Here is a 72,089-nt window from a genome sequence, read left to right as displayed (position 1 = left end):
AAGACCCAGTCAGTTCAGTAAAATGGACTCTGAAACCAGTGGCAATGTTTATATTATTTAAGCAGCCAGTTGTTGGTTAGTTAGAGTTACTGCATAAATTTTGTCACAGTTAGACTAGGGCCTCTTTCAGATATCGATGAATATTTCTCAAGCAAGAAGTTCTGAAATATTTTTCAAAAGGTAGGTACTAATTTCTTGGATAGCCTAAGACTGGTGGAAATAGACTTTACCACTGAAGTATATTTTAAACACACATCTTTTACTCAGGGACTTGAGAAGGTATGACATGAAAGATATTTTTTCTAAGACCAACAGAAGCAGCCACACCATTAGGGGCTCTAGTGAGAGTCAGTATTCAGCAAACCAGAATTTTGTTACTTCATATTTCATAATATATTGAGATTATGGAAAAAGCACAAATGTAAAGGACCCTCTTCTTGTAGAGTTCAGGCTCAGTGATGATCTTTTACAGTGCCCAGATGGCATGCTTGACTGGCACTTCCCAGCAACTTTGTATAACTTCCACAGTATAAATTGTCCAATTCCATGAAACATCATCCAGCCAGCTAAGGAATCTACATCTTACACATTTTTTCCAAGACTCTCTGAAACCTGTAAGCTAATGCTCCTATTGCAGGAGTCTGTAACAGAAGTGTCTTTTCCACTTTTGATACTAACACCATGGTTTTGACAACTCTTTTTTGTCGGAATTTGAAGTCATCCATTATAATAAAATTTATACCCAAACTTAAAGCCAAAGTTCTTCTGTTGCTCCTGTGCACATGAGCTTGAAAAATAATGCTTTGCTGTTCTTTAGGACCTTCTGACCTGGGTGCAAAGACATACTGTTAGAGTTCTGAGACTTCACATGGGCAGGAATTATTGTCCTGTTTTACAAAATGACAAAGATGGCAAGTCTGATGTGGGGGTCTGTGAAGCACATTTGTTTACTGCTGCTGCAAACTCCATGTGACCTTTGGAAGTCACTTAGGCCTACATTTTCAGAAGTACGAATCCCCGAGTTCTGTGGGAAAGTTATCTTGAAGCATCTAAAATACTCTTTTCAGAAGGTAACAAGCATTAATCCCGAGGAAATCAGTCCCTAAACAGACATCTCTAATCAGAAGTACCCAGGAAGGCAGCCAGAATCCCAGTTACTTTAAAAAAGTTGTTTCCTTCTGCTTCTGCTTCCCAACAACATCTGTAAAATTAAGAAATATCTAAATCATAGCATGTTTTATTGAAAACATATAAATCAGATACAGGCAACTGGGGTCATGTAAGTACTTGAATAGACAACTAAGCCACAAGGACATTCAGTTCTACACCCAAGTTACAGAAAGCTGAGCAGAAATCCAAACTGGCTATCTACAGTTTGTTCGAGCTCTAATTCTCTGGTTTTGTTGTTGAATTATGGTCCCTCTGCCATCTTATGGTAGAAAGAATTCTGTTTTCTCCTTTCCTTTCAGCTGTACTGAGGGTTGAGCATGGATGAGGGTGGTTTTGGCTTCCCTTTATTGAATTTGGTGATAAAAACTGGTGTTGATTAATAATCATCAGCTATCTGCTCTAAAAGCACCATGAAAAAAAAGAACATTAGTTCCTTCAAAGAAGTCTGACTTTTATGAGTACCTTGTACTAAAACCAGAATTGTCTTGCCTGCATTATGTTTTCAACTTGGAAGAGCTACTGAGATGTAAAAAGCACAGCTTTTTTAATGCACTTATTAAAATTTTAAAGTGTGAAGCAGTGAAATCCCTTCTAGTTTTGGGGCAACCTTGTAAAGCTTTTTTTCCAAAACAAATGAGGAAAATATGAAATTAATTTGCATTTCTTTGTGTCCTGTCATTTTAATTTGGCAATTCTATTTTTATTGCTATTCCAAGAAACATAAAATAATCACAGTTACTTTGACAAGCATACTGTGGCTACTAGTAGTGTAATCTATAGAACTGACCACTGTAAAGAACACAGGCCTGAGAGTAGTAACATCCAGACCAAAAACCTAACAAGGGAAGCCCCTGGGTTAAAAATCAAGACTCCCTTAAGCACAATTCAGTGACTGTTCCCCAGTCAGTGAATATATTGTATACCCAGGCATGGGTATACAATATATGTGTTTTTATGGGAGTCACTTTGACTAAATTATTCTGTCCTGCTAGTCCTGAGACAGGGACCTCACTGTACACTGGAGCTACTTATTCTACTTAAGACTGCAATTGTGGAATACTTTAGCACTGTGGCTATGGCTGCCTATAAAAGCATTGGTCCTTCATGAACAGAGACAGGTTTTGGGGTAGCTGTAGACTGCCCCATTGGCAACTGACAAGACTGAGACTAGACTGAGGTGACAACGTGTTCCACATCATAACAAATCTTCTCTTGTGGTGGGATATTTTCCTATGGTTTCATTTTAAAAAGACCTTATCTTTCACAGCTTGATATATACTCTGAAAAGATACCATGAAAAGAGGTGTCTGTCTGAGAATTCATAAAAAACAGCTCAGAGGGATGCGTGAAATGGCCCCCTTCTTCATAGTGGAAAGTCAACTATTCCAGTAAATTCTGCAGCTGCTTCACTATTCAGAGTCAAGTCATGATACACTGAATTCATAGAATATTCCTCACTGACTTTAATGGAAACATAATTTTGCCCTTAATGGTTGGATAGAATGACAGACAGGCACATTATAAAATATATGCAAAATGAGAGAGATCAAGACAACAGCACATCTGCACTTTTAGTGGCCTTTGAAAGTTCAAAGCAACAACAGTCATGGCATCTAAAGTAGCACCTTTCTGCAAATAGTATGTACTACCTGTTCAAATCCATGTTCTTATTTCCTTTCAAGCTGTTTAGCATGTATCCTACACATTGGTACAAAAGTTCCTAACTATAACTGATTTTAGTATTAGAATCCAAATAATCCAAATCTGGTAAAGCAAGCCATTACATCTGACCATCTTACTCTGGAAAAGAGAGATGAAAAATAATAGTCCCTTCTGCTATACAACGTTTGGACACTTTATTTTGCCAGTGCAGTATCTCATTTCTCTCTCCCTTTTTCTCTTCTTGAATACTGGCAATTCTCTGTCTTGTGGTTACTTTAATTTCTGCTTTGAATGCTTCCCTCCAAGCTAAACTGGCTGGCTTTTGATTTTGCCTTGTTTTGTTCTTGTTTAAATGGTGGATTGGAAACTTCCAGATGTCAATATTCTAGTAAAATTTTATCTTGGAACAGCCCTTCCTAACATTCACTTCAAAACCTCAGCATTCTTCCAATGCTGATTTACGCTGCAGTCCCCTGGCTGGAGAGTGTAGCACCAGAACAGGACAGCCACATATCAGGCTGACAGTGTCCCCGTTGCCATTACTGTCATTTGTCTTTTATAATCAGCAGTTGGCCACAGTGAGGGAGGTCACTGGCCCATCTGGCCCTGAACTCCACATTCAGCTGTGGCCTGTGCTAAACACTTCAGAAGAAGGCAGAAAAGTCTTGGTCATAGCCAGTTGTACAAGACTGTACGTGACTGGGAATGAGGGAAGGGGAGTTAAACTCCATCTATGTCTGAGGATCAGCGTAGCCCTCTGAAAAGGAGGTATGATATTCCTTGAAACTCTTTGACTCACCCTAGCTAGTATCACTTGAAATGTTACTGTTCAAATGAATAGCCAACCCTTCTACCAAGTCTTGCTCAGGTCCAGAGGACAATTACTCTGCCAAAATGCTGTTCAGCCTGAGCTGCAATTATGTGTCCTGATGAGCAGTGATGGGCTCTGAGTTTGTGCTGCAGAGTAGGAATGACAGGAGACAGTTTCTAGTCCTGTTTCTGACGCCCTGATTTTCTCAGCTGTTTCCCATCACCTATGGTCTTTTTAGACAAGCAATGATTAATTGCACAGATGCTAGGTTTAGCATGAATGAAGATTAAAGCTCTTAACAATGAGCTAAGACTGTTTAGAATGAGCTAAAACATTTTTAATAAATTTGTCACTAAACATGAAAGAGATCATCACCACTGGTCTAAGGTTAGGGTTAGAGCTAGACTTACAATTTCGGACTAGAGGAGCAAACCCCAAACTTCTTTTGCTCAGATTGATAAGGAAAAAAGGTTAATACGCTGGCATCTGTGGAGCAAATGACTTATTTTTATTCCTGAAGTGACTATGAGCTTTTGGGTTATACTTAAAGATAGGCTTAGGGCTGAAGTTAAGTTAGAGTTGAGGACAACAAAGGCTTAAGAGCCAGTCACTGGACCTGAAAGGTTGAAAAGGTAAGATGAGTACCAGTGATGCCAGGGGTAATGGGTTTTAATATTTTATGTAGCAGATTTCAGTCATTTGATGATAATCTAGTTTGGATTAAGAGTGAGGGCTTGGACCAGAAATGACTGAAGACATCAATTAATAGATGGCTTTCCCAATGCCTAGATGGCTCAGAATAGAGCTCTAATGGTCTAGGACTCCTAGTCTGGAGTTACTTACGTTGCACTTGGGGCTATTGATTTGGGATAACAAGGAACGAAAGGGTTTTCTTATCTGTGAATCCCACACAGAAGAGATCTAGTGCCAGCACAGATGAAAGCCTCAAGATTAAGAAGCAGGAGCAAACCACGGAGATTCTGGCATCTGATCTTTTCTTCCTGACTATCAGGCCTCCAGGCAGAATTCTTTCTTTGGGAAATACATTGGTACAAGTGAAGGTGGACTGAAGAGGCAGAGTGTATATGTGTTGGGAGAAAGAGTTTGTCTTCTCACTGCCTTTGCTGTACATCTTCTATGGATAAACAATGCTGTCATGTCCATACAAAATTCCCTTAAAGACAAACAAACTTGATGGAAACATAAGTTTCTCTTTGTACACAGTCCAAATTCATAGGGCGCTCCCGCAGTATCACATGCTCTACAGATTCCACACCTGAAAACCTGGGTCTGTTTTTAAATATGCTACAAGCCTGATTATGTTCACAAAGCAGCTTCACATCAGTGGAAAATCATTGTATCGGGTCGGCTGGTGAAAATCAGCATAACACCATCTTCAGTGAAATTAAGACAATGTCCAGAAATCAGAGATATATTCCACTGACTTCATTATCAAGGTCACTAATAAAGCCAGTGCATTCTGTCTACTGCCTCTAGTTAACAACCACGCCAGGCTGGAGTCCAACCACGCTGTAAATGCTCTTAGCTGAGAATAGATACTTTACATATTCCGAAAAAGTGGTGGAGGAACTCCATAGCATGGGAGAGAACATGTCAACAAAAAAGAGTTTCCAAATTTAAGAGGATGCTGAAGAGCTTGGAATATTGCTTTCAACAAAACTTTAAGCACAGCAAAGATGATGGTAAAAAATAGAGAATTTTAAAAAATAAGACAATATTTTACAATATTAGCAGCCGCCTTTTGCCTAACAGAAAAGTAAGTGAATGCAAATTTTAAAATACAATATAAATGAATTCTGATCAAAGGACTGAAGTAATAAAAATGGAACTGACCAGCAGGAAATTGACTGCCAGCTGTTATCCTGAGCCACAACATAAATTATTTTGAAACATAATTACAAATAAAATAATAAACTGGCTTTCATGCAGAAATCACAAGTTTGTAAGGAATCAATTATAGTGATGAGAAAATAATTAATGTAATGAACTCTGTAAAGGCCATTCCCATGCACAAAATGACATGGAACTTTCAGGCAGTAAGCTGCATAAGCATTCTGTGATTTCATATGTAACACAAGTAATATATTTGTCCATTCTCCCAGGGAAAAAAAAAAAAAAGAAAAAAATAAGTAGGATCTGAATTTGAAAATGTGGGAAAGACAGACTGAATGTTTCTTAATTCATGTTATTTTTATAATTTTATCTTTGAATTTGCTCCCAGCTTCCTGCTTTGTCATTTTTAAGAGTAATCCCTGACTTTTATGCTGTAATAATGCAGGTAATAACTAGTACCTGTTGTGGTAGTGAGCCAGACATGTGGAAAGGATGCACCAAACCCACCAGAACAGTCCAAAAGAAACAGTTAGCAGTAAATAATGCTATGAGAACTTTTGCTCAAGAATCAGTTATTTCCAGCTTGTGCTTTCCTCAAATCTGCAACTGCTGACAAGGTCACTCTGAATCATTATCTAGAATCCCTGTAAAAACTGGAATTTCTTAAAGGAAAAAACCTGTTCTTTGGGTTCTCCATTATTCATACCATTTTTATAGCAGTGTAACTTTACCTATATTGAAGAGATGGGTCTATCTATATTTCTATGGCCTCAGTACCTCCATGTTCTGTGATGAGAGAGCTCTATTAGTCAGAGCACTGTACAGATATGAAGAAGAGTTTCTGCCCCCATGGTGTTACTGTCTAAACACATGGCAGACAAAAGAAGTATCATCACAGAGAAACATGCTCAAATTAAAATTGAAGGGAAGTAATTTGATTACAATTGTGCACTGACTCTACCACACACCCAGGAATATAAATCCAATTAACAGCCAGGCCCCACCTATCCCCAGAGCAAGACTGAAACAACAAAGCCAAAGTGCTCTTTCAAGAACAGTGATGCAGACCTGTGGGATTTTCTACATAAGGTCAGACTGACCATCAGAATCCTAATTTCAGCTGTTTAAAGCCTACGTTTTCACAGAAAGCCAAAGTATTTTGATAAAGTATTGTGCTGTATGCACCTGCCGCATAGAAATCCAAAGGGACTGAGCACTCAGTGGCATCAAGTTACATTACAGTACTGAAGCCAAACCTTCATTCCTAAGACATACTGGGAGTGGATCATTTTGAAGAGCACACGCATGGTGATGTGGTTCTAGAGCTTTTACTTCCACTGAACTTCTGAAATGCCAGCTATTCCACAGTATCTTACTCAGATAGGCTCTTCTTCCTCTTCCCTTGCATCGGAAATTGACTGACTGGTTTTATGCCTAAGAAGAATAGATCTGAAAATACAATTAACTTCTAGTTTCTTCACAGTCTAATAGTTAGGGCTGACTGTCTATGTAATAATATTTTCTTCTCAAATATGAGGCAGCAGGAGCTTTTACAGGACCTGACATTTCATTAGGTTCCCATCCTTGAGAGTCAGGCTATTGGGAAGTGATATTTGTCTGCAGAGTTAACGCACATGCCTTCTTTCACTGCCTGCTTACTGAAAAGTATGTATTATGTCCCTGGGTATATTTTTTATTGCAGTCTATTACTCAGTTTTTGCATAATTCAGAAGACTTGATGGAAGGACAAATCATTGCCATGCAAATGACTGTGAGAGGAAAACCTCATCATTGTGCTATGTCGACACAACTTGGCCTTCAAAAGTAGCTAGTTCCCATTGCAATCAAAGGGAGTTACGTGGTGAAAAGCCCTCTGCAATCCATTGAAATTGTGTCCGTTAATGCTTTACAAATGCCTGCAGTCGCAATGACTCTTTCTTTCTCCGTACTGTTCGTGTATTTATCCAGCAGCCAGTTCTTTCTTTTGCAACTCAAATCAGTGATTACAGAGGCAAAGGAAGTACTCTGTAGACATTCACAGCAGCTAACACTGGTTAGCACTTTACAGGCTTCTCACTGGCAAAATTTAAAATGGTTTGCAGATATCATCAATTCTACTTTACCAGCTGAGAGGTGAAGTGATGTGTCCATGGTCATCTTGTGAACTAAACACTAAGAAATCAGGCTCCTGTGGGACTGGGAGTGCTTACCCACCCGTTAGAATATACTGATGCCTTTGAATCATTGCATTAGTAGACATTCCTTTTGCCATTCCTTGCAAATCCAAGTTAATATCTGAACACTGGTAATGTAGTGCCTTCTGCCGTGGTTCCAAATATTTATGATTTTATTCCATCGCCTTTGTGAACTTACCTAAGCCTTTTGCTTCATATGCATAGCCAGCTGGACTACAATATAGCTTTAGGGAGGAGTAAAAATGAAGACAGATGTTTTGGACACCCTCACCATACTGTTAGAACACATTTACCTGATTAACACGTGTACATAATGAAACTATCTCTGTGCTGGTAAACTAATCATGGTTAGCGCATAGGCTCAAGCACACACTAGCATACAACCATTCCTACTATTGAATTATTAGCATGCTCCCTGGCATAATTTTGGCTCATGACAGTTGACACTCTTTCAGCCAATGCCTGGGCATCGTATGGAAATTCTTCAAGTCAGGGACTGTTTCCAGCTGACACTTTGAAGCAGGATGCTTTGCTTTGGGTGGAAAAGAGTAAAGCGGTGTGGGCATACGCTGTGCCATGACTTTTGATACAGAGCCTAGAGAATGGCCCTTTGCCACTTTGTTTACATGAAATATCCTGAGAGACCAGTATTAGAAAAGATGAAAGGGGAAACAGGTTTTGGCAGAGCATGATTCAAGTGCTTCCTACACCATAAATGTGAGCTTAACTATATGGCTTTCTATTGAGGCTTATTCCTGCTGCTAGCTGCCAATATCTCAGTGACTGTACTTTTGTGGTTTTAGTTCTGGAGGTGTATGCTCCAACTCTTGTTACCCATAGTATTTTTAAAGTTGTTGTTAATGAATGTAATTTTCATGGGTGATAATGACTGCTTTGAGCTTTCATTGACTTCAGAGGGACTGATGGTGTTCTGCATATCTGTATAGATCCACTTTAATATATAGTTGGCTTGATTTTCAGCGTCTGGCTGCAAAACCCAGTGCAATGCAGAGATGCTTCAGATGGATTTTAAACTAGCTTGAACTCCTGTGTAGCATAGCTTACTAAATTTCCCCTGATGCTTTCTTGTACTAAGCCATATAATTTGCAGTTATTTTTTCCTTGCTCACATTTTGACAGACACCATTTTAGCAAAAGCCACAAAACCATTATCACTTTACCGAAGTATGGAGTCTCAGGCTAGTAGGTTACAAAAGCTCCCAACACAATATTCTCCTTACCTAGAACAATTGTGCTCATAGGAAGCAGTGAAAGATTGCTAGTCATTTGATAACCATTGGGTGAAAACAAAACAGAAGATGTTAATTATTATCTCAGAGAGCAATTAGATTGAATTATTAAGAATGAATAGAATTCACCATGGGAAACTTCCTTTTCTATGGAAGATTTATGGCCAGGTCATATTTTAATGGTAATTCATTTACATGGTAATGCAGATTTATTTAAGTTACATACAGGGTGATTAGAGTTATTGGACACAGATGTGGTGCTTGTTGGCCAGATGCAGGGCAGCAGTTTATATTCTGTCCTGCGTACTTACCACATGCAGATCATTTCTGTTTTCACTGTACCCCAGTGTGGCTGAGTGTATAGAATCTTGTGAGTAATGCTGTTTTCTATCTAGTTTATTAAGGTGCATGTGTTAAGCTGCACATACATATATAACTTACCTTCCATATACTAAGACACAGCCTATATTTTCCATAGCAGCAACAATGCCTTGTTCCTATGGCCCCAAGTCTCTATACCAGCTGACAGCTTACCAACTGAAATGCATGGGCTTTTAACAGCCACCTCAGCTGTGTGTTCTGTTAAGTTTTTTGAGGTAATTGCCTTGTATCTGTCTGATGGTAATAAGTAGTTACTGGCATCAACTATACTCCTTTTGGAAATCTGTTTTGTTTAAGCAGCATCCCTGCTACGCATTTAAGATGGTTTTCATTTCCTAAGTAAAAATTTGTCCATCAAGGTCTAATTTTTCCATCAGATTGTTGACTGTTGGCCGCAGGCTTGGGAGCCAACCTCATTTGTTTACATCATGGATAATAAATCCTCTCCTATTATCATTCTGTACCCAGCTTCACATCAAGAGAAGTGTAGGTTTCCTTGTTTTGACCTCTTAACTATAACAGCTGATGAAGAGGAAATCGTAGTGTTTTCGTCAGATAGTGCTGATCTCAGAATTTGGCAGATATAGTACTCCTGCACTTCATACCTAACATGAAAGTACTGATTACTTTGTCTACACCTTCTTGTTTATTTGATTCTTTTATTTGCAAGGAAAGTCTCCTACTAGAAATAACTTTTTTTAGAAACCTAAGTTTTTTACTCAGTGTAGTGTAATCCCCAAAGCAACTCCTTTGTGCAAAAAGATACTGCACTTTTGTAGAAAAAAAATCTCCAAATAAAAATAATTGGGCCAAAATACCAGTTATTTGTTTTGGACATGTGGAACGATGCAGATACTCTGGTGTAGTTGTCTCATTTTGGTCAGGTGCCCATTTTCTTCTCTGGATCAAGTCCCTAAGTAAGTATTCCTCATCACAACCACTTTCTCACATCCTGAAGGGATATGTTGGTACACCCTGGAAGATCTAATACAACTTCTGAGAAGTGCTCCACAGGGCTATGGTAGAAGGGGAGCCATTATTCAGCTCTTTGGCAGAAAAGTGTATGCATATCTCACATGGCCTCCCAGATACGCTGATAGATGAAGACTGAGAAGGATTTGGAGTCAGAGCATTTGGTGGACTTAGCAATTCTGAGAAATTACGCAAGGCAACCTGCTGCTTACAAAGATTTTGAACTAATTGCAATTCTTTGTCATACTAGCTGAAACTGCTGTGTTTATACTGCAATACTGTGCAATCTACACAGCAAATAAAATGCTGGAAATGTGCAGAGGAGTCCTTCCACAAACATATTCCTCAGAGTCAGTGAGCTTGGGTATGCTTTGAGGGGAACTATTTGGAAGCATGTTCCATAAGAGACATCTCCATTCTCTCAGCAGTGGCTCTGCTAATTATATGCTAATGATAAAACACATTTCTTATGCAAATATAATTAAGTTGGGAAGTTTCCTAAGTTCCTTTCTCGCCCACAAAGTTTCAGTTCTCTCATCCTATAAATCACATTACTGTAACACCCAAAGAAAAGTAGTTAGTATTTGATAATCATGTAAAATAAACATTGATCCACTCCCTACTCGTTTGCTTTTTAATATCTTGATTAAACTCTACATTTTTCAGAAGCGACTACCTGTTCTGTACATCTGTACAGCACCAATCACACTAAAAATCTACAATAGGTTCTTAGAAGCACAAAGGATCACTTGTTTAACTCATCTGACCCTCTGCACAACACAGTCCGTAGATGCATACTACTGATTGCTACTTGATGACTGTCATCTCTGGATGAACTAGACTGTACCCTTCAGAATGGCATCTAGTATTCACTTACATTCCTTACCCTAGAAGATAGAAAACCTTCCAGAACCCCAATTAAGTATTTATACTTATGAACTACCTCCACATTTTAAAAATGCGTGTCTTAGCTCTGTGTGCTCTGGTTTGGCTTCCTTTACCTGCTAACTTAAGAAGTCTATTACTATCATAAATATCCTCCTGCTCAAGAGCACAGCATGAGGATCTGCTCTTTGCTAGTTAATTATTTTCTGTATTTTAGCCTCTCACTGTAAGAAATGAGTGAAAGAATCATAGAATCATAGAATGGAGAGAATGTTTCTTCCTAAAATATGACGTTAAGTAGGAAACTCAATTTCCTCCCCTAAGGGTGGAGGAAAAGATCAAAATGACACTTATTTGCCCACTTGAGCAAGTTGAAATGAAATTTATTGCTTTTAAATATATGACTGGACAAAGGCAAGTTCTCCTGTCAAAGTACTGTCCAGGGAATGTGGAGCCCCATACAGACTATTCATAGAAAGACAAGACTTAAGTAATTGAGAGAATCATAAAAAAGGCTAAGATAAGAACAACCTTTGCATTAGATGCTACAGAAATAAAACAACAGAGGTCTCAGGCACTTATTGCTCAAACAAGAAAAGTAGTTTACTCAAGATTACTTAGTGCGTCTTCAGCAGAGCCAGGTAAGAAAACCATCCCTGGAGCCTTGCTTCGGTGACCTGGGTATTGTATCACATTGCTCCTCATTTGCAGAAGGGCTCTACTAAGGAGGAAAGTGTTTTAAAGCTGAACTAGGATATCAGAACCTGACTCATACTCAGATATGTGTAGCAATGCCTTATATTGTTCAAATAAGTCACAATGTGCTTTTAGGGCTTACTATTAAAACAGGATACTCAGAAAATGAAAAGGCAATTTCTGTATCATATCCATTAAAAGATATTATAAATTTTAAATTGTCATTCGAGCTGCAGACTGATTTGTGCTAATACATTTCATAATTAGACCTAAGATCCACATAGCATGTTTCATAAAGCATGACTAATGTAGCAGGCATACTAATATAGTAAACCTCACACAGCACCTGTGACTTAGATAACCGTATCCATCATTATCCTTACAGAAGTATGGCCTTGATATATAGGATGGAGGAAACCAAAGCACAGAAGGTGACATGCAGGCAAGCTAGGAATGTGTTCCTTTACAACTAGAACAGTAAATGTAACTATTTCAAATCACTTTCCAAAACTATTTTCTGGTATGAAGCATGCCTAAAACTGCTAAATGACAATATGGGCCACAGCATGGCTGGCAATTGTCCAAATGTATGATTGGTCTCAACTCTTAATTCCTCAGTCCCCATCCCTAGTATTTCAGCACTTTAATTGTGAGCTGCTCCTCTAGGTAAGATCTATAATTGATCACACCTGCACAGAACCTATCAAGTAAAGGCTCAGGTTCTTTCAAGCGCTTTCATGTTCACAAGCTATTAATAGTAAGCAAATGAAATATTCTGAGAACCCATATGTCTCTGACCATTACACATCACCATGTATCAAGTGATTTTTAATCAGTTTGTGTCTACAACTCTATTCAGCCCAGTAATTTATCCAAGTGCATATAAAAGAAATAAAAGGAAAAAAACATCAACAAAATCTATTTCACAAGAGAAAATCTGAATCTCTAGCTAATAATCATTTGTTAGACTTTGTTCCTTTGAGTAGCGGCAGTTGGATTCCTTGGCTCACAAAAGCCTTTTATTATTTGCCCTCACAGGCATTCCTTTCAGAGAAAGAGAAAAATAATAAATTTACTTCAGTTTCAAGCTATCTGTGACAAATACACTATGACATTTGATTCTCCTTGTCTTTTTGATGCCAATTCTAAATAAATATTGTTGGTCTGTCATAGCATGGCTTTAGCCAGAAATGTTTTCATCCAAAAATTCAGTTTTTTAAACAAAATGTGATGGGCAATAGAAAAGACATATTTTCCCAGTGGCTTTTAGTTTTCAGAAATGCTTACATCTTTTGATTCTACAGTTGTTACAGATGGGACAAGCTGGAGCTGAAGACAGAAGGGGGTCATGCTTTTGTTTTCTGTTAAGGACGTAAATGGAAATGATAATGGCAAACACGTAGACAACTCGACTGTGTTCTTACGCTCTAGTAGAAACAAGATCAGATCAGATCTTCTTATAGCCCGAACACATGCTCAAACTCTGGGGAAGTTCTGATCCTTTGACCACGTCTGAACTTCACGGCTTTCTGTTTAACAGAAAAAGAAAAAAAGAAAAGCTTTCTGCTTTAAGCCTGGATTTTTATAGTAGCCTGAGGTTGAATCCCACTGATTCAGTACAAACCAACTGAACTAAATTCATTGGCCTTTGTTAGAATGCAAGTGAAATTAGATGGCCCCTTCAGGCCTCAAAATCTCTGAAGCTATGACTTTATTGATCTATATTGATCCCGGGCAATGAAATTCTGAAAAAAAATTGATTTAAATCTTGCATTTTGCATTCACCTCTGCAGCCTAGAGTCAAATGCTTGTTATGTTCCTCTCTTTTAAATGTAGAGTATACACAGGGAAGAATCTTAATTATGGGAGGTAAGCATATGTATGGGTTGAGAATATTATGTGTTTTGGAGGACCATTTCTCCTGTGGCACATCCTCAGGGCAGAACTTATGCAAGCTAGCCCAGATATGACATGCAGCACAGTGCCAGACTAATTAACCCATCTCGGAGAGAGCCTCATGTTATTCAGACCGAGCTTGGGTATATCTGCATAGCACTTCATTATGCCGCAAAGACAGATCCCCTTGTCCAGCTCCAGCATCTAACAAAATGAGGCCCCAACTGAATTTGGAAGCAGTAGGAGACACCATACAGATAGTGATTTGTCAAATCGTGCTTCTCAGGCATTACCAATATTTCTTCCTTTTTCACTGAGCATGTCTTCATCGTCCTGTTTATTTGGCAAAATCTCAAATCAGAGTGACCAAACAAGTATCCTTTAATAGCTCCAGTGACACCAGTTTTGGTTTGTGATATATCCGGGTGATATCTCTCCAAGCAGTTATGAGTGACTGCAGGAAAAGAGATCATGTAAGCTATGACAGCTGAGTAGTTACTGAGTGACAACAGTAAAGTGGTGCACATTCAGAAGTGAAATTTCAGTCCTGACAGTGTGTGTCACTGAAAATTTGTGTCGTAACAGAGAAAAGGTTATTGGGGCTGAGTTGAGTTCTGCAAGATAATGGAACTCCAGCAGGGTCATTAACAGGCTCCCAGAAGTAAAAAAAAATTCTTTCTTTCTTTATGGCAACGGAGAGAAAGTCCTGAAATTATTATTTTTGGTGGTTTGGTTTGGTGGGCGTGGGGGGAGGGTGTTGGTCAGTGTAGCTGTATGGCTTAAACAATGGACTGGGGCTAAGGCTCCTTTCTATTTTCAGTCAGCTAACTGCCTGTAGGATGACCATGGATAATTCTTGTCAACTGTTTCTGCCTCAGTTTCCCCTCCTGTAATGTAGTGATAAAATTCCTGCACTCCTTTGAACACTTTGGATTCATGGATATAAAGTTTCATATAAAAGCTATGTACAACACTTGTTTACCACAATGTGCAGTCACAGTGTGGAAAAGGCTGAGATCTATTACTCTAAGACAAGTCAAGATGATATTTTATCCAATTCATTTCAAGTTTTCTTCTCTCCTTCATTCCTCTTTTTCTTCTTTCTCATAGGTGACATGAGTTCTACAGGTTTCTTAGCAAAACAGGGAGTGGTCTTCCCTGCCTGCATTTATAGAACAGTACTTGCCCAGCCCCATGCTCTACACTTAGCTACTGAAATTTGAAGGAGATCTTCATAACTTTCCACATAGGAGATTTTACTGAACTTGACATATTACTATTTCTTTTTAATATGTGACTCTTTTTAATTCTTGTCCAACTATTTCACAGAAACAATGTAATCCATTTATGGGATCCATGATGAATGTCCAGACCATTTTGCTCTCATAGAACCAAATGTGTGCCTGCATTCCTGATATCACTAGCCTCCATTTTTCCCCATAGTTTGCAATCTGTTGTCCTCTTTCCTAGAAGCAACCCTCTACCAGTCTTTACTACAACCTATTCATAAAAAAACCAGCCCAGTCCTCAAAAACTAGAAAATTAATCTAGCAGTATTAGGAAAAGTTTTCTTCTGTATAACAATTTCAGCTGTATCATTTTTCTGTATTAATTTGCACCCTGAGTGTATGTTACCATAACTGGTCTATTAGACTGTTAAGACATTAACTGTCTAACAATACATTATTAATTCCATGTATATGGTGGATTCCCTTTTGCCCAAAACAAGATTTTGATTGTAACACACCAAGTAACAGCATGGCACCTTCTGGCTGATACATCTAAAGAATATTGTGGAAAAAGAATTCAACTTCACATTAGTAGGATTTGCTGTGTGACAGCTGCCTGGGAAGAATGGTTTGTAATGCATGTCAACACCAAAGCAATAGGTACATTGCATTCATATCTGCATAGTAGATCTATCTAATGCAGCCTAATCAAGCTTTGTACAAGTGAACTGGGTTTGATGAAGCAACCATTCTTATAGCTAATATTCTTCTCCAGCACTAGTGCAAAAAATGTTGATACCATGTTAGCAACATGGGCCGTTGCAGTTTTTTACTGCAATGCAAACAATTTATAATTCAACCATCACGAATATGAGTGAACTCTTATAGAACACTTTTCATTCACAAGTCAAAGCACTATTTAGTTAGGACGTATCTAGAGTTGAAGTTTTCTCTAACACCGCCTAAGTGGTAATAGACCCTTGTTCAACTCTGAATAGAAACTGCATGTCCTGCTGTTTAAGCATTTAAATGCAAACTAAACTAGACATTCTGAGTTCAGTATTTTGTCTGAATCTACATCCTTGCTGGAGTTTAGTCTTATTAATGACTCAAATACAGAAATTTCAGCCTAAGTGAAGGTGTTCCTGATAGGTCTCTGCAGAGATATGTTCAAATTACCTTTGATAAAAAAGCAGTTTTCTTCCCTTACGTACTGGATTGGCAGTGATGCTTAATTAAGTTCATCAAGATGTGATAACACAGCCATCAGCTGTTCATAGTTTACTTACCCAGGTTCTGAATTCATCTCAATAATTTACACTTGAAAAACTGTTTAAAACATGTGATCACCTGCCCAGTGCATAAAGTCCAATACAAGTACCTAGGCTTGATCTCCAGAGCAGGAGGCTGAGCAAAGGCAAGAAAGTGTCCACTGGCACATGTGAACGAACACAAACTTAACACAGAACAAGAAATAACATCTTCCAGAAATACAGATCTACAGAAAAACTAACTTGAAAAATGCTATTTCTAATGTTCACCAACCACTTAAGCTGAGGTGAAATGAACAAATTAAGTTGATCTAAGTGTGGGCTGCCACTGAGAGGGATGCTTGTGTGGTTGCACGGTAATTTGGGTCAGGGAACTAATCCAGCTGAAAAACCAACCCCCTCCTTCTGCAAAAGGAGGTTTTCATCCAGTTCCCTGATTCAGCTCCCTGTGCAGCCACATAAGCACAAGTGTCAGCACAAAGGCAAGTACAGCAATTTGGGTGCCAACTGCTTGGTGGTTTAAAATTCTTTCCCTCTAATGAATTGTTCCTATTATTAAATGAGCTGTTTTACGCAGGCTACTTTGCCAGTTTCTTCACTGATACAGTTCCTGAGGAAAGAATGACAGGTATTGAACTACATAGATCAAACTCTATACAATGTGCTGGCTGGTATTCAGGGTGAAACAGTTTATGTGCAAGAAGGGAAAAAAACTCTAAAAGATTGAACTGAGAAAAGTATAAACTCATGAACTAACTCTTGAGAGATGCATTCAGAAAGACACGAATGGGGACAAAGGAGCAGCCAGCTGCGTTACCTTTAGAAAGGCGTATTAGCATTAACCATGTAGGAAGTCAGTATTGTTGATATTAAACCATTAGGAAGCTGATGCTTCTATATTCAGAATGTGGCAGGAGATTAATGACACATTTCATAAAATATCATCTTTTTCAATTAAAATATTTGCAGCTGTATGGTTTGATGGAAAAATAAATTAACTTTTCCTAAAAATACTTGTGAAAAAATGTTTCTTTTCAGCAGACCATATTACCATTTTCTCAGTAGTTATAACAATGAATACCAGCCAGGGACAAGCTGGCTGGAAGAGCAGTCTAGCAATGAGAGGGTTTGTAACATATTCTTGATACCCTAAGACCACTCTCCTAAAAGGAAGATTTATTCATTGTCACTCACAGGAATTAACCAGTGTTAGGAATTTGTCAGAAAAACATATGACTGTGTGAGTATGGCACTGAACAGGGAGGCAGAGGACAGAGATAATTCTTACCACTTTATTATCAGATGGCAAAACTGTATTGATTTCAGTGAGGTCCACACACTGCCCTGGATTATGATTTTCAGCTCTGCAACCACCTCCCTTATGACAGTGGGTAAATTCCCCTTTTTTTTATGACTCTCAGACTCCTATTTTGCTTGTCTAGCCTGTTGGTACTGTGAACTAAAGAGGGCTAAGGCTGTTTATTGCAACAAATTTAGCAGTTATTGTCATATGGGGTACTGATTTAGACCAGTTCTCAAAACACTGCTGCAATATAAATAGAAGTGACCATATATCACTCCTTGATAACAAGTTTTTCTAGGTTTTTCCAGTTTCTTGTGTAACTGGAGCTTGCTTATGTGCCCTTCATGCTTTCACCCCACACCATGCTCCTTACACGTGTTTCAGCATCTTGGTTTTTTTGGAAAAAGAAAATTTATTTCTGGCATGGACACTAGGTGATTGTTTACATTGGCAGCAATGGACATCACTTCCTAAGAGGGTTTTCATTAGAGGAAAATAATTTTTCAAAAGCTTAATCTTCCTACTATGCCGTCAATTTGCTGCTGCACAGACAGTCTCTAGCATGGCAATAGAACGAGAATTTCCAAGATCTGAGCAAAAAGGAAACTTCCCAAAAGATTAATGATTCAAAATCAAATTCTTAATCACAGGCCTTGAAATCTGACATTTCAAAGCAGCTTTCACATTCCATGTTACACACTCTCTTTATGCTCCTAGAAAACACGTTTTTCTAATTGAGGGCTATTGTGAAATCTGATGAAGATCAGTGAATTTTTCATTTGAAATACAAAAGGAAAAGTATGGCCTAGTGTGTACAGGAGAGGACAGGAGATTAGAACTAAGGATGCAGTAATATTTTGTTGGTGGTGGTATTTCTAAAATATCGAGAACAAATTAGTCTCAGGTCAATCACAAATTAACACTTGCAGTCATTGTAAAGTTGAAAGGAAGCACCACTTCAAGCCAAACAGTGTCATCTTTGATCCAAAACAAAATGTTGTAGTTAGATTTGACAAATAATAATTGTTTTTTCCATTTAAAAATAAAATTAAGGGATATTCCAAAGTTTAAAGGAATCATATTCTGAAAAATGGAAACTTCATTTTAGGGAAATGAAAAAGAACATTTAATTTTTTTTAAAGCAGGAATGCAGCTTCACAAATGAGTAGATAGATGAATCTGAAGCAAGTTTTTTTCAGAACACAAATCTGGCTGATATTCAGCTCAAAAATTTTGTCAAACTCTGAGGCAACCTAAGCATGGGTTGTCACTGAAAGAGCTGACAATACTGAGCAGTGAAGTTCAATCCTAGTTCTACAACTGACATGCAAGATTTCATTAGGGAGAGTCGGTCTTTGGGCTTTCACTCTTTTGTGGGTGGCCTTCACACATTTTGTGCCTGTAGGAACTCCCACTTGATGGACAGTCTCTGCTGTGGCAGAGGTAAGGGGGAGCAGGGAAAGTTGTAGTGATTTTCTGTGCGATTAGCTTAAATCCTTTAAAGACTCTGAGTGGCTAGACATAAACTTACCAATATGGCAAAAGAGGGCACTTCCTACTGTATCTTTCATAAGCTACATTTTGTCACAGTTCAGAGATGAGTTATACCACCTGTGCCCTCATTTACTCATTTAGTGACACTTTATTTACTTCAGTTATTTATTTACTTTAGTTATTTACTTTACTTATTTGTGCCAACCATCTCATTACATACCTGATATTACAACCTGGAGTAGGATAAGCTTAATATTTGTGAGAAGCTTTGAGATCCTTAGGTAACAATACATTCATAAATTTTGGTAATATTTACCTAAAAACATTACAGTTTATGTTACATACCAACACCAAAAAGCATCTAATCCATGTCTGCTCTGTATAGGGATGTTACTCTTTGTCTGAGTCTGAAAATGTCAACCACTCTTATGTAGACATGGAAATTAGGACATCACAAACTTATTTGTTTCTCAAGTTACTCTTAAATTCAGAATGGTGTCTTCCCATGAAATAGCCTTAACTTGGATGGATTCAGTTCTAGACCAATGAATCAGAGTAAATGCTTTGACACAGGAACAATCAAAAGTTCCTATGGTGTTCCTATGACTACTTCGTGTGAATGCCAAAAAATTTAGGCATTCCAGTTTTAAGCAATTAGAAGTTGTCTAGGAAGTATCAAATCTATACTATGGATACAATTGACACTATCAGAAACCCCAGCTGTAATTGCAGTATGTTCACTAGAAATGGTGGAAAAATTATCTGGAGTCTAGTCTACCAAGTTTCACCCACAAACTGGACTACTGGCAAACACACATTTACTTCTCTAAGGGAAGCCTTGCAATGCAACCCCTTTCACAGTCCATAAAGTCTATTGAACTGGAAACAGCAAACTGTACAAGAAATGTCCAAGCAAAATGGAAACAGGACCCTCAGGTTAAGTCAAAGGTAAGTTAAAAGCCACGCAGCTAAACATACTGTCACTGAGTGCCCAACTCGATATTCCTTTGCCAGTAACATCCAATCGTGATCTAATAGCAAGGGGCTACACAACACAATCCCATCTGTTACCTCCACCCTTCGTAAAGCAAACATACTTCTTGCATGATGTTATCTACTGAGACATGTTCTACATTTTTTGGTCACAGAAAATTTATTTTTTTGTACATACCTTAGAACACTGAATAAGAAAACACACTGTTGGCCAGTCTTTTTGGTGCCTACTTGGTTTGCCATCATGTGGTCTCTCTATACTCTCTTTAAAATTGTTCACAAAAAATCTATTGGTAATAAACTTTAATCATGTGAATGAAACACCCATACATAGTAGTCAGCTATGCTAATGAGAAAACACTGGATATGGAATCATCTTTAAAATCACTTGTTGACCCACTTTAATTTTCCTTTGTTTCTGGCTTCACGAACAATAATAGCCCAGTTTCCAACTAGTTTTGTTCTAAGCATGTTCCATGTCCGTACACAATGTGGCTAAAATGGATCTATCTGTCAACATGGACAAAAACAGATCTATCTTCATGCAACCTGTGTTTTCCTGGGCTTGCACAAATTTGTCTCATGATAGGTGAGTCATTACTGCTTTCCTGTCAAGATAGGTTTCTTTAGCGATTCCTGTGTTATCTAGCATCACAGAATTATGTTTGACAGACACCCTAAAATGTTAGAGATGCTGTCTTTATTCACACTTTCTTGTTACGCTATCCTCTGCTGAGGTCCAACACCTGGAGGATAAATGACATAGTTGTACCATACATTAGTTGCAGAACTGAGACTAGCATCCATGCCAACCCCCTGAATCCCTGTACCAATGCACAAAGCATGGACAATACCACTTCCAAACCTGTTAATGAGAACATAGCTGTGTTGCAGACACATAGTGAATATGTGCAAAGGGCTTTTGTTCTATTATCATCTGGGGTCCAGCTGCGGGGGGCAGAGATTTAAAATGGTACAATAGCTGTAGGGTTTGCAGCCTGTTTCCAAGATCTTTATAACATCCCACATTCTGAGTATTGGCATGTGACAAACAGGACAGTAAAATAAAGGCTACGTCATGTTTCTAGTGGGGAGTGCTGTATAGTTTCCTCTGCCCTACTTCGATCTTCTTCAAAAGAAAAGGCACAATATGGAGAAGTCTCCTTTTCCTTTATGAAGCTGTCTGCCTTGATGCCTTTGTTGGATGCTTCTAGGACTGAGACCATTTAAAAAAAAAAAAACAAAACATGAATTTGATCAGTAACAAGAACCAAAGTTATATGAGTTACATCATAGAGATATTTTTCTTAGCTGAGACAAACTGGAGGGATAATGTAGCCTACTGCCTGGATACCTAATATTCTTTAGGCTTTTGGTAGAGATGTGTGGTTTTGACAGCTGCAGAAGTTAAAAAAGCTATTACCACTAATTATCAGGTATTAAACAAGATTATGCTTGTAAAATAATACCAGCAAAGTTGAGGGTGAACAAAGAACTTAGATGTTTTGTCTGTTTGTTTTGAAGGACCCAGCGTAAGTGGGTGGTCCAGTGTTGGAAAGACTATATAGCAAGATTCAATTCAATCATTCACCTTGAAAATCCAAGCAGAGGCAGGTGGTCACTGATCAAGTAAAATGAGCATACGAGCAAAAACGAGCATAGGTGGAGAGGCAAGTCTTTGCAACACTGAGTAGAATACATTGAGTACAACTGGCTTTTCAGAATTCATAAGAACTACTGGAGGTATGAACAAAGCCAAACTTCAGACTAGATTAGTCAACTCATATTCTCAGGCTCTCTATAGCCAAATGAAGAATAAAGCTCCTTACAGAGGGAAAGTGATCACATAAGTTAGAGCACCAAATGAAACAATATCCTCCATCTACAAGCTGTTCAGAACAGATTACAATTTTATTACTCTGGCACCCAGAAACTCATGGTGTATTTGGTGCTAAACAGAAACCACTGCTACTCTCCAGAGTTTCTAATCTCAGTGAGCAAAGAAAAGATTCAATGCCTGGAGAAGAGAAGGATGAAGAGATAAAATGACTCCCCTGAGGTTACACACTGAGTATATGGCAGAACTTGAAACAATACAGTCTTGTCTAAAACATCCTCATCAGCATACCATGAACAAGGAAGGGACTGACCAGCCTCCCCCCTGAAACTGCACTCATTCATATCTTGTTTGCATGATGTATTTTCCCTAGGTGTGAGGAAGAGGCATCTGCTCTGAATTAAATCACATCCTTTTGATTTTTCCAATTTGTTCAAGGAATAATCACTTCAGCTTTAGTTTGTCCTCCAGCATGCATAGATCCAGTGCCTCAGACTATTTAAACAAATGCTGAACTTCACAGATGGAGGCAATCACAATGCTTCACTTAATTGTTCTGTATCTCCCATTCACTTGCAGGAAAGGACACAGGAAGATGGAATTGTACACTTCAAATATTCACCTGCTTCTCAGAGATTAGACTTGTTGGTAAAATGGACTGAAATATGGACCTCAGGAAAAGCTTTCTTCCTGGGCTGGGCTGTTTTATGCATTGTCTCATCAGACTTTTTCATCCAAGCTTCAATTGCTCAAACCTTAGAGACACTATCCACAGCAATGTGAAGCAGTTGTCTGCATTTTAACAACAGCATGGAATAAACACGCTCAGCTGAAATATAGCTTTTGCAGGGACCAATGATACCTCTCCCACCAAAAAAGGAACAATAGTAAGAAATACACTTATCTCAATGTTTTTTCAACACAAATACTCTTGGAGTTAGGATTCATTTCAGAGCATATGAAACAGCTTTCGATACCAGGGAATGGCTCTTTATTTCATCCTAAACTGGCTCTCCACCAAAACCATCGCCAAGTAGTTATTCAAGTCTGTGCTATGAACAGGAGAAGCCATAATTCTGGAAAATCCTAGAATTTATGATTCAAGCTGATTCCTTTCTAAACCTCTCAGAAGCTCTGAGCAGAATGCTCAGCCCTTTCTGCCTTTCAAATTCACCACCATCATAGTTACAACAGCCTGGAAGTGATATCTGGAATTGAATGGACTGAAACTGATCTGACTTTTGCTAGAGAACAAAGTCTTTCAGCCTTCTGTCACCATGTGGTACCAGATAAGTATTCTGTCTTTTGCACAATCCTCACAAGGAATGGGAAGGAGGTTCAAGATGAATTGTTGATAACTTAGTTAAAATTCTCCCATACATACTACTGAACCAACTATGCTGGTACTACGACAGCTATTACTTGTACTGTGGCAGTGTGTAAGAGCCCCAGTAAGTTGCCTGTGCTAGGTACTGTATTTCTGTTTCCCCCTCCTGTCTTGCCAACAAACTCCCTATGCCCACTCTGGAAAGAAGATGGGAGGCACTGAACTAGCCTTTTAAAATGTCATCTTGTACTCTCAGGCCAAGATGACTGATGGGGGATGTCTCCAGCTGGGAAGCAACCATGTCTGAAAGTCAGAAGCAGAACTGAGCCCAAGATGTTTACTTCCAAAGTGAAACTGGCAAGTCACCTGCTGTCTGCCAGTTCCACTCAGATACAAGGATTTCTGGCATTTTCTGCAGGAAGCAACTTTGATGACTGATTGGAACTGCCTTTACCACCTGGCAGGGCAGCTTCAGGGACCTGGAGCCTTTGGGAAATATGCTGCAGGACTTGATCTTTAGCTCCTCAGCAGCACAGTTTTGTATGGTAATGTATTACAGCATCCACTAGTCACAAGTGATACAGCCTCAGCCCTATATACTGCGTTTCTAGGACCATTTGCCTTTCACTTGCACAAATATTAAGTTCTTTAACTTCAGAAATAGAAGATTATGTTCAAAGGGAGTCTGAAATCTCCTCCTGCAAAAAGTTCTTCGTGGCAGGCCCCTTTATCCAGGAGAAAATGCTTTGACTTCAGAGTGACAAACCATGACCCAGGGCTCAGTACAAGGAAGTAAAAATCTTTGTGTTAAACAGGGTGATAAAGATCCCAGATCATCCTACCTGGCTTGCTTGAAAAACTGATGAATGTATGGAGAAGTTTCTAACCTAAGGACAAAAGCAAATCATTGATAAAGCATGACAAGATCTAAGCCTTAACCAGTATACTTTCTTCCAGGCTCAAATGCCTTAAAAGTCATGCAGATGCTCTTGGACTTAAAGCAATTTACAATGTTTAACTTCAGTCCAGCTTTACACATTCTCCCTAAATTGACCCAAATATTATAACCTGATTAAGAGACAAAAACTAAGTTCATAGTAATCTGCAACTTCCCCAAGCATTTTCTGTCTACTACAGTTATTTGAGTGATCAGGTTTTGACCAGCAACAATTTAGAGGATTTTTTTTCTCCTTTGGGCATTTTGTTTACTTTGCTGACAATCCAAGTAGAAAAATACGTATATTTTTATATATATAAATATATATAAAACTAAATTGGACATCCAAGGTTTTCCAGAAAAGAGAAATTTCTCCTGAACAACTATTTTGGCGGGTGTTACAGTTTTTGGTTTATGACTCTTCACTTAAATTCTTTTCTAATCAAACCAGCATTATTTCATGAATATTCTCAACTGGATGTAAAGCCAGCTTTTATTCTGAGAATTTAATGAAAGAATCTTGAGCAGCTGTACAGTTTTTATTTATTTGCACAGTGTTTTATGTACATTAATGACAGGCATGAGATGAACACTGTAGCGATGAAGATACTGTGTAAACGCAGGATGTAACCTGCTAATACACAAGTCAGAAGTGAAACTGAAAAATGATGAAGCAAGTTTACTAAGCAGTGAATTACAACTTGTTTCTCTAACCAGATGTTGGGTATGTCCAGATGAATAGGTGCAGACAGTTGGGATTTTACTCTACCATACTTCACACAAGCCAGATGGCAGCCAGCTCTATCCAACAGCCATGTAACCATATGAACATGGCATCAAGCCTGAGCTAATATATCTTGCTTTTCAGCACGCGGCTTCTGAATTGGACTTCTCCTATCTGGCAGGCTCAAAACATGGGCAAAGCAGATACACAACTGCCTTCACTCACCCAGTAAAGCACCTCCTCAGAAGAATCATTCCCATGCAGTTTCCAAATGGGCTATGACACACTACAGTGAAATATCATTTGAAGACAAAAAATTCAAGACAAAATACATTTCAACACAAAATCCAGTTATGCCAAAAAAACATTCCACCCCACTGAAGTGCCTCATCCTCTTTATTTTCTTAAACACATATTGTCAAAATCAACAACCTGCATATATTTAGTTTTCTGGAATGACAGTCATTGATGAGAAAATGTCTCATGGAGAAATTCTGAGTAGTTCTACATTAAGTCCATGAGGTGAATTCCCATGGTAAAAAATTGGTATATTGCTGGTCTGGAACTTTTTGATGAAATGTTTTTTTGCTAAAAATACATTAATGTCTTGGAAACAAAACTTACTGTGCTTATCATTTCAACAGAAATTTATCTGTGTTCTTAGATCTCGGATTGAATTACTGGCCAAAACCACACTCATCTGGGTGGGTGTCTGGATGGATGACTTGACCAACTTAAAGCTAGGTCTCATGACAGAGGAGAAGCCAAGGCATGCAGCCTGGCATGGCTAAAAGGATTCCCACTATGGTGGTTTCTAACAGTTCCTTATGAGCTGAGAGTGAAGGCAACACAGCATTAAACCAACTTAATGCAAAACTTCATACTACCTTAAATAAGAATAGATGATTAGATGAGCTCCCCATTTATAGCTTATCCCCTAGGGATAATACACAAGCAATTAACTTATTGGATGATTTTTCTTCAGGATTTAGGCTTGTAAAGAAAAGCATTTAGAACCCAATATGTAAGAACAACAGAGCAAAAATGGCTATTAGTTATTCAGAGCAAGTACGAAAATACTGAAATTAAGAAGGTCAAATTTGCTTTTTTCAATTACTTGGGGTTTTTTGGAGTAAAGTTTAGGTGTGGAGATGCCATACAGTAATAGTATGATACTGGGAAAAAAAATATTGTATCATACCGAAAACTATCCTAAAAAAATACAGCAGATACAGATATGGAACCAGCGTGAAAATGGAATTTGACTGCCATGAAATGTTTGTGTCACTCAAATCTACCCTGCTCTGACTCATGAGACAGATTTCACAATTTTATTCGCAATTCAGCTTTCCTCTACTTGATATATTTCATGAATCTTAAGGAGTTTTACACCCATTCTTTTGATCTTCCTGCACCCCTAAGAAGTAAAGAAGCATTATCCTTATTTTATGCATAGCAGACTTAGACACAAAGAGCATGAATGAGTCAGCAAAGATCACATAGCACGTCACAGACAAAGCCTAGAACACCAGCCAGGAGACCTGACAGAGCATCCTATTCTCACCACTTGACCAAATTTCTTCTTGTTGTAGGAACTGAAAGGATAGAAGCCAATTAGCCACCTGTTTCATTGTTTGGCACGTTCAAGACATCTGACGTGTGCTAAGTGGAGCAATGTGCTTCACACATACAGGACTTCCTGCTACTCAAGAAGGCTGAAGTTTCACACATGACCAGGACCTTTCACTGTGTAAAACATAAATTGTACACATTCCAGACTTGTGTTTCTATTAAACAAATGTTTTGATTGGGACCACTGATTCCATTTCACCTCTGTTGTTTCTGATTTCCTATTGCTGTTTCCTTTCTTTCCACTCCTCTTCCTCTTCCAACACTGGTGCCAACACACTGGCCACACACACACACGTCATGGTTGCTAGTAGCCAGTTGGCAGGTGGTGGATATTTTTCTTGCAGCATATGTATGTGTGGATGACTGCTCTTGCTGTGTGACTGACTTAGTTGCTGGCAGTGCTTTTGGCCGGGTTATACTCTTTGGCATTATTTTAGTTCCAGACGGTTGATGGGTTGACTCTCCTGTTTTGTTCTCCCAGACAGTATTTTTCAGTATTCCCTTTTTTCCAGCCTGAGACAGTCATGGCTGTGTGGGTGTCTTTTAATGATGTTTGTACAGCTCCAGGCCTTTCTGCCACTTTATACAGCTGTGAAGGGAACTGTGGTGTGTAGGTATCTATGTGTGTATTCATGCAAAGCTGTTCATGGTTATGTGCCTCCCGCTTCTCGTATGTGAATTTGCTTCTGTACGTGCATATGTGCATGCATGATTTGGTGAATGTGTCTGTGCCTATGTGCATACACTTCCATTGATGTGTCCATTTGTATAGTCTGTGTATATCTGAATATGCATATTTCTCAATGTGAATGGATATGCGTCCTTAGTATATACAGAAAAAGTTGTTTCAAAAGTATTATTAAAGTTGCAAAGTCAAAGAGCAGGTATGTGAAAATACTGTAATTCAGTTTGCTTCCTCATCCTGAATTCTGACTCTGTATATCTGTATCTGCTGAGATAATCTAAAATCACATGTATAGATTTCTAATTAATTTGATGCTCAAGGCAGACCTGCTTTAGGAAGGCTGCATGGCAAGGGAGTCTCCTTCCTTATTTATTGCAAAAGCTGCATTTTAGAGAATGAGGCAGATGATTACAAAATGAAGGTCCTCTGGATCCTTGATCCAGCATGTCTCATCCCTCCAGACTTCCCTTTGCAGCCTCTCTATATCCTACACTCAGGATTGTCTTGCCTAGTTCTTTATTCTGATCTCAAACTCATTCTCCACTCATTTCCAGCCTTCACTAGCTTTCCATCTCTTCTCTTTCCAAACTAGCCACAGTGTCAGCACCAGAACTGTTAATGCAAGTTCCTTCTGCCTTTGGCATCCTTCAGTTACATGCTCACACTATCTATTCCCTTCTTTTTCCCAAAATATCTAAACAATTTTCAATTTATGTCACTTCTGCCTTCGTTGTTAATGTGCAAAACATGCTTACAATGTGCAATGTTTGACAACCATAACAACATGCAATTGTCAAGAACATAAGAATAAAAGTAGATTTCTACTATTCTTATTATAAGCAGTTCAAGATTCCTGTAACACCTGAAGGACAGACAGAGCTTCTCTATTCTAGAAGCTCTGAAGAAGTAAAAATAACTCAAGAGAGTATGTGAAAAGCAATGGCGTAACTATATGATGGTATATTCAAACAGTAATGAATGTTTATGAAGTGGTATAGCACACATAACTGCAAGGTATGTTCCTGAAACATTTTGTTACAAAATGAAGTATTATTTTCCAAGCCTTAAATTCTGTAATTCTTGCTATCAACATATTTTCATCGAATTATGAAAATGATACATATATGTGGTGCTGGTAAAATGGTGACATCAGTCAACAAGCAATGCTTATGGATGCACACTGTGTACTACCTGTAGAGAAGAAGAAAAAGAGAAAAGGAATCTTCAGTTCTGTAACCACAGCCAGAATAGTCAGGAAAACATCCTGAAAAGACCACTAGAGCTTCACCTCGCAAACATAGTGAAAAGACAGGAAACCACAACGGGTAAGAGCAGAGTGGCCCATGAATCTTATCTACAGAAGCCAAATCAAATGCCAAAGTAAGAACACATAAATACAGTCCATAGCTTATCATATACATGTAGCTGGGTGATGACCTCCAAGTGCTGTCAGGGACTGTAAGCACATAGCCCAGCCCAGTATTTGTTGAAAATAAATTAAAATACTCTTTGAGAGTCTTAAAGGTATTGGATAAGTGCCGTAACATTTCTTTAATGCATACACTTCCATGGGCTAGTCTGAGACTTCACTACTATTTGAATAACTAGGAACTTTTCAAAATCAATGTCAGTTTTGAGTATGCCAGCCCTAGAGTTTAGTGCTCTGAGTACACACTTGTAGTCACCTGATAGCAAGTCTTTTCCAGAAATCTTCCATTCATCAGTCTAACTGAAGGAATGGGGACGTATGCAATGCATTATAGCTCACAAGACAATTATAGCGAGCCAGAACAGTTACACTGGCAAGAAACTTCCAGTGCTAAGTATGTGGTTCAATGGAGAAAGTGTTACTGGCTAAGCTGCACCAATGACATTTAAAGAAACATTCAGGCTATTCTACTAGGCTTTTTCAAAAGGGAAATTACTTATGTTTACTCTGGAACATTTTTTAGAAACTTTTCCTGCCCATATACTACTATTAAACCATAGAACTTTTCCTACTACTGCATAGCCATTTTTCTTTACCCTTGAAAGTATACTGGAAATAGAATTGTTCAGAATGTAATATAATTTTGTTTTCATTACTAGTAACAATAGATTTCACTTTCTACTGATGATCTGTTATTGCAATTCATGCTGCACTCACTAATTACATTCCAGTTGCTTAAAAACACAGATTTCAAGAATGGGAAATGTGACTGACCACCCCAATCAGAAATGCTATCCATTCAAAATTAGAAGCTGGATGCATATAAAATAGATTTTTTCAACTAACTTCTTTATTTATGAATATTCTTTCCAATAGCTCAATTGCTAGAAATCCTAACAAAAGGCAAACACAAAAATACATAGACTATGCCTTAATTAAGTCTCGATTCTAATACCTAAAAACTATTTCTGGAATTTCCACCATTATCTGTTGGCTGTAATAGTGATGCATATGTGCATTAGAAAGGTTAGTTAACTCATATTTCTGAAGTAATTTATGATCTTAGTATTGAAATATTTTAATATACTTTCCTTTTTAAAGAGAAAGCCCTTCTCCTCAGTTTGGAACAGCAATAAAAATTTGGATTATCTCCAAATTAAAATGCATTGTGCAAGAAAATTTTAACATATAACTCCCTCCAATTATTTTACTTCAACCAGTTGGCCACAAATGAATTCTAAAGTAGCAACAAACATCATTGTTCTATTTTTTCCATGCCTGTTTAAAATTTCAATGGAATTTCTTAGGAAACCTAATTTTTTTAAATTTCTAGCCAATCTAGATTAGATTTTCTAGCTAGAATTTTCAATCCACAGAACACACAAAACCACATAAGCTGCTCTCACTCAGATCTTCCCAGCATAACACCTGCTGTTTCACAGGCATACCCCCTAATGCCAAGTGCTGAGCATTCAGTCTCCTTTGAGCACCTGCTGGCCTCTCTAACGCCACAGGGTTAATTATTTATTATTATCATTATTACTATTACTATCATTATTATTATTTACTTATTTGTACTGAAATAGTACCTTGGAGGACCCACTATATCACAGTCCCTGCCCCAGAGTTCACAGTTGAAGTGTAAGATAACTACACTTCTGATCCATTACAGTTTGGTCTGAAATATATCATCACTCTTCCGGCATTCTGACTTATTTACCTTCAGTGAGTCAATACTTCTTTTAGCAGCTTACCAAAAGATATACACCTCTATCCTTCCTGAGCTATTTCTTAGCTTACTTGGGGGTTATAGACTCATCTTAGTTACAAAGTCTGACACAGCCTTCTCGTGAATTTTTCATTCTGAATTACTTTCAAAACAAAAATAATTTTAATGCATAAAACATTTACAAGATTTTAAAAGTCCAATAGAAAAACACTGCAATTATTTCAAAGTAACACTTTATAAACAAAATTAATTATATCTTGAAATTGAAACCCCAGCTCTGCATTGCTCTCTATTTGATTAGCTCTATAAAAACAACAAGAGATTAAGCACAAAATTAAGTAATTTGCTGAACTGAAGCCTTGTGATCTAAAGCTAACTAAAATCATCCACAATCTTCATGCAAATGACGTTGAAATACATCTTTCTGCAAAACAAAATGCAGGTAGAGAACAGAAGGATGTACGTAGTACATATTACAGACTACATACATATGCTGAAGATAGAATAATTAATTAGTAAAAGAACCATAAAATTTATTGCACAGGCTACAATATTTCATATAGAATATTTTTAAAAGAATGGTGAAAAGTTGAAACAACACACTGGATAAAAAGATACTTTGTCCCAAGGGCAAGTACTGTAGTGATCAATTACATCTTGAATTGCAGGAACAAAATTAACTAACTCGATGGAAAGCACCACATTGCAATAAAAGATATTATATACAGATGAACAGGAATTGAGAATGCTATTTATTTGAAACAGCAGGTATAATATACTGTACCTCTATACCTCCTGATGGAATATTTCTAAATGGGCTACCCATATTTTGCAACATGACTGCACTTTGATTTATGGAGCCAAAGTAAATTATATGCTTTGCCAATAAAAATTCCTTGCAAAGGCAGCTTTTTCCATTTCATTTTAAAGCGAATATGAAAAGAAACACATACAGAGACTTTTTTTTTAACAAACATTGCTATGTAAAATGTATGATACAGGTATGAAAGTATGTTTGTATATGTGTACAAGGGTACTTTCTGTACTGAAACAGTTTTTGATACAGGAAAGATGGGAAATCACTTTTCATATATGCAGATAGCACAAACAGTACTTCCTGTCTGAGGGGTGGAAATGGTCAATGAAAATAATTCATTGGTTTGTTTTACAAGTGAATGAAACCTCCTCAGTAATTTTGTGTTATACAGTAATTCTGTGTTAGTGTGTTAATAGAGGGCACAACCAGTAAGAGGTATCGATGGGCTAGCTGCCCGGCAAGTGATAGTAGACTGTAGGCAGCTGATGGATGTAATGCACACCAAATCATGCATTACATGTCATGGGAAGATTACAATACCTGATACATTGATGGTACTTGCATTGTTAGCATATGAGTTTCATCACGTTTAGCTTCGATCTCACTTTCAGTGCTGCCATTTAGCCAGTGAATATAGAAGTCGAATGGTCACTAACACATTAAGTTTAGGCAGCTATAGTTCCCCATCCTTAGGGATATTCACAGGATACAGTTTCAGTCACCTTACTTAGCTATCTGTGTGGTGCAATCTATCCCACATAATGCTGAACGTCCAAAAGCCAGATGCCTCATCTTTCAGGAGAACTGTAGCTTTAATCTGTGGGGGTCACCACCAGCCACATCCAGATTCTGCAGAAATCAATCTTACTAAAATATTTCCTTGGCGTGCACAATATAACAATAAGAGGAATGAACCCTTACTCACATTACTTTTTGTTGTTAGACATATGAAGTAAACTCTACCAATCTGACTGGGATAAAAGTAGATTATATTGCATGGACAATACTTGGTTGTAGGAATTAAAGGAAAAGATTAAAACCTTTCATGCTAAAAATAAGCAGAAGCATTAGATAATTCAGCTCAAGCAAAAACTTTACCCAAATCTAACAGAAACAACCAAATCTTTTCCCCACAAATTCTGGTGGAAAAGTTGGAAAGAATATTTGGGGAACTAGATCTCAATGGAACTTCAAATTTCTTTTCACTGTGACAACTCAAATATTTTCCATTGGACTTTGAAACCTTTTGGAGAAGCATCTGAGGCTGAGAGCTCGACAAAAATACCACTGTTAGCAGATGACCCTTCCAAACTATTCACTCTCTACTTATATGACCACAGTTTCAACAGGACTATAACATCAGTACCATAACACTTCTTTTGCTTCACTTGTGACATCATAGTATACATACTGTCCCACACACTTATTGATAGTTAGATGTAATTATCATATTCATTCTAAGCAGCTTCTCTCCCTGCGTCACACTAATCTCATATTGCATCATCCCTTTCAACATTCAATACCATGGCATTCTCTGCCTCACTTCTTCCTACCTCTCCTTATCTCACCTCCTGTTCCTGGAACATGCTTGCACTGACAAATCCTTTTGGTGACATCAGAAAGGGCAACTTCACATTTTTCCTATTCACACCTCATCCACTGCCACATGAAGACTCCCCATATAAAGATACATAGTAAAGTTGGAATTACTTTCTACATTTCTTGGTAAAACCACAGTTCATATTTACAGCAACTAACAGTACTCACTACCTGGAAGGGGGAAGAGAGAAGACAAAACTGTTCAGGAGCACTGAATAAACCAAGTGAACAGACAACATGATAATGTTTCTGTAAGACTTTTCTTTACCTCCTCGTGATGTCTGTTCAGTTTTGCCACTTGACCAACATGCATACTTAAGCAGATCTTAAGTCTTATTAGGGATGACAAAGTAGTATTGTTACTCTGGTGTGAAATCTCAGAATCAATATTTTTACTGTCAAACAAAAGAATAAGCTACTTTCTCCTCCTTTCCATCAAGCAGGGACACCCTCCTTTGAGAAACTCTCTGCATAATTGGTCCCCCTCTTTCCTTCCCAAGCTGGAAGCTTTTAAAATATGCCAGCTGGGATCCTTGTCACCTGTGCTTACTTGTCTTCCCATGGAAGGTCAGCTACCATTCTAGAACCTTAAAAAGATCATATGTCCTGTCACTAGGAGGATTTTCTTCCATGTTCACTCTTCACTGCAATAAAGCATGGATTATTTAAGTGATCTGCAGTATGTTTTCAGTGATATTTATTATAACTCCCTTCCACTGTAAAAGATCCTGTAACATGTGGGTCATGAAGCAGAATCCCTGAATTTACCAGTCCTCTTTGGAATAGTTTGCTAGAATCCTCATTTCTTTTCTGGGAATAAGGAGAAAAGAATGAGTGAAGTTTCTCTGGCAATGATAAGTAACCCCATGATGAACTTGTGTTCCCTGAGTCATGAGTGCAAGTGGTACTAAACAGACTGTTAGCAGGAAGATGAACATAGTAACAAACCATCTTTGGGGACTGGGCACCACTGACAAACACTGGAATGCCTGGTGGTAAATACATCCCTTCTGAATGTATCATCATCAGTGGGTTTATTCCAGGGCCGGATCACGTTGCCATAACTCTGCAATGGCTTTCAAGAGCTTATAAAACATATGAGCAAATTAAGTGAAGGCAGTAAATAATAATAATAAAATACTTTACACAAGAGACCCAATTATAATCATATTTAGGCATGAAACAATGTCAATTAGCACCTAGCAAGATTTTCCAAAATTCCTAATATAGCTATCAGCTTCCTTCTGAAAATGCTGTTAGGTACATATACATCTGCATCTTAAGACACCTAAATACCTTTTTAAAAAACAATACAAGTACATAGGTGCTCCACTACATTTAAGTTGCCTTATAGGTTTCAGTTTAATAGAAACCTTAAAACTCTATTTTGCAAAGACCGTATTGAAACAGCAAACCAAAATTAAATGTAAGCTTTAAGTATTCTGTTCATCTATTCCCTGGAGCTGCCTGTTAGAAATAAGACATTAAAAGTTCCCCCATGAGATTTTAACTGAATTATCATACTTTCTAACTTTTCTCTATAAATACAGAAAAAGATACAAAGACACATCCCCACAGAGCACTCTATCTTACATCCACAAGCACCAAAAAGTCAGTGCTGCCCCCCGCCTACCCCAAGGAACCGCTCTTTATATTCTGTACCATATTGTCCGTTGTCCTTGATGTACTTGTTCCTCTGTCTAGACCCAGTATTGGAGTCCCTGCCAGCTTTGAATACCTGTGTCCTACCATGTTCTCTGCAACACTGCCACCCTTGGGAGTAGTGTCTATCTCAATTTAACACTAGTTAGTGATTTATAGATTATACATGGGCTGTAGCTAGACTGAATTCTGAATTGCTGCTACACTAAACTTCCCTTGGACTGCAGCCTGGATCCACCTCCATGTTCTTGTAACTGAAGATGCCAGCACCACTGTTTAAAATTAATACACCATTCTCCAATCTGTCAAACCTTCCTTCAGTGCTGGCAACTATTCACCGTTGCTTTCTTTACTGTATTCTTTTCTTTACTGCTTCTTTACTGAAACTCCTCACCCCAGTCTTTAATCCAGTGCTCCTTAATTTCTATGACTGTCTTTCACAACACATTTTCTAATGATCTTTCTTCTCATCTGCAGTCTTTATACAACCTACCATCTTTTTTGCTGGAGAAGTCAACCCATAGGTATGAATTCCAGACCAGCCACTGTGCTGAGATCTTTGAAGCTGAATAAAACACACCTCAAATCAAGACTGTTTTTAAATAGAAAGGGACTGAGATGATTAAAATGGATAAGAAAGATGTGAATAGCACTGTATTAAGCTGGCCTTTGTTACTTAGTATTTCCTAGGGACCCACGCTACACATAGCAAGGACTTGCTACTGAGTGCGGAAATGAGCCGTGGTAAGTTTTTAACGTGCTTTGTTATGCTTTAATAGTCAAACCCATTAAACTATAAAAATGTAACGATGCTTATAAAAACCTGACACTCCTCACTAAAGACAGGGCCGCTGGAAGCTGCCTCTGCTCCAGCACAACCCTGCTGAGCCACTTTACTAGCTCTCTGACTCCCAGCTCTGGGACATGGCGGCACCGCGGCTGCTTTCAGCTGCTATGGAAGGAGCCTGACCCACCAAAAACACAAAGTAGAGGCTTAGAGCTTTGTTTGACTACAAACTTTTACTGCCTGCTGCAGCCCTTTCCAATTTCAGAACACATTGCTTCATTGCTTCACAGCTGTCTCACTGAGCAGAACCACGGAGGTTAGACCTTGGTGGAGCCAGAAGACTACTATGTAATCTTTGCCCATCTCACTTGGACTACTTTATTAGAGCATGCCTATTTCTCTACTGGGGCTCTGGGAGATACTAAGATGCTGGCAGGAAACGTCTAGAGTATCTGTTCTAGCCTATGCAGGTTGTGCTACATCACCTCAGCATCAGAATGCCATCCAATTGTATACTGAGCAACAGAGTTCAGATATGTCTTCTGTTTGTGTTTACAATATTTCCTCAAGAGAAGAAGCATGAATGAAGAAAAATTATTTCTCTGGGTACATAAGTTTCTTATTTGTTTGGAGTTTATATATATAAAAAAAAAAAAAAACCAAGCCAATACATGTGGTCTTTTATTTATGTAAAAGAAAGTCCACTATGCCTTGGAATGCATCTTGCATTTATAGCAAAAGCTAGTGAGGGTTTCAGTAGCCCTTAGTTACTCAGAGAGCTCTTTCTACTGTTTCAAATAGCCCTGAAGAAACCTCCATCTCCTGAAATCCCCAGAAGACGGCGTGCTGGCAAAGAACTGCAGCTGAATGCTTTATCGAACTGATTTTTAACTAACCAGGCAAGTCAGATATCCATCTGATGGGACATGTGAGGAAAGTGTCCATAAGACTATCACTACCAATCAGCAATTACTTATCTAATATTTAAAACAAGGTACATAATTTACTTAGGAACTTCTAATTAATTTAGCAGTTCTGAGATCCCTTCTTTTTATGCAAGCCATGGGCAACTTGTTCTGCACTTCAGAATCCTTCTAAAGAAGGTCATGATGACAGATCAAGCCAGATGAAGAACTGAAATCAGATTTAACATTTTATTTGTTCTGCACAGCTGCTGAGATCTTTCTTAAACTAAGATGTTGATAACTGCAACAGAAGATACAGTTCTTACTGAAGATCTAGAGTTTACAAAGCATTTAATATGGCTCTGTTGGGTACAATCGCACTACACATTTAGTGTCTACACTTACTACTGCTACCATCTTATTATATTAATAAATGCTGAAATAGAAATTTACTTTGCAGATTCACTTCTTTGCGTGCAGCTTTATCAAGTTCACTACCCAGACTGGTATGTATCACCCCATTGCTTTATAAAATACAAGGCTGGATAAGACTCATTTTTAACATTTGCAAATGATACATAGGAAATAGGCCTGGGAAGAACATCAGAAGGTCATCCATTCCATTCTCCTGTCCCACAGTAGGTTCAATTCCACCTAACCATTCATGTCCATAAAAAGCTCCAGCCACTAAGAGTACACATCTCTTCTAGTGCTTCAGGGTCTTTCAGTAAAAAGGTTCTGTTAGCCTTCTCAATGACAGGAAATCTAGCAGATTTGACACAGCTATTCCATGCTGCTTCTGCAAACGTTGTATTAATGAAATTGCACAGGCATTTTTGAACATAATAGAACTTGGAATATGGGACCAAAAAAAAATAGAAACAGTGCTGAACATTATTAATGCATACAAGTAGTTTCAACCTAGCTTTCCCTTCTAAAAAGTAGTAATTTCAGGCAAAATAACTTGCTCCCTGCATCTCTTATTTTCTGACATTAGGGGTAAAAAATAAACATTTACTGGTTTTATGCCTATGTGCATTAGGAATGTAGAGTTTATGCCTACCTGAGAGTCAGTATGATAGTTTACTGTATTCTAATCACAAGTTGATTACCCATATTTCTGAATTTTCCTGTCCTATCCATCCCTGCCAGCAATGCAGTACAGCTGGCCCAGGGAATTCATGTTAGCTTGCAGCAACTTACCAGCACTGGTGCATAAAGTGGAAATAGCTATTTGATGTGGAAATCACTAGCATGTGAAAAACCATGAATGTACAATGCCATTATGGGTGCATAAAGGGATTGCCATGCCAGTAGATCAGTGGTCCTTTTAATCCAGTACTGACTAAACCATCAATTACTGACGGCAGATTTTTTAGTATCTGTTCCTTTTGTTCCACTGAGGTGTTGATAATCAAAAAAGTTGTACTAGAAGAACAACTTTACAGAGTAGAAATTTATTGAAGTCACATGCAATTATACCTCTTAGTACTGAAAAAAAAAAATCTAGTGTTAGCTTCATGATTCTTCTGCTCCAGTATTTATCTACAAGCTTTTTTCATTAATTTGCTAAAAAGCAATTCCAAGTGAGCCTTATGGAATTTCTGATATTTCTTCTTTCTGTGGAAAAAATCCCTCTGCACGGAGTTTGGGAGAAGGAGCTGGGAAAATGTTCATATTGTGTCATTCATGCAGATGACGGGTGGTTTTGAATTCATTAAATAAACATGCCAAGAATAGGCCTTAGTTTACTTACATCTATGTACATCTATGACAAATGGGGGTGGAGGGCAATGAAATTTATGACCGAAAATATCAGAGATAAGATGCCACAAGACGCCAAGAACTAGTACGATACCTCATTTAGAATCATGTTCCTATTTTTCTCCACTCAAATACTTCAATCTGTTGTTTTAATTGGCATCTTCCTAATAGCTTGAGAGTTATACAATGTTAATGAAAAGTTAGTGTGAGATTGGAGAACAAAGCATTTTATTTCAAAGCTTAATTTTTCAATTTACAGGGAATGAGAATTTTGGTGGAGTTTCAACTGATGATTTCTGTGGTTGCTAGTATGGCATGTTCCCTTTCTTAGCAAGCTGAGATCAATCATAGCAAGAATTTAACAACTGACAAGGCCAAATTCATCTTGGGTGCAACTCCAAAGTTAATGTAGTGACGTTACATTTTGGCCCACAACTTAGTATAACAGAAAAACAGAAAACATCCCCTTAGTACTCTTTTACAACAAGAAAAATACCCACGTGGACCCAAACTCACAGCAGTGATTTGTGGAGTCAGTTTATATACAACATGTGAATTCTGTTTACTACCAGGGATTCTGTCTATGGAAATCAGAATAAAATCTCCACTTCAAGCTCTGGTGACCTTCTGTGTTGGTTGTTGGTTTTTTTAAGCATACTGAATATAATATGGGATGATAACCTGAATGACTCTTTCAAATGAGACAACTGAATGGTGAAATCCTCAGGAAAACTAGTGTTCTGCACTCACCCACTCACGCGCATTTCTGCTGAAGGCTGGAGGACAGAACAGGATTTCCTCAGAAAGTGGTGAGAGATGTTGGTATCTCCCTTCAAAAATGTTGAATCTGAGAAAATGAGAGAGAGACATATCGATTGAGGAAATATGGAAAAAGGGATATATCTGCAGAAATAAATTCTGCTGAATTATTGAAATGCCTGAAGAGGAAGGTAAGCACACAGAATAGGAAACAAGAGAAGAGGCTTCATGGATTCAGAAGCAAGGCAGATAGAGGCAATAGCTCTCATTAGACGAACAAATATGGTTGGAAAATTCAGAAGAACTTCCAGCTTCCCTATGCTAGTTATCTAATAGAAAATATTACCTTTACCCTCAAATCTTGCCTTGACTCTGACCATCACAGCCACTATATGATTACCACTGATTCATAGCAAAGCCACAAAAGGATCCTGTACTCCTAAAAGCATTCTGATCTACTACAAAAAAAAATCCAAGAATGGCAACATGGTCAAAATAACATGTACATGCATTTACTCTTTTGCCTGGAACTACATATTTCCTGTAGAAGTTTAATTCAAAAAAAAAAAAAAAACAACCAAACAAGTATGCTTGGAAATCTGTCAAAATCTCTCAATCGCTTTACTTTCATCTATCCTGAAGAAGTCACCTTCACATTCAGAACACCTGCTCAGGGAAAGAATGCATCTAAAAGTATGTATTTTGCAGTATTTGCAGGGTTGAAGGAAGGCTGTCAGCATGGATCCAGACAATTACAATAGTAAGACCACACAGTCTCATGTCTCTGACGGTGGAACAAAGAGCACGTGGTCCAGAAAGGTGACATATAGACCTAGGCAAGAAAATGCTCCTGCATCTCATATGGACTAAGAGAACCTTAAGATGCAATATAGATTTAGTGTATTTGGGTCACAGATGCTTGATAAGTTTTTACAGGGAGGAAATGCCCTACCATATTTGCCATATTTAGTATTAGATTTCTTTTTACTAGTACAAATTATCATCGTTTCCATTAATAGAACTACAAAATTTTTAGGAACTAAAGCTCTCCAGGAGATCATTTCATTCTTCACCCTACCTCAGGGCAGGATCAGCTCTGCTTAAATATCTGCAGCATCTTCTGTCCCACAGTACTTAATACACTCTGAACCTAAACCAACATCCAATTACATCTATGGAAGAGACACTAGTGATCTGAGTCAGGCTTTAGTACATTCATAGTTGCCTTTATTCATTACTGCAATGCTGCCCCTTCTGGGTAGAGCGGAAGAACCACTTATTCTTGCATAGAAACCGTAGTGCACTTCAAAGGAAAAAAGAGCTGTATCCGGACCTGCAGGGGAACCAAAACCCAACAAATCTGCAATAAAAATAACATGTGTAAATCTTAAATATTAATGAAAATATAATTCCTGTTGTGAGTTCCTATCACTTGCAATTAAGAAAGCATGGAACCTTAATACAGCTGTTATTGTTCAGTGGAGAGCTGTGAGCACCAAATGTACCTCACTGGGCCAGGTTCTCCCACAAGCACTATGCAGGAGGTCAGCCAAAGCTATCAGAAGGCTTAGAAGGCTATGAATATGCAAGCTGGAAACACTGAGGCTACCTGACAGAGCTGCTTGCTGGGAAAATGCTACAGGATCATAAGCGATCCCAGCTGTCACCCTAAGGACACGACAGTGTCCCATACACAGCAAGAGAGCAATGGGTTAGCCTTGACTTAGGGGCACGCTTGCCACCTGCCGGTCAGCAGGTGCTCATCATGCTTCTAAAATACTTCCCCAATATTTATCTTACCTAGTCCACCATGTGCAGAAACCTTTCTGTACTATTAGCCACAATACATCCTCCTCTCGTCTGCAGCATTGGTCAGACCAAAAAAATCCTGGAGAGATCCCAACCGAATTTGCAAGAAGATCTTTGCAAAACCAGCTGTGGTCATGGATGGTTCCCAGCTGCTGCTGCCTTTTTGCCACCCTCTTTCCCCAGTCTTCAAATTCCACTTGTAAACAGGAGTCTGAAGATACGTATTACAGCTGGCCATCTTAGCACTGGGTATATAATGGTACGCTGCAGTCTCACCAAGCCTATCTAACCCATCTCCCATTCCCACTTGTTCTCTTGAAAAGCACTAGTGTTTACACCGGCAACTGTTGCTCAGCAGGTATCGATCTTGCCTGTTAAGTGCATCAGGCTGAGCCCTGAACTTGTATTGAACACTGACCTCAGTAGAAGTCTTTGTTGCCTAGGAAACAAACTGAGTAAAAGGACAGGGAATTCAAAGCCCTATAGGTTGCTAACTGGAACTTAAACACTGGTGCCTAGGGCTGCTAGAAATAGTTCCTTAAAATTGCTTTTGAACAGGAAATTTGATTTAACCCCCCTGCCTTTCCTTCCTAAAGCTACTTTTCTACTGTTGCTTCAGCCACAATCTGAGTGGTTTGATTGCCTTGTGCCCTCATTCTCCTACATGGTCTGTAGCTTCCCTCTCCCATGGAAGAAAAGGGTATGTACTCCAGGAAGCGCAATGGCCAGGCACTTGTGATGCATCCTCTCACAGTAAGGAGACAGCTCTCAAACAATGACAGGAGCTACAGAAGTTCAGGCAAGTTCCAAGGCAGCATTACCAACCTGGATGAACCAGGTTTTCAACAAATATGAGTTACTACTGGAATTTCCACTGGAAAAATTTGCTTCCCTTTCTTAATGGGAAAAAATATCTAGCCTTTTTTCTTCCTAAAGAGCTCTATGTGGTGGTGCATGGGTCATTGAAAAGTTGAAAGTGTCTGCTGTAAAAAAAATAAAATAAAACATGGTCTTCATTTCAGGGCAGTGCCTAGTAACATCACAGAGTTACTACTACTTCTAATACCAGCTGACATCTTTGCACTTAGTAACCTATGCATGGAGAAAATCCTCCAGTAGAGGCTGGCAGCTTCTGGGTAGCAACAGAATGGGAGATGCTTGTCTGATAATTGTCTGTGCCATCCTCATTACAAGCATAAATGGTGGACCTCAAGGTAGAAACACAAGTGTCTGGCTCCAAATAGACCTGTCATAAACACATGTTCTGAAAGTCTTCAAACATGGAAGAATAAATCCTGAACTCTCAGTGAGATAAAACTGGAAAAGCGACAGATATTCATGACATTTTCATTACTGATGGGGATAAGGCACTAATATGCCAATACCTGTGTGGTAGGTTGACCCTGGCTGGATGTCAGGTGCCCACCAAAGCCATTCTATCACTCCCTCCCCCTCAGCTGGACAGGGGAGAGAAAATATAACAAAGGGCTAGTGGGTCGAAATAAGGACAGAAGACATCACTCACCAATTACCGTCACGGGCAAAACAGACTCAGCTTGGGGAAAATTAACTCAATTTATTACCGATCAACCAGAGCAGGGTAAGGAGAAATAAAACCAAATCTCAAAACACCTTCCCTCCACCCCTCCCTTCTTCCTGGGCACAACTTCACTCCCGGAATTCTCTACCTACCCGCTCCAGTGGTGCAGGGGGACAGGGAATGGGGTTTACGGTCAGTTCATCACACGTTATCTCTGCCGCTTCATCCTCTTCAGGGGCAGGACTCATCACACTCTTCCCCTGCTCCAGAGTGGGGTCCCTCCCACAGGAGACAGTCCTCCATGAACTTCTCCAACATGGGTCCTTCCCATGGGCTGCAGTTCTTCACGAACTGCTCCAGCATGGGTCCCTTCCATGGCATGCAGTCCTTCAGGAGCACACTGCTCCAGCGTGGGTCCCCCACAGGGTCACAAGTCCTGCCAGAAAACCTGCTCCATGGGCTCCTCTCTCCACACATCCGCAGGTCCTGCCAGGAGCCTGCTCCAGCGTGGGCTTCCCACAGGGTCACAGCCTCCTTCGGGCACCCACCTGCTCCGGCGTGGGGTCCTCCATGGGCTGCAGGTGGATATCTGCTCCACCGTGGACCTCCCTGGGTTGCAGGGGTACAACCTGCCTCATCATGGTCTTCCCCACAGGCTGCAGGGGAATCTCTGCTCTGGCACCTGGAGCACCTCGTTCCCCTCCTTCTTCACTGACCTGGGGGTCTGCAGGGTTGTTTCTCTTACACGTTCTCACTCCTCTCTCCGGCTGCCATTTCTGTGTGCCCTGCAAGTTTTTTTCCTTCTTAAACATGTTATCACAGAGGCACTACCCACTATCGCTGATTGGCTCGGCCTTTGCTGGTGGCAGGTCCGTCTTAGAGCCGGCTGGTATTGGCTCTGTGAGACATAGGGGAAGCTTCCAGCAGCTTGTCACAGAAGCTACCCCTGTAACCCCCCTGCTACCAAAACCTTGCCACACAAACCCAATACACCATGTTACATGCCAATTGTGTAAAGAGAAACTAAAGTTAAATCCAGTCTTGCAAAACAGTAATCCTGAGTCTGAATAGTGCATGTGCTATCATATGCCAGTGAAACTAATGGAAGAGGAAGGTGCTCTCTACCTCACACAACCACCCCCTTAGAGTGAAATTCATCTTGCACATCTCAGCTAGCTGATATAGACTTCTTTTATAGCCAATGAAAAGCAACAGACATCCCTACAGCACAGACCATATGAACAGTTTGGGACATCTACGGTAGGGCGGGACAAATTATGCTAAATTGAACTGAGTCTGTGCATCTTGGTTCCTAGTTCCTTACTTTCTGTAATTATGCACCATTGACAGTGCGGTAGAATGCAAACAGAGGCAATGCTTGCTTCTTAGCAAGACAGACAAACTTTTGTCGCTAAAGGTGAAGGAAGGGGAGCCCGGCAGGGGAAAGGCTATTCTTGCCACACACAGGAATATGAGAGAGTATGGATCCAGAACAGGAATTCTTGAGCTGATGGGATGGATTGAGACAGCACATGCTGCTTCTCAGGCACCAAAACTTTCCCTGCCAACAACAGGCACTGCCTGATATGCCCAAACTCTTCTCTCAATACAAAGAGCCTTCCAGGGCTCTGGATCAGCTCTGAGCATTCTGCTTGCTCTAACACCTAAACACCACTATGACTCTTCGTTCTTTTTTGGGCATTAAGATAATTTCACTATTGTTCAGGAAAACTGAGCAAAACACAAAAGCCTTTTTTACTGACCATGTATCATTCTTGTCACACCATGTGATTTTGGATGGAATGTGAAAAGGGTTTTTAGAGTTCTGCCATCAGTTTCTATGAGAACCTGCAGCCCACTGCATTTCATTCAGTTATTTTCTAATTAATAAGTTATATACTTAAGGAATAGTCTTGTATGGTCATAGCTAATTGCGTAGCATTATACATAGCAAGGTATTTCTGTGAGTAAAAAATGAATGAGCTGTCCCACAATAAGTAGTAAGCAGAAATTTGGACTGAGGCCCAAATTCAGTAATAATTTATGTTTCATTAACTTCCCTGGAGTTTTAACCTTCATTATCCCTGCTACTGACTTTATTATTAAAAATAAAGTCAGGCAAAATTATTTTAATATAGATAGATCTAATCCTAAAGGGAGTTAATAAGTTATTTTATCATAGAACAAAAAGAATGGATACTACTCCTGGTGCCCTATATCCCCTCATATATTTCCCACGTATTTCCTACATTATGTTCTACAACAAAACACAAGCACAGGTCACAATAGTTCCTTTGTATAGATGTCTCTAACTCCAGAAGAAAACATTATTTGTTTTTTTTATTCACATATAAGCTGTTATTAAGGGTGTGTAACACAATTTATATCACAACAATTTTAGAACGAAAATTAGACCTGCAGTTTAAAATCTTGAATGCATTGCTCTAACTATAGGGAGACTTTCTCCAAGTCCTGGCTTGCAAAGCTTTGACTTGAGCTATTTAAGAAGGAGGAGGAAAAAAAAGCTCTACTTGGCAAGAGCTTTAATTAGCAGAAATTTCCACGCTAGGAATATTATTCTGCATGAGCAGAAATTGCATAGCTCTTGCCTCTAGATGCCTTAGAGATGCCATTGATTGGCCATATTCAGAACAGGGGAATTATGTGACCCAGTGCTAATTTGAATTCCTTTACCAAACACATTTTTATTTCATCATCTCAGCTGCATAAAAGAGTCAAAGTACCAGAGCTTTAAAGACTTTGAATTCCTGCTGTTCTGCAATAAAATAAGGCAAGAAATATTAGCCATCCCTGGTCAATTCTTTAATTCTTTCCCAACAATGTCAAAGTATCAGTGTCCTACAGGTTTTAGTGCAGGTTAAAGACTGATACAAAGTGTATGCCTGAATAGGAGTTTGGAGTGAGTTAAGGAGAGAGAGAACATTTTAATGGGACATTCGTCCAAAATAGCCCAGCTTGTTCCTACCTCCTGCTGCCTCTTCCTCCTTTTCACAGGACCTTGATTGTATAGAAACAGTACAGACAAAAACCGCAAACAACAAAAGGTTTGCTCACACCCCCAGTGGAGGTCATGAGCATGCTACCATGGAGAAAAAAAAAAAAGCATCAAAGGATGGTTTGGCTTATTTATAAGCAAAGATTAATTAATAGGAGGTTTGATACTTTAGCAATGTACATTCGGGCAAATTTGTATTTGCAAATTGTTCGTTTCATACATTCAAGGGGCACAGGGCAATGTGGCCTGGTGCTAATTTTAAAAAAGAATCAAACCTTTCTTTGCCATGATCCAAAAACTACAAACTTGTGGTTCAGAGGCTTTCAATAGTATCTGCTCAGATTTGACACTCCAAGGTCAAAAAATCACAAAAGAGTTGTGTTATACACAGCAACAGTAGCTTTTTCCAACAATTTTTCAATTATTGCATTGTATACTCTCCAAGAAAAGTAACTGTCTTGGCTAATGGAGGACAAGCTTTTAAAAAGGAGGCAGAATGAACAAATTCCCTTAAAATATACCACTCTCCTTACAGGTTGTCTTTAAAACTGCTATTCATTACAGCAGCATTTATACCCGCTGGGTGACTATAAACTATGATTCAGAACTACCTGTGTCACATGATGAATAAGTGCAACATGCACCATTCACTTTTAAATCAACCCCCTCTGACCTAAGTCATGTAAATCCTTCAGAAATTCAGGCCAGTATTCTCCTCCTTCAGATCACACATAGAAATAGCCCAATGACGAAAGTTTACCCGTGCACAGCCCCTTTAACCCCTACTATTTAAGTATCTGCTTAGAATTATCAGTGACCCTTGTTGCACTCTCGGCTATTTCACACTGGGTCTTCCAGAGTGTGGACCCACCGGGGACTTCTCTTTTCTCCGGATCCTTGAAACAAGCACTATTTACAGCGTTGCCGTTCCAAAACAGCACTGTCAGCTCTGCCGATCGAAACAGAAAAGACCCTTCCACTTCTTTCTGCACGTACATGCGCACCCTTTCCTCCTCATGCTGTCCCTGCCATCCACCCACCCTCCCGTCCTTCCCCACCGCCTGCCTGCCCACTTGTTATCTATTTCCTTCTATCTTTTAGAAATTGTTTTCAAGCCCCCCCGCCCCTCCCTGGCGCAGACAGCCAAGGTGCCGTCCTGCCGCCGCACTCGCTGCCACAGCGGCGGCGGTGACATGTGTCTCCAATCAGCGGCTGTGCGCTAATTAATTTAGATCCTTTCCCCGCTACGCTTTAAAGAGCGGGGAAGCCCCACGTTGGAAGAATGCAGTGTCCCCTCCCGCGAGTTCCCCCCGCACCCGGACCCCTGGCGCTGCCCCCGCTCCCCGCCGCAGCCCCGCTCCGCCGCCCCTGCACCGCAGCTCCTCACCCCCGGGCCCGGGGATTGGCCCGGCGGAGGCGGCATCAGCAGCGGCGGCGGGGGGGGGGGGCCGCCCCCTCCCTCCTCCCTTCCCGGCCCCGCCGCCCCCTCGCCCCGGTGCGGCAGGGCCGACCAGGAGACCCAGACACGCAGGCAGCAACCGAGCCGCCGCCGCTCTGCGCCCGGCCGCCCCGCAGCATCCCCCCGATGGCCGGCCGCCTGACCTGCTGCCTCCTGCTGTGGGCCCTGGGCCATGGGGGCTGCCGCTCGCCTGCGGGGGAGGGCGCCGGCAGCCAGCCCGCCTGCCCCGTCCAGCCGCCGGCCGCCCGCGACTCGTCCTCCCCCGGCCGCGACCCCCGAGGGGGCTCTTCGCCGCCCCCTGCGCTGGGCAGCATCGCTCAGGACATGGTAGCTGTCCACATGCTAAAGCTCTACGAGAAGTACAACCGGGAAGGGAGCCGGCCCGGCGACGGCAACACGGTCCGCAGCTTCAAAGCCAGGCCGGGTAAGACGGGCCGGGCGCGGGGGGCACCGCCGGAGCCCCCTCGCTCCTCTTTCGCTTTAAAGCGACGGGTTTGCGCCGAGGTTGTCAGTGACTGCGGGGGTGTCACCATGGGTGAATACTGGGGGGGCCCTTGCTGACTACACGGACACAGTGTCTCCGCTCTGCGGGCGGCTTCCCACCTCCCCCGGCTCCCCTCCCTCCCCCGAGAGTATCGCGACAAGGTATCTCCCTTCAGAAAGGCTCTGTTGCTGCGGATGCAAACCATGGGCAAAAGAAGCGCTGTTCCCGGTGCATATCGCACCGGGTCGAGAGATCTTTTCGGAGATACTTGGAGCATAAAACTAGTAGCGAGTGCTCCAGCCGCAGGTCCTCTCCTCCGGCCCGTCTCGCAGGCTCGCAAGTTGCTGTTACGAAGAGTGCCGCCTACGGGACCGTCTAAAACTGCTCGGGATCTTAAATTCGTTGCACTGCCTAAACCTGAGAAGACAGATGTCTGACCTCCCTCTCCCCCGCTTTACTTGGCTTGATTATGAGGGTGGAAGCGCATATATACCGTGTCAAAACTACACCTTCAGTATCCCAGTCTTACCTCAAAATAATAAAGAGGAGGTTTGCATAGTTAATACTCTTTAAATTTGTTATCCTTTGCCAAGGAAACCCAAACTACCTTCTCTGGAAAATGTCTTCCTTCTTGGGTTAACTCTTACAGACTATAACTAAGATCTTAGCTCTTAAAATAAGAACTATATCAGTTTCTAGAATATAATTTGTTACATTGCCAGAAATACTAAATTTTACAGGCACATCTGATGGATGAATTCAAAATTTGCTTTGTGAGTTTCAATCTATTTCTCCTACACTTAAGTCTCATGTAGAGAATACAATGCAGCATAGCATGTTTTAGGGAACAGTTACTATAATATTGCACAATAATTTGTATTCTCTAGCGCACCCCAACTTAATTTCTATCCTATGTCAAATGTAGTATTTAAAAGTAATCATATTCGAGGAGGAGGAGATGCCATGGAAGGCTAAGTGGCTAATGAAAATGTCTAGAAATCTAGGAGTTAGGATGTAAAGCAACTGCAGACATTTGGGAGAGGAATAAATTGTCATGTTCTAGATCATTAGCTAGCAGCTGCTAACTATAATAGGGGTTAAGAAGGAACTTCCACTGTGGGTGGTTATTCCATGATCTCCTGCTATCGCTCTTATTTTTCTGTGGACTGAGCAGCTGATACTGGCTGCTACCCAAGTAAGGCCCTGCACCACAAGAGTGATTTGGGAAGAATGCAAAAATTGCACTATATTCTTCTTCATTTTTCAATTAATCTGCTGAACAAGTTACTTGAATCTAAGTGGTTTAAATTCTGGTTTAAAACACTAAAACAGCAGCATTTTCTACCCACAGATAGACTGTACTGACCAATTACAAATCAATATTATTTTGCTTATCTGTCAGATTGTGAAGCCAAGGCAGAGATGCCTAGAAGTAACTTGTCTTTCCATGCAATTGAAATAAAGCACACCTATGTCCAAAACTCCTGTTTCCTGTGTCCCATCTGTGTACCTTCTCTACTGGATTGCATCTTTCCCCAGTAACATGGCATGAAAGCAGAAGCTCCTCTGCAATGTTCCTTTGATATGACAATAAATTGTATTTCTTTGTAACTCATCAACCTAGCAATAAACAGTCTGAATTGGACCATAGAATGATACAAGATGAAGGAGGGGAGAAGAACCTTATCTGGCAGTATATTTTTCTTTATCTTCTCCAAGGAATTCTACTGTTTTCTTCTGAAAGAAGAAATTGGCATGTTTTTCTAACAAGACGTGGAATGTCTGTTCTTTATAAAATACAGATGATAATTCTGATCCTATTGAGATAAGTGAAACAGACTACACCTACAATAATTTCCTTTTCATTATCCCAAGCAATGGACTTAGTACTTTTTTTTTTTAAACACGTACATTTCAGAAAATCTGTAACCTTTTATTCCTATGCTGCAGCTTAAAGCTATTAGGGGACACTTGAGCATCGGTGTTAGTTACAGCTGTCAAGATGAGGACTCCAGAGGTGCAAAATGTCGGTCCAGACTTAGTTTGCTCCTTTGTCATATGCATTATTGAGGCCTCCTCAACGACACAGTTGTACTGCTATCCTACATATTCCTTACAGGGTATAGATGGTGTTGACTGGGTTAATGAATATATAGTATTTCTCCATTTTCAATGTGAGGCACTTGTTATATATATGCATGTGCTATTTGCACATGTTCCAGATGCTTCTTCGTGTTCCTCTAGCAGTACTTACCACTTCAGGAAGAGTGCTTCACAAACATCTGACCACCTCCTCTCAGCTCACCTCTACATGTGTTCACAAGAGTTCATTATTTCTCTGATAAGGACCTGAGAGACAGTCTATGAACTAATTTCTCAAGTTCTTTTTTTCTTTAGGTGTTTTCCAGTTTCCAGGGAACTTTGTAGCTTTAGAAAACAGCACCAATTGACTGAAGTTAGTTACACAGTCAAGTCATAAGTGGTTTGTGACCAAATGTCCATACTAAGTTATTGTCCAAATTCATCTAGGTTGCTGAGATTGGGGGAATTGGTCTTCATGGCAGCAACCTGCTACCTAAGCCATGAAACTTCCCCATAAATTGACTCTTGCAGCTCAGGCTCATTCCCTGAACACCAGTCATCTTCTGTGCTAAACAAAGCAAAAGCCTTAGTGAATAGTAGAAAGTAGCAGCCATTTAATTAAGGCTATATCATAATGCGTATGTGCAAGAAAACCAAATCAAGATTACCCAGGGAACTGTAATTCTGGCCTCCAGATCCTTGCTTTAACATAATTCATAGCTTAAAATATTTTAAATTAAGTTCTCTGCATATTTCTTTGTCACAAATGTGTTAGCAGAAATACCATGTAGACCTGTTTTGCTCATCTTCACTTACTGCAAGGTAACATTCTCCCATGTGGCTTACGTACTAAAGGCTAATATTTTCTTTCCTTGGCCACTTGCCTTTTTTTTTTCTTTACCAATCTCTTGCATGTATCTTCCACGCATCTTGCCGGTATTCCTAACTTGAAGCTGTCTACAGGTATCAGAGGTAGATACAATCAGCAAAATATTAACAGCTTTAATGTATACAGCTAGTACAGTTCAACTGAGAGTAGACCTGGAAAATGTAACAATGCTTAGTTGACAGGCTGGTAAAAGACTGAGCGATCTGATGCAATATGATAAATATGACTATGCTCCATCCAAAACTCAGGTCTCCTCAATTCCTAAAAAGCCTGCACTTCCAGGCTTCTGGCTTTTCAGTAGCTGCAGATTCACAGATTCTTATTCTGTTCTACAAAGAATTTTGTCTTTTGAAGGGTTTGTTTCACTCTAGAATGCAGAATTTAGATTAATTAAAACTCCATTTCTCTGAGCTATCATTACAAGTTACCTTCCCATCTGAAACCCTGGGACTCTGGTGTTTGAAACACCTTTATCCTAGCGATGCATATGCTTCATAGTCATATCTATAGAACTGATGGTGCCAGGAGCATTCTACTACTAAAGAAAAATATTAAAAATTTCAGCTGTACACAGCTCAGGTGGGGATAGGCAGTGGATAGACTTCTTTTTTTAAAAAAACATGCCTCCTTAAATGAACAAACATTAATAACAGCCTGGTATTCTAAAGGAAGTACTACAATTATTCTCTTCCTTGGTCTGAAAAACAGGCTAGCAGTCTTGTGAAATTTCTGTGATTCAAAGACTTGAATAGAATCTAAACTCTTAAGTATGAGGCACCTGTGCATAAGACTAGTGTTGATTAAAAGTTTACTGATAGGAACCACATCCTGAACTAACAGAAACAAATAGGTTCTCATCACAGAATACTGTTCCTGTTAGCCTCTCTGCCACCAGTGAAACCACTATGTGGGCATCAGTACATGCTGTTCCACTTCACTGCATCATGAAAAAAATACAGACGGTGTAGATGGAAATTGCATACTTTAACATTTGTACTTTCAGACTGTCTATGTGGGCCTGGGATTAATGAACATCCTAACCTGCTGTGGTTTAGTCCAAATTATGGTTCTATCCAGCATGAACTGGAAGACAGTAAGCACCAATTTAGTGAGATGTAGCACTATTAATTTCCATCTTTAAAATGAAACAGTGCTTAAAAGGAAGAACATTCTGACAGGTGGCAGTTAACAGTACTGTCTCTCTATTGTTGCCAAAATTTCTGTGGCTTATCATCCACGGTGCATTGAAAGACGAACCTAAGTGTTTCTGGGAAGACTGGCTGTTGGGTTTGTTGGGTTTTGTTTGGTTTTGGGTTTTTTTTCTCTCTGCTGCCAGAGAATTTCCAGGTATGTCAAAAAGGGCTACAAAAAGGTTTGTCCGCTTGGGTTAACTAAAGGTGCAAACTTAGCCACTGTAGTCCTTTGATGCATTCTAAGTACCAGTCTGAGCCTGGGAGAACAGGAATCACTTGGTTCTGTCACCACCTTCCCGTATACTCTTGAGCTAGTAAAAAAAAAAAGGTAACTTTTCACAATGATAGACTGTGAAGGCATGGTCTTTTGATTCTGGGATTACATTTTAACACACTAAAAGAAGTTTCTACTGTTTAAACAAACACGGTGTAAACAGTTATTAGTGTAAAATTGCTCATCTTCCTTGAGAAGAGGGTAGAGATGTAACCTGAGCACAGATTGTTCAACTAGCTAAAAAGAAGCCGTATCAAATGGAGTTTGAATTTCAAGAGTCAGCTCCTATTCAACAGTAGTTGTCACCAACTTCAAGCAGATCAAAACACAAGTCTTGGAAACCAAGTAGGTTTCACAGTGCTTTAAACAAATCTCCTACATGATGTATACTGGAAAAGAGGATTGCTCATAAAAGTAATGGCCCCCAAAATGTGTCATACTGCTTACTTCCAGCACGTTGTGAAAAGTCTCTTGTGCACTATTTTGCACTATTTATGGATGATGAACTTTATATGCTGTTGCCCACAGAGTTAGCACCCAGAGATCTTTCAGGAATCTTTGCAGTCAGCTTCAGATTAGACCACCTTAATACTAACTGTAAACCTGGTTTTCATCTAATATACTGAGTAAGGTACCGTTCTGAGCTCTGCCATGGGCAAATTTGATAGCTTCTCTGAACTTGACTTTGTTATAAATGAAATAGAAGCAAGGATTGCTTTTTTTGCCTGCCTGGAATGAAAGGCGGTCTGAAACTGAAAATCTCTGGGAAGAGTTTTATCCCTCATGTATACAAAAGGTGCCTGGTGTGTTGGACAGTCGCAATGTTATCGTAATATTGCTTTTAAATATTGTTAGGGGTTTTTCCTCCTCTTATTTACAATAGTTTTAAGCTGAAGTGACAAGCTTACTATACTAACTGATTTGAAGTGGGTAAGTGAAGAGCAAAATTTGCTAATCCACTTATAGAGGAATAAGGATTTCACTACCATTTTTGTCTCAGGTATTTATCCATGTTTTCCTTGCTCTCTTGCAGAATTCTTGGCCCAGAAGCCCTGGTACTGCTTCAATCTGACATCCATGCAGGATTCAGAGATGATCCTTGCTGCCACTTTTCACTTCTATGCTGACAAACGACCTCGGCACCGGGAAGTGTTTTGTAAGCGGTCCAAGAACTCATCCTGCCGCCTCCTTCACCTGCCTCCAATCCTGCGGCTTAACCTCATTTTCCAAAGCATTCACCAGAATTCTGCCTATGGACTAGTGAAAGGGAACATCACCGTGTTTCTTCAAAGGCGAGGGGCTTGGCATGCAAAGGACATTTCACACATCATAAAAGAATCAAAACAGACTGGAGAACTCATTCTCTGTGCTGAGCTTGATTCTGGGGAGAAACACCAGGGCTTCCCTGAACAGGTTGCCAGTCATTTACCTTATATACTAGTTTATGCCAATGATCTTGCAATCTCTGAACCTAACAGTGTGGCAGTCACCCTACAGCGTTATGATCCATTCCCTTCCAATGATGGTGACGCAAATCTATCCCCTAATGCTTCTACTGATACCCGAGTGAGGAGGGATACATACCTCTCTAGCTCTATTCAGAACAATGAGTTGCCAGAAGTCGTTTATAACAACAATAAATACAACAAACATGACATATGGGAGAATGCCTACAAGTCCTTGAAACCAAAAGCCTCACGCAAAGACCGAAGGAGGAAAGGGCAAGACAATACAGAAACACTTACAAAGTCTCAGGTGCTAAATTTCGATGAGAAAACAATGAAGAAAGCAAGGCGAAAACAATGGAATGAGCCAAGGATTTGTTCAAGAAGATACATGAAAGTTGACTTTGCTGATATTGGCTGGAATGAATGGATCATATCTCCCAAATCATTTGATGCCTACTACTGTGCAGGAGCATGTGAATTTCCAATGCCCAAGGTAGTATTTTTTTTGTTCTTAGCTTGCAAACAGTAGATCTACTGTTCTGCCTATGCAATTACTTCTTCAGTTAGATTTTCCTTTAGGTTTTTACCTTTTTCACTGTGTTCTTTTGCCTTGTTCAGCCTAAATAATTTAAGCAATATCGTTTCCATCAACTTATTCATCAGAGTGCAGAAAGATTCCAAGTTATCTTTAAATGTAATCTGAAGAATAAGAAAATAAGAAAAAGTCTCAGGTTTATCTTGCAATTTCTCATCTTATATCTTGAAACCATAACTTAAAGACTTATGCAGCTTATTAAAATATGGTTACACACACTAAATCATCAAAATACTCTGTTGTGGTAGTAGAAGTATAAAGTATTATATGCTAATAATAAAACAAGCTACTGTTTCAGAGTATTTCTGAATTCCACTGGGAATACCTTAGGAGAAAAATGCAAAGTAGTGATGCTGAGATTTTTTTAACTTTAAAGAACTGCTTGTCACTCTGAAAATAAGAATGCTGGTTAAACTGATATTTGTGTCTCAAAATTCTCTGGTGCTTTTTTAATTTACTAAATTCTTAAAATTAAGATAATCCTGCTGGAACAAAAAGGTTGATTTCCCTTATGTGGCTGGAAAAGCTACATAGCTGCCTGTAACACTCTAAAGCTAGCGTACTGGATTCCTCCTATAGAAGCAGTGTGAAATTTGCTAATAGAGAGGCAAGCATGAACTCCTGCTCCAATTTGATTTGGCCCATTCCCACTCACTTGCTCTATGGCAAGAAGTAGAAATTTTGGCAATCCTATATAGCACAAGAATTATCAGCATTTTATAGCACTTTAAAGTAATGGGGGAGAGGAAGATTTGAAGCACTGCATAACCTGCATGTTTAGAAACTGTAATTATTTTGCAATTCTACCTACAAATGGCCTGATTATTTATTCTACTGATATTTTTGCATGTGGTCACTTGGCACATAAATAATATATAGTGTTTTACAGCAGAGAATTTCAAAGCTCTGAGACAGGAATCTGCCATAGTTTACATACAGGGAGACTGATGTGTGTTTGTGTTGAAATAAGTAGTATGATTTCAGGAAGAGTAGATAGGCAGGCTAGTTTAAGTCCAGGAACAGTGGAAATCCAGACATTACTGTACAGTGTACAAATCTGAGCACATGTTCTTGTGTAGCTGGCCGATGCTGAACCATGTATATACTAAAATTGATACATGGTCTGGTAAAAATTAAAGCTTGCACAGGCTCACGTACAGCTTTACTTTTTTGTTGTAGTATAAAGAGATCATGCAACACAATCAACATTTAACTTTACCAAAACAAAACACAGCCTGGGAATATGGGTCCTCTGCCATAGACCCACAGTCTAATTCACCATTCGTACATACGAAAGAAAAAAAAAAAAAAAAGAAGATACATTTAACTTATCTGGCTTCTTGTGAGCAAAACAGCATGACACAAAAGCTGACAGAACCGAAAGACAGTGGATCTGTTTCTAGCTGGGATAGTTAAATAAGCTTATATTGCTGACTTATTTAATGTCATATCTAGACTTTCTATATAATATATACTCCCCTGTAAATCAAACCCACTTACTTTACTTCTCATTTTGATACCTGTTTTCTAGATAAATTAATGTGGCTGCACTAGCATCTTGGTGCCAAAAAAACCCAAACAAACAAAAACATCAGAGAAATTTAAAACTAAATCACAGATACATAGATTTGGGGATTTTTGGTTGGACACACTCTTTGATTGGGTTTGATTTGGAAGAGGTCTGCTTTTTGTTAGCTTTGTATTTTTAAGGGGGGGGGGAATAGAGGCAGATTCACAATTCTAACTTTTTAAAATGATGGTTTCCAAATGAACAGAGATAACTAGAACATCAGCATGAATGAAGCTTCAGGTCAGAGCATAAGAATTTCTAAATATTATGGAGGGAGAAACAGCTTTTGTTCTTGCATATATACCCTAAGTCAGGAAAGCATGCATATGATCTTGGCACTCCTAAATCAAAGGCCAGATTAAGGCTATTCATGAAGACTTGGTCTACACAGTCAACCTGTGATGGACAACAGATACCTTATTTCCAAGGTACTCTTTTAGAATTGTGGAGATAGAATTATACTTATATACCTGGCATGTTGAGAATCATCACATTGTAGGATTTTTTTTTTTCTTAAAGTACCGGTACATCACTCTGCACATCTACTTTAATAACTGCAATTCTTGATCTAGATACAAAACGGCTCTGGTACAAATCTTGTCATAGCAAGTTCACCTATCTTACTGCTGAAGTTCTTATTCCCTGAACTGTGAAGGGAAGACTAGCTTATATGGTTAATAAAGGCTGGCTGTACTGCTCCATTTGCCAACGAGTACGTGTGGTAGAAGCAGGTGGGAACATACCCTTTCCCTGGTCTACAGTAATTAAAATTCCCTTTATTTCATCCTTGTAAGTGTATCAGTTCATGAGTTTCATTTTGAGAGTTGAATTCAAACCTGAAAACAAAACCTTCCGGAAGTATTGCTTATTAAGATGGGGGGTGGGGGGTGTTTTTTGAGGGGCAAATTCATGATAAAACAGACTTTAAAGGGAGTGTAAGCCAGGCAGAAGGGGAGCGTCTAAAGTATTTCAAACTTGCTGTTCAATTGCTTTTTGGCTATATCACCATCCTTCTATTTTCTGAGGCCCAAAATGTTCCTAAACTAGGATTGTCCTAGAGCTTAAGTAAGAGCAGGACCTGGCCTGCTGTGTATAACTTGGTAGCCAGCATTTAAAACATTAGCACTTCCTCGGTGCCATCACTACTGGGCATTCAACTCATTATTTCAAGCTTTCCACTTTAGCACATCGGTACAAAGGCTAATGTGAAGCCTAGCCCATGATCACTGAACACTCATGCCAGGTTTCCAGAAGGGCTGGAAAATTCAGAGCCTGGCTGGATGTGCGATGGGTGTGCTGTCTGGCTCTGCTGTGGATGTAGGGCTCAGGCAGCCAGATTTTGTACAGAGTAATAGTCCATAATAAGCATTTTTCTCTATAAGCATTTTTGTGCATAGTGTATACACTTGCAGGCATTAGAAACCTAATTAGAGCTGTTGTCTTGGTAGACAGCTGCTCACACTAGACTTTGCTCACATCTATTTATTCCTTGCAGATATTAGACACTGCACAGCTGGAGAAGATCCTAGTAGGATCTTCTGCAGGTTCATACCCAGGAATTCTCTAAGTCAGTAACTGGTACTGAGGGTAATGATGGCTATCCGCTGCATGGGGTCAACAAATTCTGTTTCAGTAGCACATTAGGATCTGTGACTGTTTCAAAGAACAATATGAAATAATACAGGTGCTAGGAACACTTCAGGACATTTTTCATAAAGGTTAAAGTAAGAACTTGACTCTAGAAGCTCTAGTTCTTCGAATTTCTAAACTCTACAGTTGCTTAAACACATGAAAGCTACTTCTGTCTCTCTCTCGCTGTCCAGATTTGCTGACATGGCCAAGGCGGGTAGAAGCTTATTTCTACTCCACATAGCAGCTGTGAGACTAATTCACTGCTGCTTGTCTGTGGCCAGCTTTGAAATCTAAAGATGAAGGGTGGCATGAAAGACCAAGCTATTGTTAATTATGCCAACATATGCTAATTACAGAAAGGCAATTACCAGGATTGGTCACTTGTTGGGACTTGGCTATAGGGATGCTATCTTGAAGCCCTGAAGGATCAAGCACGGATTTCACAGTTCCTCTTTGTAATGGCTCAAATGAGGTCACTTTAGTTAAGGAACACCTGAAAGCCTTAATAGCAATTAAGGTTTGGATCTGATTTGCTGCTATGTTACACTTAAATCAAATGTCCCAAAACTGAATTATCCTAAAAAATAGCTCCTTTCTTATACCCATGGACTACATAACTTTTCATGTTGAAATGAAAGATCATGTTTTGCATATAGTCAATTATTATTTGAAAAATACAGAAGATATAGGAGACATTAATTCGTCTCACTTGAAGTATCTGCTTCCATGTGGAGGTGTGGAAAGTCCCTATTTGTTGTCCCATGTATGTCATTTTCTAGCCTATATACAGCTATGTACCAATAGTGATGAAAGATTTCATGTGCCACATATCCCAGATCTGTGCAGAAAACTCTGAAAATGTAGCAAAAGGCCTGATATGACTAACAGCATTTTCCTAGTGTTACTGTACTCATTTGCTGGGACAATATTCAAACATGGCAACTGAACAGGAGTCACTGAAGCTTCAGCCTCAGCGGTGGGTTGCATGCCACACTATTCCCTCATGTAATGAGCACATGCATTCCATGCTATGTTAAGGATGGAATGACAAAGAAAGGCTGTCACTCTGTCACCAGTAAACCTGTGCTTGACTGTATGTACCTAGAGCAACAGAAGTGGTGAAAACTGTTTAGTACTATTCAGTTGTGGTGAAAACTGTTTAGTACTATTCAGTTGCTCAGACTACAAGGGTCAAGGGTAGCTTGTGAATAAAGGCTAAAAAAAGAGAAGAGTTACATTTAACTACTAAACAGTGTACTATTTACATATCTTAACTTTTTCTTAATCTCACTGCTGTTATGCCTAATGGCTGCCTCCTCTTCTGAAATATTTTTCCCTGTGTTGTTCACTGCATCCAAAAATCAATAGTAGAAATAAAATTGTGGCTCAGTACCCTGAGTAGTATATAGATGTAAAGCTGCTGTGAAACCTTACTTTATACTTTTCCTGCCCTCCCAGCCTTTTGTTTTCTTCTCCCACTTTAAGGCTAGCTCGTGGTGGGGCGGGAGGAAGCCTGGTGAGGTAGGCAGAGGGAAGCAAAGATTACAGGTATGAAGTACTTGTTTGTCATGGGGTTATGATCAGAAAGGCTCTGTCAGGTTGTTTGACTATTCTAGACTAACTCCCCCCTGTGGACACTACTTCTGGAGCACTCTGCTCTTTTAAAAGAGAGTAATTACTCCAGGAAAAAGTAACTAATTCCAGGGTAGCACACCTGAGGAGAAATACTACCGGAACATAGGGATAGTTATTTTGGAAATACTTACAGTAGCCAGTTTTCCAAGTCAGACAAGAGGTTAAGAAAACAAAAGATAACATCTTATGACTGAGAAGTGTGCCCCACCTTAGTCCTTTTCTCCGGCATGCCTGCCTCCAGCGTCTAGTAGGTGCAGTCAGGCACATTCTTTCTTCAGGCTGCTGACTGCTGGCTGTGCCACCAGTGCCCTCCTCTGGTATTTATGAAGGCAGCATAAGGAACACAAAATACCTGTTGGATTCACCCTGCGCAGGAAAGCTGGAAGTGTGAGGGACTGACTATGCTGCATGGCCCTGTGACTCCATTGCATATATTCACTTTTTTGAGAAACAAACAAAAAAATAATTGTTGTCATTTTCCAAGTCCATCTGGGAAAGTGACTGCTTATAAATGAAGCGATAACTATTTCCTTCTCTGTTCCAGATCGTCCGGCCATCAAACCATGCTACAATCCAGAGCATTGTAAAAGCAGTAGGAATTATTCCTGGCATCCCAGAACCCTGCTGTGTTCCGGACAAAATGAGCTCACTCAGTGTCCTGTTCTTAGATGAGAACAAAAACGTTGTTTTAAAGGTATATCCCAGTATGTCGGTTGAAACTTGCGCCTGCCGATAAGTTGTTACAAACACATCTTTAACGAGACCCACGCATCCTGCCCGACTACGCTGGGAAAGTTGTAAATGGGAAATGAATCCACTTGTGTTGATGAATGAATGCAAGCCTACAATTCCTCTACAGAAAGCATGCGGAGAGACTAAAACGATACACATGCTCACCTGGAAGGATATGTCTTACTGTCATCATTTGTCTTTCATATTCATCTTCCAGGAATTCAATACTTTTACAAATATCTTCCTAACCCACCTAGCCAAGACACCTGGTGTTTAGTGAGAAATTTAAGTGTAAAGTTTTCCATAATCAAAGGACTAAAATATGTTTTTATATGGTATTTTTCTGACTATTTTATTTCTCAGTTAACCAAGAAGATGGGAAGTGAACTTGCAAAGGCAGCCTTATTTTAGAATATCACTTTTGTACACAAATCAAAACATTTTGCCTAAAACACTCATACTCTTAATCTGCATATTTATACTGGAAAATGCTGTAATAAAGGGCTTAAAATGTATATTTTTTCCAGGATGCAAGTATAGTGCACTGCATAAGCTTTCATATAAACAGTATATTAATATAGCCATTCTTGGTTACCCTTCCCTAATATATAATTCGTTCTACAAAAGGCATACATAATATCCCACGCTTTTGGTTTGCTGGATAATTTCAGGTTGTTAAACATATTCTCTGAGTAACACATACTATATAATAATATGTTGAAATACTAAAAATAAAATAACCAAGATTTATATTTTTGTAAATTATACTTTATATCATCTAGATTGTTACATGCTTTTAACAAAAGCTAATAAATTAAAGGTACAGTAGTATCTAAAAATAGTTGAATTGTCTTTCTATAAATGCACTCTGCTACATTCTGTTAATTAGATGGAAACATGTAAATACATGTTAAGCTTGTCATAATGCACCTCAATAGATTAAAGACAGAAAGGAATACTATGATCATCTAGACCGACCTCCTGCATAGCACAGATGAAAGAACCTTGCTCAGTAGTTTCTACACGATGTATTATGGAACTTCTGTTTTGAGCTTGGGAGTACCTTTGAAGAACATGCATAAATTTGGCTTTAAAGACTTCATGTGGTAGAATATCTCTACTGGACTACAAGTAGTTGTTCCAAAAGGTAGTACTCTTTGTTCATATGCATTGGCTTAATCCTAGTCTGAATTTGCTGAGCTTTAGCTTCAATTCACTGGATCTTACTGTAACCTATTTTATTAGATCCCTTTTATCTATTATCCAAAATACTTTCACTGTGTATTTTTAGTATATAGAGCAGGGTCAAATTACATTTTGGCTAAGACTTAAATAGATAACTTTGATTTCTTATTCTAAGCCTCAAAACAATTTCTCACAGCTCTTTTCTGAACTCTTTCCAGAACTTTCATTAACTTCCTTTTCCAATAATCAACATCAAAATGGGACACAATATTTGGCAGTGGTTCCATTAGAAGTCTTTATAGAAATAAAGTCTCTGCACCCCTCTAACTCCTGCACAATCCTCTGTTGATACATTTATGGTAGCCCTTGTAACTGCAGCACTCCTTTAAGAGCTCATGTTCCATCATTGTGCCTGTCAATCCTCTTTCTCGGTGTCCCTGTGTGCCAGGACAGACTTGCCACATATTCCATTTTCACCCACCTGCTGTACAATAGCACAGGCAGACCACAAGTGGAACAAACTTCTGAAGTCTGTGAGGTAGCACAGAGTGCAAGATATGGAGTGTTTCCTCCTGAAGAAACAGTCTAACCTTCTGCGCTATCTTATCCTATTAAGAGTTGTGTTGTTTAGCGGAAGGATACTACACACACTACCTTCTGATGAATGACTAACTGGAAGGCTCTTATCCTGCTAAGGTGCTAGGTAACTTCTGCCTCCAATATTCCATACTCATGTGGTGCAGATTCCCAGAAAACAGAGGTGTGTAAAGGTGGTGCTTCCTGCTAACCTACATAAAAGCAAGATTCAGTGTGTATGGGAGTCTCTGCAAGGTTACTCTCAGAGCAGTTCTTGTCAGTTCCTCCTGAACAGCTCTCAGTAAGAAGTAGATAGTTCTAAGGCACCTTGTAGTGACTGCCAGTTATGACTGCCAAAAGATGATGGATCCAGCTAGTCATTTCTTCTTCTCCCAAAGTACTACAGTGATTTACACTGGAACTACTGGGACAAACCTTTGTATACTGTTGCTGTCAGAGATCTCCTTAAAATGTAGGGTCTTGTGTTTTATAAACCATGAGAAACTCAGCTACAGTTGACAAAGTAATGCTAATGCATAAAGAAACATTAAAAAGTAATAGCCATAAGCATAAAACTTTTCAAAGTATCTTAAGTCACTGTCATTTCTGTTCTCTGTGAAAATCTACCCTTTTCTGTAGGTCTAGTCTTGCTCTCATTTAGCACCAGCTGTGAACAGCATGACATATTAGCCTAGTGTGCTTATGTTCTCATCTATTGCATTTTGTTTTCCTTAAGGAATCTTTTCTATACCTTAACTTAGTGTTTGGGTACAAACTTTCTTTCCAAGATGTGCTGATGCAAGCAATTAGGAAAGAGATACCATCCTATGATCTGTTATAAGCTCGATAGGACATAAAGGAAAATGCTACTCCTATACTCATTAGGATACCTATAAAACCCCAAAAGGTTTAGTCTGCATTTAAAGGTTTGTTGGCAAAACTACGTTATTTAGGATGGGCAAACCAAAATTATACCTGTAAGTGGCACAGCTCTCAAGACATACCTTTACTATACAAGCAATACAATTATTTTATTAGTAAAGTTTATTTCATTTGGAGTTTAGCTGTACCAGTCCATTCTCTAATGCGAATAAGTCTATTTAACTATCTGTTTAGTGGTTTAAGCTACTACTTGCTGGGTCTTTGGTATTTGGATGTCTAATCTTCCTCTAGAAAAGGAAACTTTGCATTTGAAATGGCACAAATGCAGTCAGCTGCTGCTGGAAGACATTGATACCCTTACTCTCTTGGTTCCAACAGATCTTTTGATTTCTATGAACATCCTATAAACTATTCCACTCAATGGTTAAGTTTCTAGAGAAAGTTACTATTGACAAACATTTAAAATAGCAGGTCAAGATAATTCCACTAACTAATCCTAAAAGAATTGCAGATATATTAATATGGGATGATTAAAGACAGATAAAACAGGAAAACAGCTGATACTAGCCAGCAAAGTGTTAAGGACATTTTTTTCTAAACCAAATCCAATTACATTCTTTGAGGCCAGAAGTAACAGCAACAGCTAGAATGTACCTAGGTTTTGTGGAGTATTTCAATTCACTTGCACAAGGCTGCATAACCAAAAGAAACCACTAGACAATATTAATTTATTTGTGTATCACATGAATTAACAACTGTTTCACTGCCAAACCTCAAAGAGCTGCTTTCAAAAAGAATTGCCACTGAATGAAACTGTTCATTGTAAAGTTTCTGCAAAGCTGACACTTGGCCTGACACTATTTGACATCTTTATATATGAACTGGAAGTCTGTATATAACAACCCCCTTTGCAGAAGACAGTATTTAGGAGAGAGGTATTCATATAGATCATGTGATCTAGCTGCACTTTATGTTATCAAAATTCATTTTAAGGTAGACAGATGCAGAACTTGGTACCTAGGCACAAGGAATGGAGGCTGTTCCTACTGAGTAAAAGACTGACCCTTGAAAGCCATAACTCTTAAAATCATTTTTGTGGATATGTTGGATTTATGGCACAGTATGAGGATCCAGGGTGATGCTATGTAAAGAGAGCTAATGAAAGCTTTGAATGGATAGACACTGGAGTAGTGAACCACGTAAGGAAAGATTTTATTTCTGCATGTGGCACTGGTGGACTGCCACTAGAAAACTACGTATAGCCCCAGTGTTCACCTTTTCAAAAAGACATTCAAATTCAGAAAGAGACACAAAAAAGAAACAAAAACAGTTAGAGAAAATGTCTTATAACATGTGACTAAAAAGCACAATCTGTTTATTTTATCAGAAAGCAAACTGAGAAGTAACTTGATTACACTGTACAAGCACTTTGACAGAGAGAAAATGCCAGCACCATGGGGCTCCTTAAGCCAGCCAGAAAGTTAAAAGAACTCCTGTCTAGAAGGTAAAGCCAGGCACAATGAAATAATAAATGAAGCACCATGGGGTTTTAAGTGTAAGTGATAATCTTTTAGAGTAAGTGCTACAAAAATTGAAGAAATCTTTGATTCTTTGACATCTTCAGATAAATTCTGGAGGGCCTTAAAAAGTTACGTTTTAGCCAAACACAAGTAATAGGGCTCTGCACACAGGTAGGAAACACAAAGGCCTTGAGTAAAACATAAGTCTTGCTATGCAGGAGACCAAGATCCTTGGCCAAATAATCCTTTCTGACTTTACACCATAGGAACGTAATTAACCAGGATCTTTGATCCCAGCTGTCACTTGAACAGACACATGAATGAGTATTTGAGAAGTCTGGGACCACTTTAAATGCTGTATATACACTGCTAGAAAACTGGAGAAGAATGGCCAGAAAGGACAAAATCTTGTCCACGTCTTTGCAATGAGACTTTTTTTAATGTAAAAGCTCATAATACTATGCGGACTTTATGGCATGTGTACAGTATGGATTGAGTCGTGCTTAGAAAAAAATGATACATTAATAGTACAGGTAAAACACTTATGTATCATTAGATTAAATCATAATACATTCATTAAGATAAATAGCAAGTGATATTTTTGTCTATAAATAAACTGGGATTTTTTCTTCTGTATCATGAGAAAATCTGTCATCAGTCTTGTATTTTTGCCTTGGCCCATTATTCTCATGGATAACAGTATCTTCATAGATAATCTTCTGCATCTTCACAGAGACCTTTTACTTTCCATGTGGCCTTAGAAGGCCCAGTTCTGTCTTCATTTTGAGGTCAGTGAAATAATGACTGGTTGTTCTTGGAATGGATTAACCATCAAGAATCTAAGAAATCTATTACATAAGATACTATAAAAACAAGACTAAATTCCCATACACCAAAGGAATCAAACTGAAAATGGACAAGCCTGCAAACAACATGAAGCAAACTTGAGACAAAACAGATATTTCACTGTGTACAAACAATAGCTCTTGGCTGATAAACGGAAAGAAGTTTTAAGGTTGTTTGTATTGTCATGAGATCATGTCTTGCAGAATCACAGGTCTCCATCAAATGATCAGGGATCTTCTGATGGCATGTGAAGGGACTGAAATAAAGATTTGTGAGATGTTATTTACTAACAGCTAATAGAGTAATTTTGTTCTAGATCTCTATTTTCTATTCTTGATGAAAACAGTGTAATCTTCTACGTCCCTAAGAAAGCTTCTCTCTGTGTTGGCAAGGAAATGATAGAAGAGTGTAATTAAGCAATGATGACCCTAAAGTGAAATGTGGATTCTTTACAATATACAATGTCCTTCCCACCAGCCACATGTGTTTGTCAAATGTTTACAGAATCTTCATTAACTAAGAGCTTTGCTAGATAACAGAAGCTGAAGCATGGCATCAATGACTCTGATAAGGGCAAGCGTACAACCAATCTGCTTGACAACTGACAAGAGGCTGGGGTTTGAAGCAGACTGCAAAAAGAACACAAGAAAGTGATTTGCAAAGAGCATTCCAGTTTTTGCCTTCCATCTCCTTTCCTCTGTCTGTAATGAAACAAGACTTTTAATCAGCTAAAATACCCTTGTCCTCTTGTCTCTCCATCAGAAAGTAAATAGAGAAGAAATGCATTATTTTGGAGTATTAGCTGCACTGTCTGTTTTCAACATCATTGCCTGTTTGACAAGAGGCAAGCCTTTGGAAGACTGGGACAAGTTATCAGCTATGGGAAAGTCTGATGCACACTTTCATGATCCTGGGGAAGTGGAAGATGAGACCCATTTCGACTTTAAATCTTTCCTGGAGAATATGAAGACAGATTTACTAAGGAGTTTGAATTTGTCAAGAGTCCCCTCACAAGTGAAGACCAAAGAAGAACCACCACAGTTCATGATTGATTTATACAACAGATATGCTGCAGACAAGTCCTCCATCCCTGCATCCAATATTGTAAGGAGCTTCAGTACTGAAGGTAGGAGAAGTCCTAAATATGTGGACTAGAATTTTTAAAGAAGTACATGGACCATAGGTACGCAGATTCTTTTTAAATTCAGAGGGAACTGAGTGCCTAACTTCCACAGATTCTTTATAAAAAAAACAGATTAAAATTTTGGATTGTAGTCTTGCTCTGTAGTTTCTTTCAATCTTAAAAAAAATACAATTAGCTTTAGTTTTCTTCTTCGATATTTTCACTGTACAATATTCTCTTCTCAAATGCATCAACTGAGATGATGCACTGAATAACAGCGTTTACATGAATCATGTTTCTCAAAGCTAGAGATTTGGAACTGAGTTTTAATGTTAGAATGCAAATTTTGATTGGCTATAATTGAGACATCCATGCTAGAGAGCTCTTCTTTCAGGTTGGCTCTTTGCATATTTAAAAATCACAGCAACCAACTGAGAAATGTGTCTCTGGATCCAAGCAAGGACCAGTAGTGCTCCCCCAGAATTCTGAGTTAGATGGAAAGATCTATATGGAAATGGATAGTCAAGCTTGTCTCAACTAAAAAAATTCAAGATCCCTGTCTGTGTAACATTACATAGACTTTTGAAAGCTCCATCAAAAGAAGCAGTAAAGAAGTTAGAAGTAAATGCAATCCTTGTGATAAAAATGAGACAGGGAGAATCGAAGCTTCTGTTTATATGAAAAATAGACATACACAGGTAACAGCACTGTCGAGAACTCCAAATTCCCAAATTAGTGCCCCTAGTCCTGAAATGGAAAGAAGCCTTAACAGTATGAGCCAGATTATACTTGCCATATCTCACTCTCCTCTCTGACTTCTTCAGTGGGTAAACACTGTGAAGAAGTGTCAACATTAGCCAATTAAAATTGCCCCAAAACCCAATCATGATTGAGTAATTATCCTACATTGACCATCAAATAGACATCAGCCAGTGATGACTTTTAAACACTACCAATCTGATCTTCCAGACAATTACCTGCCCCTCCCAAGGCAGAGTTGCTGGTAGCTTTGCAGAAAAAAAAAAACCCAAACCAAACAAAACCCACACAAGCTCAGTGAGTCCAGCCTGGGACAGACTGGGACCTGGGCATAAAAGGCTGTTTATCACCAAGTCCCAATTTAGACAGACCCTGAAGCTTCATTCCGGATTTTAAAAAACTTTTTTATTTCCCCAAACTCCCAGTAATCCAAGCTGCTTTCAAAGTTATCTGAAGACAACAACAAAAGCCTCAGCACAGCTAGTTCTTAGACACACTTAAATATGTAGTATACTTCTCTATTAGGAGGGCAGTTCACCCCATTGCATGATGATAAGAGTAGGAAATTCATAGGGGGTTTTAAGAATTCTTTGTGTAAAAATCTCTTTAGGAAATTGCTAAATCTGAACACTCCCCAAATGCCTTATTTATGTACTTAATACTGACTAACATCATCCACAGCTTATTCTAGGCAGACTCTTTATGCTCCCTTCCACACGCTCACCTGGCCATGCAATGTTGGTGAAAATACTACCAACACCAGGGCCTCCATTTCCTCTTTTCACTTCCTGCCCTTGAAACTCGGCCAGAAGATGGTATTTCTTTTTTTTTAATGCTGGGTAGCCATATTCTTATTTTTACCCCCAAAATACATCCTGAGTCTTTTAAAAGCAAGTTACTTGGACAGTCAGAAGCACTGTAACCACGTGTTTTAATTTCCTATTGCAGATGTTGTTTCTTTAGCTTCACCAGAAGAAAATCCATTTCAGAAACACATCTTGCTCTTCAACATCTCTATTCCACGATATGAGGAAATCACCAGAGCTGAACTGAGAATTTATATCTCCTGTCACAGGGAAGTTGGGTCTCTCTCTAGGCTGGAAGGCAACATGGTCATTTATGATGTTCTAGATGGTGATCACAGGGAAAACCCAGAAAGTACCAAATCTTTCCTTGTCTCCCATAATATCCAGGAATGTGGTTGGGAGATGTTTGAAGTGTCCAGCGCTGTGAAAAGATGGGTCAGGGCAGACAAACTGAAGACTAAAAACAAGCTAGAGGTTGTTATAGAGAGTAAGGCTCTGGGTGGTTTCACTTGTGGGAAGCTGGATATCGGTGTTACCTCTGACACTAAAAATCTGCCCCTGTTAATAGTGTTCTCCAATGACCGCAGCAATGGGACAAAAGAGACCAAAGTGGAGCTCCGGGAGATGATTGTTCATGAACAAGAAAGTGTGATAAAGAAATTAGGAAAGAACAACACTTCATCTGAAGAGGAAGAACAGGGAGAGGAAAAGGCCATCACTGGGCCCCACCACCATTCCTCCAGAAGCAAGAGAAGCATCGGAGCCAACCACTGCCGGAGAACTTCCCTCCATGTGAACTTTGAAGAGATTGGCTGGGATTCCTGGATCATTGCACCAAAAGATTATGAGGCTTTTGAGTGTAAAGGAGGTTGCTTCTTCCCTCTGACAGATAACGTTACCCCAACAAAACATGCTATTGTCCAAACTCTGGTGCATCTCCAAAACCCAAAGAAAGCTTCCAAGGCCTGTTGTGTTCCAACAAAATTGGATTCAATCTCCATTCTTTATAAGGATGATGCTGGTGTGCCCACTCTGATATATAACTATGAAGGGATGAAAGTGGCAGAGTGTGGCTGCAGGTAGTATACAAGGCAGAATCTCTAAGAATCCCCTTCTGCTCTGTGTAAATCTGTACATTAGTGATGCAAATGAAAATCCTTGCAAACAAGGTTTGGAGCACAGTGTGGGGCTGGTCGTTGTTGCTGCTGCTTGTTTTAAAGGGAAACTGGCATTTAAAGAATGGCAATCATTGTAAATAGCCTGTATTACATATCACAGCAAAGTGAATACTGGATTAAAATATTGTGAGATTGAATGAACTATCCATTATTTGGCAACAGTGATACAATTTGAATACCTTATTTCAACTTTTCTGTTTAATCGATTCTGTTTAGGTCACAAGCTAAAGGATTTTCAATGGGGATTTAGTACGTCCTGTAAATGTTTAATAGGTATTGAAATCTAATTCTCTCAGCCAACTCTGACATTTTCAACTTCTGCAAAACTCAGTAAATGGAATTTAGTCTGCATGGTAAAGTCAGGAGTCTAAATCCTGCAAGCCTTTTCTCATATCAGTAATCTCAGAGGTTTTTACACGCAAATTATTTACTCCTGTAAGTGAAGATTTGCAGTATTAAAAACAGAAGAGGTTCTCAGTCTTATTTCATTCCCAAGTTTCCTTCTGTGGGTAGCAGGTGCCTTGGTTTCAGCTTTCTTATCCTCAATGCCCTATTTTTACCCCTTTATGGCACATACTTGAATGATAAGAAGTGCAGCCTTCCGCTTCTAAGACACTGTTTCCTAGGAGGAACAGCAGCCCTTATCTCTGCACAAAGATAACGAGCCACTTTGACCTACTGCATATTCTTAGTATTCCTTTGCAAGAACATACAGCCAAATGACGTTCAGCCTTAGAAGCTGTATCCTAAGAGCAGTGAGGGTTGGCAGAACTCAGCACTTGTGAAAAGCCCAGGCTACTTATTCAAAGGCCTAAATATGTTCTTTGGAGTCTGACATTAGGCTCCAATTTTTTAAAAATTCTTCTTAGGAGAAACTCTATTTTACATACAAAATTCTTTCACCCCTTAGAAGTCTGGGAAAAACTGAAAACTTCTATCTGTGTTCTACAAGAATTATGCTGCTGTATGGGAAATATACTATCACACAATAGTTCTCCTGACTTCAGTTGCATTTTCACTAAACAAGGACCCCATCTTTCCTGCAAATAAAGTGAACTTCCTTTGATTCTAATGAAGGTTTTGCCTGTACAAGAACAAAGTAGTGTCTTCTGTTGGTTTCAAGTGATAGGTGTAAGTGCTGTACAATACCATAGTCCACTTCACTTCTACTCCTCCATCACTTTCCACACCAAAAAAAAAAAAAAAATTTATATCAGAGAACACTTTTGATCCAAACCCACAACAAACTACACATTTGTTCAAAATGGTGAAGAATATTGATGAGGCAAAAATCTAAACAGTAGCTTAATGCATGGAAGCAACAGGATTTAAATCGATACATATGTTTTAAATTAGGGCAGCCTGTGGCCAAGACGAATTCATTTGGCATGAATAGGTCAGCTTGAAATCTAATACACAGTTTATTTACTATTGTTAACTTAATACAGAGCAAGTAGCAGGTGAGTGTGAGCAGGGCAGTTGTAATTCCATCAAGAACTGCTGGTTACATCACAAACCATGAGCACAAAGCACGATTCACCAGAATCCTTGGACTGATTTATAGGCTTTTCCTTTAGAACTGGGCTGCAGTTGGATCAGATCCAAGATCCGGGTCCATGCAAAATCCATTCATCCATAGCTGCATGTCATTAACCTCATAAGCTTCCCGTGGCAGTCCTCTCATTTTACCACTCCCCACTGGCTTCTGTCATCTTACAGTCATCATTATGTCGTCTTCCTTTCAGAACCCCCTGCACTGTCTCCCTGTTTTGTTCATGTCTCCCAAGCTCATGACATTCTGCACAACTTCTCTTAATCAAGTAAAAGAAACAACCAAACTAGCACTTGGTGTGATCACCTTAGAAAAGTTATTCACCCATGTGTCAAGGTAATTGTAGCTATGTGCCCTTAAGTCATCCAAACACAAGGTCCTAGTTATATTTTGACTTCACTGAATATAAGACTTTGTCTATAATTAAATGAAAAAGTGGGGAAGAGGAAAGACCAGTGCCCACGTGCTCACAGAGAGAAATTCTCAAGAATATTTTTTTTTTCATATTCTGAAGTCAAACGTTGATCTTTGTTTCCCAAGCTTATGTGGAGAAAAAAAAAAAAAAGACCCAAAGCCCTTTTTGACTCAAAAACTCACATCCTAGCTATGCAATCAGGATTCCAGAGAAGCTCTACAGATCCTGTCCCAAGACTGGACTAAAAGTGGCTTTTGTATTTCAACCAAAAAAATCAGTTGCTCTTCCAGCCAGCTTTAATGATCACATTCCCATAGGCTTAACGTTTTGGTTGGTATGGTAGTAAAATGAAACATGAATCTTTCCACAGGGTGATGATCAGGGTCAAGAAGAAATGAGAACCCCGTAGTGACTACAGATACTACCTACAGCATGGCTGAAGTGTGTGTCAAATTGATGTTTGGTTTTACACTGTAAATTTAGCAGCTTTATTTAAGTAGTTTTGAACATTTGATTTTAACAATTGCTCAAATTCCCTCACATTTCAACTGCTTTGGGGTGCAACGAATCAGCCAAGTGGCCAAGATGTGCTAGAAAGGATACAGGTTGCAAAGAGCAGGCAAAGCACCTTGCTCCCTGCTTCAAGCTGGCCCCCACTGGGCACTGAGAAAACCCCCTCTCATCACTGGATTCTGGATGTCGACCAGCAGCTTGCTGCTGCTGAGGAGCAGGTTGGGGATTGTGCACTGTCCAGCAGATGCACAGTTAACATTAAAACTTGTTTAACACAAACACGTGGCTAGAGCATGCCCTCCTTCTCAGGCTCATCATCTATCTGTGTAACAGCCCTGTAACATCAGAATCACCAGCTGACTCCACAGCCAATTTTAAGGCTACCCTACAGCACTTCAGTCTTAATAGATAAACGTGGTAAGCTGGTGGAAGCTGGTCAGGAGATACAGCTGTTGCTATTTTTACATAGCTTCCCACCTTGTCTGTGTACACAGAAGACACAACATCCTCTGATCTCATCCTCTCCTCTGTGCCATGTCCCAATACAGAAGAACAGCTGATGCAATTTATCACTTAACAACACAGCAACAGCAATCACTAAAAGTCAAAAAGGTCTCAATTTTCAGTATTCTTTTCCACAGGTCAAGAGGCAATGGCCTTATGGGAATCTGGAGGTGTTGGGCTGGTATCTGTTCAGACACCTTTATACTGGAAAGATCCTGACGATACAGAAATGTTAAGCTAGAATTGCCAATTCCTGATACTCAGAACAATAGGTTTTAGACTGCCACTTAAGGAGGCTTATAATTTCAGACACAATTAATGCTGCTCCCGGACCACAGCTTATTCTTCTCTCCAGCCTCCTCAGAGCCTGGCCATTACCATGCAGCTAACGCACACAAGGTGCATGGCCATGCACCATGTAGGTCCACATAGGCATACACTGTGAGCTCCAGGAAGTATTAGTACCTTGCTGTAGCTCCCCATAGGCAGCACTGAATCGAAGTTTGTTACTGCAAAGAAGAGCTGAAGGGTACAGATGGGAACACAGAACAAGCTGGCAAAGCCAACAAGTAGTAAATGAACAATGTCTGTGAGGCAAGACCCTTTCCTCGAACAGTGTAACAACAGCTCCACATCCCCTCAGGACATTGCACCTGACTACTAACCACCTCCTTCCTCCCCGTGTTAACTCCCCAACATACCATTTGTTGTGTGTTTAGCAGAGACAAAAACAGGGCAGGTCTCTCCACAGTCTCTAGGTAGAGAGTGAGGGGCTCAAAGAGCTCTGCCCATCCATCTGCAAGGCTGAAGGCTCTAACTGCAGGTGCCTGAGGTGCAAATCTCCTCCGTGCCGTCCCGGGTCTGACTGAGGCCTACAAACCGCCTCAGAGCCACCTTTGGCCTTTCTTCAGGCTTCAGTGCTTTCTCTAAGCCCTGCCTCCACGTCCTTCGGTGCCATCGCCGGGCTGTTGAGGGGCCTCCAGGCTGCCCTCGCTGCACCGTCTCTGGGCTGTGAGGGGCGTCCATGCTGCCTCGGCGCCATCTTCAGGCTGCGTGGTGTTTCTGCGTCAGCTCTGTTCGTTACTCCCCAGCCGTCTCACACATTTTCTTACTCTCCCTCACATGGTACCTTAAAATCTCTCAGCTTGAAGATGCCTCCTGCCTCTGGGCTGCCCACAGCCTTTTTTGCCCTCTCCGTGTCTCCAAGCTGCCCCACT

General features: G+C 39.5%; 2 protein-coding genes across 2 annotated transcripts; both read left to right on the top strand.

Annotated features, from left to right (window-relative positions):
- The first annotated feature begins 46,472 nt into the window (after nt 1-46,472).
- GDF10 (growth differentiation factor 10) lies at nt 46,473-59,787 on the top strand. The gene is made up of 3 exons (XM_052798988.1): nt 46,473-46,903; nt 52,435-53,342; nt 58,826-59,787. Exons 1-3 carry the CDS (start codon nt 46,606-46,608, stop codon nt 59,015-59,017), a joined length of 1,398 nt encoding a protein of 465 aa, XP_052654948.1. The 5' UTR covers nt 46,473-46,605; the 3' UTR covers nt 59,018-59,787.
- Nucleotides 59,788-64,460: 4,673 nt separating this feature from the next.
- GDF2 (growth differentiation factor 2) lies at nt 64,461-68,365 on the top strand. Its single transcript, XM_052798989.1, has 2 exons — nt 64,461-65,148; nt 66,853-68,365. The coding sequence occupies exons 1-2, from the start codon at nt 64,803-64,805 to the stop codon at nt 67,791-67,793; spliced, it is 1,287 nt and encodes a 428-aa protein (XP_052654949.1). The 5' UTR covers nt 64,461-64,802; the 3' UTR covers nt 67,794-68,365.
- The last annotated feature ends 3,724 nt before the right edge of the window (nt 68,366-72,089 follow it).

The sequence above is a fragment of the Harpia harpyja genome, chromosome 10, assembly GCF_026419915.1.
Source record: "Harpia harpyja isolate bHarHar1 chromosome 10, bHarHar1 primary haplotype, whole genome shotgun sequence".
NCBI lineage: Eukaryota > Metazoa > Chordata > Aves > Accipitriformes > Accipitridae > Harpia > Harpia harpyja.
The sequence above is the reverse complement of the archived record's forward strand: the minus strand, read 5'-3'. Positions and strand labels throughout refer to the sequence as shown.

Coding starts and splice junctions, on each gene's coding strand:
- GDF10 (XM_052798988.1), top strand. CDS start 46,606: ATGGCCGGCCGCCTGACCTGCTGCCTCCTGCTGTGGGCCCTGGGCCAT. Junction 46,904..52,434: donor CAGCTTCAAAGCCAGGCCGG/GTAAGACGGGCC, acceptor GCTCTCTTGCAG/AATTCTTGGCCCAGAAGCCC. Junction 53,343..58,825: donor GTGAATTTCCAATGCCCAAG/GTAGTATTTTTT, acceptor TCTCTGTTCCAG/ATCGTCCGGCCATCAAACCA.
- GDF2 (XM_052798989.1), top strand. CDS start 64,803: ATGCATTATTTTGGAGTATTAGCTGCACTGTCTGTTTTCAACATCATT. Junction 65,149..66,852: donor AAGGAGCTTCAGTACTGAAG/GTAGGAGAAGTC, acceptor TTCCTATTGCAG/ATGTTGTTTCTTTAGCTTCA.